At 42.7% G+C, this 67035-nt stretch overlaps 3 protein-coding genes across 4 annotated transcripts; all 3 read left to right on the top strand.

Annotated features, from left to right (window-relative positions):
* The first annotated feature begins 11355 nt into the window (after positions 1–11355).
* On the top strand, positions 11356–15006 carry LOC133919656 (galactan beta-1,4-galactosyltransferase GALS1-like). Its single transcript, XM_062364112.1, has 2 exons — positions 11356–13309; positions 14269–15006. The coding sequence occupies exons 1-2, from the start codon at positions 12075–12077 to the stop codon at positions 14612–14614; spliced, it is 1581 nt and encodes a 526-aa protein (XP_062220096.1). The 5' UTR covers positions 11356–12074; the 3' UTR covers positions 14615–15006.
* A 14832-nt stretch (positions 15007–29838) lies between these two features.
* Positions 29839–49669, top strand: LOC133919654 (protease Do-like 7). 2 transcript variants are annotated; one of them, XM_062364108.1, is made up of 24 exons: positions 29839–30325; positions 30432–30502; positions 30643–30743; positions 31817–31875; positions 32337–32373; positions 32532–32657; positions 33191–33280; positions 33542–33607; positions 33781–33837; positions 33948–34013; positions 40553–40660; positions 40834–40914; positions 41742–41791; positions 43730–43895; positions 44014–44514; positions 45396–45578; positions 45665–45767; positions 45986–46156; positions 46263–46342; positions 47326–47553; positions 47855–48070; positions 48169–48326; positions 48969–49080; positions 49206–49669. In XM_062364108.1, exons 1-24 carry the CDS (start codon positions 29856–29858, stop codon positions 49380–49382), a joined length of 3477 nt encoding a protein of 1158 aa, XP_062220092.1. In that variant the 5' UTR covers positions 29839–29855; the 3' UTR covers positions 49383–49669. The 2 variants fall into 2 exon arrangements, with proteins under 2 accessions (XP_062220092.1, XP_062220093.1); XM_062364109.1 differs by having other exon boundaries at positions 29942–30325; positions 30609–30743.
* Positions 49670–49802: 133 nt separating this feature from the next.
* On the top strand, positions 49803–51546 carry LOC133919655 (formin-like protein 20). Its single transcript, XM_062364111.1, has 2 exons — positions 49803–50400; positions 50669–51546. Exons 1-2 carry the CDS (start codon positions 50343–50345, stop codon positions 51364–51366), a joined length of 756 nt encoding a protein of 251 aa, XP_062220095.1. The 5' UTR covers positions 49803–50342; the 3' UTR covers positions 51367–51546.
* The last annotated feature ends 15489 nt before the right edge of the window (positions 51547–67035 follow it).

Below are 67035 nucleotides of genomic sequence, written 5' to 3'. Positions count from 1 at the left end.
GATTGAGTGTCCAGCCAGCAGGCTGTGAGCCCAACGTTGCTTCATCGCAGGTAGATGGAGCTGCCCTTCCTACCTCGACACAGGCTGCACAGACCTGCACCAAGCCCTAGGCGAGCTGCACCTGCCCAATGAGTCTGGCCATGTTACACTTTGCAGCACGCAAAACCAAGGGGAGGCAACTAGATGGGACTGGACGTGAAAAGGGGCCCATGGCCATGGAGAAGGCACGTACCGGGACCCGGAAGTCGTCGTCACGTGCCGCGAAACGCCAACCGCTGCCGCTGCCAGTAAACCGTTGCGGCCCGGCCACTGGCCGTAGCTGCACAGACCACCTTCCCGGCCTGACCCATGTGCGCCTGCCGCTGTTCGCACCCGCATCGCGGCAGAGGCATTGCCAGTTCAAGATCGCCGTGCGCCGGTGCGGTGGATGGACAAAAAATTCTATTAGAGTATGTATGGTTTATCGTAACTATTTATTTATATTAAAAAAGTAAATAACATATCGTATGATAAATAAAAAATCAACACATATGAGTATAAAATAGATGAAATGGACTATAGAGATAAGTCTTGCGTGTGTAACAGCATGAGCTGGGATTACAATTCATTATCATGGACAGCCGAAGTGCCTGTCAGCCCGCATTTTTGACGGGCCGCGTCGCGATCTGCGCGTCAGGCTGGTTCCACCTTGACGCACGTACGTCTGTAGTTCTCAGTCGAGCCCTTGTCATGACAGCTAGTGAGCTAGCTAACCCCTCGCAGCAGCTCCTCTTCTCCGAGCTTGAAGTCAAAGGCTGGCTATCTTGGCTTTCTTCTTCTTCTTTTTCTTCTTTTCTTGCTTCTAGGGAGCTGTACGCGCAAACGATGGTTGGTGAGGCATCCATCACACACCATCGGCATACACTTCTGTTCCTTTCCATTCTCTCTGGTAGCAGCTGTTGAGGTCCTGTCACTTCTGTTTTTCTACACAGAAGTGCGATGTTGCTCCTCTTAATTTGCCATCTCAAATATGAATACTTGGTTTCGATTTCAAGGATGGCAACCAACCAATTAACTAATTATACAAATTCTTACACCCAAATTTTCTAATCATTTGTGCTGATTAAAATCCTTTTTCATGTTTGATTCATTTTACCTGGACTTATCTTTATGCCCCTATTAAATTCCTCTTTCCATAATCAGGGTTCAAGATGGATCATCTTCGTAACACCCTGCTGTAATTACAGTCTTCCTGCCTAACAAGGAATGCCGATTGACCAAGACAATCTAAGAAATTCCATTCACCCATGAGCTAATTTGAACACTCTAATAGTACAACGATGATAAGGCCGTCCCATGTTGGTGCACGGGTTCACAGGCTGCTAACTGACAATGCAGTGGAGCATTGTGCTTCAAAGTATATTATAATTAGTCCAGAGCCCAAATAGGCAAAGCGTGCTTGTTCTGAACCTGTCACGGGCAAACTCTGCCCCTCTTGCCGGCTTTCCTTGACTAATAATGGAACATGACCCCGTGGTTGCAAAGTTAGATCCCTCGAACGGTTTCTTCCTTTGGAATTCGGACCATACGTCTCCGTCGACACGGACGTCGAAACCACCGTATCACTAGTTAGACCGACTGCACAATTTAGAGTCTCCTTGTTTGTGCTTCTGACTTCTTCTTTGAAAAACTGTATTTTTGAATTTTTTTATAATTGTTTTTATATTTTAGCTGTTGAATTTTATAATAATTTTTTAGCTTTTTAACACTTATTTATCAGAAAAGCTACTTTCAATCCGTTTATTTAAATTTTTTGTTTCTAACAAAAATAAAAATTAGAAACAATCTAAAACAAACATACCCTTAGTTCAGACTTTATTGCTCTGCTTCCAGGCTTCTAGACTGCAATAGCTGTTTGTTCCGCCAAATCACACAGGAAAGTGGAACTGAGAAAGAGCATAAGTTTTGCATACCAAGAGCTAACCATGAATAGAACAGGGAAGCAATATGACATGTCTATACAGAGATTAAACAGCAGTAGGCACGAGTCGCGCATATTGTCATGTGATATCAAAGTTAGGTGGTGCTGTAGTTGAAACACAATGGCGTCAAGCTCTGAGAACGCAAAGCGAGCTGGTGTAGTCATTACCTGGGGCAGATCGATGTGGTTACCGATGCCGATACAGCCTGCACGCAAAAGCAGAGGTTAGATCGAATCATTTAGGAGCCTATAGATTCCAACCATCAAGGATGGAGTGTGTGCCAGAATCGCCTCCCCTAGACACAAACTGCCATCTCATCTAGAAAAAAGAGAGCTGCTGCCTGCTGATAATGGGCCGACGGTTTTATTAAGATCCCGTTTAGTAGGTTCCAGGTTCTTCTAGAGTTTCGATTCTAGTTTCTCTCTGGAGTAGTTTCTCCGGTGAATCTGAATTATTTTATATAATCATTTGGATAGTTCGATATATTATGATTTTGGAGAGAGGATGATAGTAAACGAGAGTAGAGTGATTTAGAAATATGAGAAACTACTTTTTAGCTTGTTTCTGTTGTAAGTATAAATAGAAAGTAGAATAGAAAGATTAAGAGAATGATTATTTGTATTTATTGATAAATAGTGTATATATTATATAGCACATAAACAGTTATGTTTGTGATTGTTGGGATTAGTAACCGCTAATCAGTTACTCTTTAATTGATCATATGACAAATACATAAAAATGTCTATTTGTAACACTCCTCTTTGATCAATTATTCATAATATAAATTTTTTGTTGAAAACTTCTCCAAAACATAATGGGAAAAATGATAAGCAAATAATATACAGATATATTGATATGCCATTAAAACTCTTTTAAAACCTGATAAGAATATAAGAAGAAAATGATATGATATGTATTGGTTATTGCTTCATTGTAAACTCATATATGAAACTAGGTAGGAAAACCTATTGGTGAGTTTAGAGAACAATAATCATGATATATGGATTATATTAAAACCTCTGAAAAGTCATTTGAAAAAATTAGAACAGTAAAGTAGATGTTGCCTCATTAAAAAACTTATATAAGAAACCGTACATAAAAACTCATAAAGTAAAAGAGTGTAATATAATATGAACGTGTTATTATTCAGGGATCAACTCTCTATGAACCTTGTAAATCTCGTAGTCACCGCATACCAATTATGTGAATATATTTTTGGAATGTGAAAGTTGGTAAGGACTTAATGAATAAATCAGCGAGATTATCACATGATTTAGTTTGCAAGATTTCTACCTATCCATTATTTTGCAATTTATGATGATAGAATAATTTAGGACCAATATGTTTGGTTATATTGCTCTTTATATAAGTTGTTTGCATTTAAGTGATGCATATAGAATTATCTTCATAGATAATGGTTGATGATTCAATGAAACCAATACCATATGATTATTGTATGTGATTTATCATTTTGTGAAGCTATACGTGTTCACGTGATGCGTCATATAATGCAATTATTTCAAAATGATTTGTGGATGTTGCTATAGAGTTTGTTTTGAAGACATCCATAAAATGGGTGTTTCATCGTATAAGAACATGAAGCCTGTCTGTGATCTGGCATGGTGGGGATCTGATAAGTAGCTAGTGTCAGTGTATCCAATCATATTCATATCTTGTTTTCTTTTATAGAAAAGACTAAGATCTATGGTGGCTTGGAGGTATCGAAAGATATTTTTTTACTCCCGCCCAATGTCGTTTAGTTAGAGCAGCACTATGTTTAGCTAATAAGTTCACTGCAAATGTAATATCAAGTCTGGTACAATTTTTAAGATACATAAGCACTATAATAGCATTAAGATACGAAACATCAGGTCCTAGTACCTCTTCTGCTTCCTCTTGTGATCTTAATGGATATTTCTTCATATCAAGAGATCAAACAACCAATGGAGTCTTTGATGGATATGATTTGTCCATATTGAACTTCTCTAATGTTTTCTGGATATGCGGCTTGCTGTACTTAGAATACCTGAAGGAAGATGCTCGAGTTGTATACCCAAACAAAATTTGGTTTTACCCAAATCCTTCATTTCAAATTTCGTCTTTAGATGATTGTGTGCTTCATCTATATCTGTTGTATTTTCAATGATATTCAGATCATCGACATATACATATATTATGTAAAATCCCATTGAGGAATTCTTTATGAAAACACATGAGCGATCATCGTTGTTAGAGTATCTTTTTTTGGAAGGAACTCTTTCATTCGGTTGTACCACATTCTTCCCGATTGCTTTAAGCCATATAGTGACTTTTTAAGCTTTACACAATATATGTTGTGGTTTGCATTGGATTCAGAATTTGGATTCCATTGGAACCTTCATAAATATGCGGTCACTACATCCATTAACTGTATAGATAGATGATTTTGAACTGCTAGTGAAATTAGATATCGAAACACGCTTCCATTCATTACCAGAGAATATGTCTCATTAAAATCAATATTGGGTCTATGTGTGAATCTTTATGTTACAAGCCTCACTTTATATCTCACCACCTCGTTGTTTTTGTTCTGTTTGCGGATAAAAACCCACTTATATCCCACATGAAAGATATTATGATGAGCAGATATTACTGATGTGAATACCTCACTTTTGGAGAGCGAGCGCAATTCTATCTGGATTGCATCCTTCCATTGTGCCCAATCCGAGCACTTGTGCCACTCTGCCATGGTTTTGGGATCTGGATCATTGTGAAGATCGTTTGAATGTTTGAGAAGAAGCAAGTGTCGACAATTGTAGTCTTTTGGTCAAATGATTCTTCGGAATCAATATAATTGATGAAAGTTTCATCTACCCTCTATAACTCATCATGATTTTCCATTACGATAGAGTCATAGTGTTCAGATGTCCCAGCATCAATATTTGTACGCACGGTTGAGCTAGGATGTAGATGTTGATCATCCATTGGATGTATAGTATCCATAGGCCTTGGGTGTCATTCGACTTGATGTTGATTTGCATTTACTATTTTATAGGAGAATTTCCTCAGTTCCCGCGGTAACTTGTAGGAAGCTTTATCCTTTTTGACCGTACTTCTCCCTATCTTATTTTGATGTGGAAGTTGAGTGGTTTTATTTGGTACATCCACTCTTTCCGCCCCATTCCTAGCAGGAATATAGGATTTGATGACACTTTTGTTGTTAGTAAATGTATCTGGCAGGTTATTTGCAATATCTTGTAAATATATAATTCTATGAACTTGGAGTTCGCATTCTTGAGTATGTGGATCTGATGAGGAAATATCTAAGGCATTCTAATTGATTTCTTGACATTCTTTACTTGAAATCTCTCCCTAATACCGAAAAATGCTCCTCATCAAATATACAGTCAACATATCGGGCTATAAATAGGTCCTTTGTAAGGGGCTCGAGGTATTTTATGATCGATGGAAAGTTATACCCCATGTAGATTCCTAATTTTCTGTGTGGACCCATTGATGTATGTTGCAGGTCTGGCAATGGGTCGAGTTGAGGCCGGGTGCAGCTAGAATGCATCTGACCCAATACCCAAATCAGAAAACATGACTCGGACTCAATTTGACTAACGGGTGCAAATATGCTCACATCCCCAAACTCGGTGGGGACCCCTGGTCGCGGCGGTGGCCAGGAGACCGAGGCAGGTAGCGTCGTCCAGGAGGTGCGTGAGCGCGTGAGGAGGCGGGTGGGCTGGTGGGCACGAGCAGAGGCAGGGTACCTGGCGACAGGCGATGGACGCGGGCGGGCGACGGCACCCGGAAGGTGGGAAAACGTAGGGCAGCGAGCGTGAGCGTATGTGGGGTGAGCAGCGGCGGCTGGGAGGCAGGTGTGTGCGGACGGAAGCATTGCTGACGGCGGTCGGGAATCAGGTGCTCATCGGGAAGCAAGCGGGCAGTGGCGACCAGGAATTCGGCACCTGCCGGGGGCTCGTGAATGAAAATCATCCCCCGACCTGACCCAAAATCGGGGGCCCGAGTCGTGACCCCCACGGGCAAAAACCCAGCCTTGCCCCCGCACCCGCTGCCGCCAGGTGTAAAACCCACAGGGACCCAACCCAGCCTACCCCGTTGCCGTCCCTAGTACGCTGTGGTGGTGAGATCGGTACGTATATAGCGCAACCGAACTTTCATAAATGGAAAATGCTAGGAGGATTACCACGTACTAACTATAGCGGGGAAGCTGTGTAATATGCAGTTGGTCATAATTGAATTAAGTTAGCAGTTGTAAGACTGCATGATCCTAACATAAAGTTGGTAAGTTACAATTATGTAATAATGGTCGTGCGATGAGCTTGACTCTATTGATGAGATTCAGCCAAACTATTTTGAGTATGGATGTATGGTATTGAATGTTGGACTTGAATTTCTAGGGCCATACAATAATCTTTGAAAGCACGTGAGGTGAATTTAGCCGTATTGTCCATCCGAATGGATTGTATCCTATGTTCAGGATAATGTGCTTGTAATTTAATAATTTGAGCAATTATTTTGTTAAATGTATGGTTTTGTGTGGACAAAAGACACACATGTGATCATAGTGTAGATGCGTCAATGAGAATCATGAAGTAGCTGAATTATCCATATAATGGTTGGATTGAACTACATATATTGCCTTGAATGTGTTTAAGGAATTTGAGTGGTTCAACTCTGATTTCAGGTAAGAGGGTCTTAAAATCAATTTTCATATAGCACATGCAGTGCATACAAAGTCCGAAGATTATAGAAATTTGGCACTATCATGCCATAACCAATTGAATTACTGATATTTTTTTTTTGCATCATCCCGACATCAAGATGACCGACGACCAAGACGATCATGTCATAATTGGAATGTGTCTACATTCTAAAAAAATTACCTTGTACGTAATATGTGGTACGGATTTAATGTATGTACAGTACAATCCTGAAGATAAAGAGAGAATTTTCTCTAGTGTTTGTTTGGCATATCCATTATTTTTTAATGAGGAGATACTTCTCTTTGTTGCCACCATGGGTTTCGATATGAAAAGTATTTTGACGGATATCTCTATAACTCAGTAGGGTACGATTTGAATCAAGATACAATAGTGCATCATCGATTATAATTTGAGTACCCATAGAGAGAGTTATTATGACGCGAATAGAGCCAACAATCATAGCATCATGCTAGAAATTGTCATAATATTTTCTTTACCCTTCTTAAGAGTTTGAAAATATTTGGTTTTCCTAAGTATATAGTTAGGTACAACTATTCACTAAGCATATTTTCTCTTTTATCGGATTGTCCTCCCTAGACATCTATATAAAGAAATAGAGAATTTAAAGTGAAAATTTTCATAGATATATAGAATATATACAACTTTATTGAGTATCAATGTGCTGATACATTGTTAAAATATACAACATAGCATAAGATGACAATACCTTATTGCAACACTATGTAGGACATAGATATAATAATATCTAATTATTTGGAAAACTAATTGAGGTCTCCAAACAAGTCATTAGAAGCAAATTTCACGATCATATTGTCGGTGCTCTCAAGGTCCTCTAGCTGATGTAGAGTGATGTCGTTGTCTGGTTCTGGAGGAACACTTTGGGAACAATTGGCTTTCTTGATGGTGTCAAGTTAAAGATTGAAATGCGCTTCATATCTTTCACCTTGAGCTAGTCGGCTTCGTCCAACGGACTTGAGATATAGATCAATTAAGTGTTTTGGAGTGTGGTATTTCTTAGTTGTGTGGCTGTAGCAACCACATTTATGATAATTTTCAGATTTATCTTTGTTACTTTTGGAAATGTCCTTCCCTTTGTTGGGTCCATGGAACTTTTACCTTTTGTTGCGCTTCTTTTTGCCTTTGGAGTTCTTGGGGTGGTATTTGTTGCCGTCAAATTTTGTAGTATTCTGAATATTAGAATTAACTTAAGGTAAAGGAGCAGTGTCTGTTGGGCGTTGGTGATGATTCTTTAAAAGAAGTTCATCATGCTTTTTATCTTGAAGTAAAGTGTGAATTAATTCAGAATAGTGCTGGTAGTTCCTAGCATGGTATTGTTGTTGCAATACCCTATGGGCACGAAGCATAGCAGATAAATTTTTTCAAATTTCTCCGCATCTGTGGGAGCTTTGTCACAAAATAGCAACTTAAAGCAGATCTTGTGAACAACATGGCTGTATTCTTCAATGAACTTAAAATCTTGGAGGCGAATATTGGACCACTCGTGTTGTGCTTTAGGTAGTTTGACTGTCTTTTGCTGTTCATAACGCTTTTTGAGCGAGTTTCATAAATCATATGGATTCTCATCCATCAAGTATTCAGATTTTAAATCTGGATGAAGATGATGCCTTATGAAGTATAGAGCCCCATACTCGATTTGATCTATAAGTGACAGATCTCCTTCTTGAGGATGATTAATTGTCGTTATTAGTCCATGGGACGATAGACCTATCTTCATATCCATTGCCCAAGTTAGATAGTTTCGACCATCTAACTCGAGTCTATCAAACTCAATGTTATCCTACAAAATGACCAATGATTGAATGAATACACTTTGGGTAAATTGGAGAATCATGGTAATGTTGCAAAAAATGCAAAATTATGTAGAGTCAATTAAGTTGATACTTGAAGTATATAGTGTAGACCTCAAATTATGTAGCTAACACATTGGATAATTAAAAAATACGGTGCAGATCTCACAGTAGTAGGATGCATAATCTGATATTTGTTAGTAGATACCTATGTTTATATTATCTTGTGTTATGCTAAGTAGAATATTTGAAAGAACACGTTGAAGTTAATTATTAAGTCAAGGTGACAAAATGTAGACCTTACAGTAATGCTGGATAATATGCAATAGATGCCATATATCCATTACTTAGTGTTTCTCAAATATTAAATTGAGGTAATCATTTAAAATTCTGCATTGAATTAAGCACTTTGCGCTAATATGAAGCAATTTTTGGCTTAAATGTAAAAGTGAGTGCAGAATAATCATAATTACAACATGAAAGTAAATTGCAAGCATTAATAAGGACATGAAAATAAATATACATGTTATTAGAAATGCAAAAATACATACACATAGAACATTGTGCAAATCCTGGACTCATATGGTACGGATGTGCATATTATAAAAGTACATAAATTGGTACAATTATAAATAATTACAAGGGCTATAATAGAAATATACACACAATACTATTTATATGAGCTATTTTTCGGACCCAGGGGGCCTAAATGGAAATAGCTAGCCACCGATTTTTATACAAACATGTAAATATGCAGAAAGCCAAGGGCTTTTCTGCAAAATGGTCAAAGGCACGCTACATTTTGGCTTGGCCGAGTGGGCTAAGCCAATCTGGGTTGCGATCCAGGTGGACTTTTTGGCCCACTCAGCCCAGGCAGGCTGCACGTTGTATAAAAGGCAGGGGGCGATGCAGTTAGGATTTGGAAACCCTAACTGCCACCAACCGTCGCTTGTCGTGAGGCGCCAACGTAGCCCGCCTATGTGCCTTGTCACGCGCCTACGCGCCTTCGCCGTCGACGCTCTTCTCGGAGTCGGCAAGAGGAGGAGCCCAGCCTCCTTTGCGGAGGAGATCCAAGAGTGCCGGTGTCCCGAGTGATGGTTAGCCACCGCCATTGTCATGCGCCGAAGGTGGCAGAGTGATGGAATCATTGGATTCAATGATGGAGGGGCTGTTGTAGCCTCATTGGTGGTGGGATCTGCCGATGTCACTGCATTTGTGGCCGGCTCGATGAAGAAAGGGGCCGCTCATCGGCGGGCTGCCATGGTGCCGAACGTGAAGCAGAGCAATGGCGGCGTTATGGTGGCGTCGATTGGAGTGGAGGCACCACTCGCGCCGTGAAGGGGGCCAGCGCTATAATTCCGGTGTCGGGAAAGGGGCCGACATGGGGGGTCAAATCTGGCGTCGGTGTCCGTGGTCAGGCGGTTGAGGTAGAATGGGCTTCATTTTCTCCTCCTCATCCTGAAGATCCAATTCTGTCAATGGGCCTCAGAGGAGGTTGTGTTCGGTGGTGGAGGCATAGAGGACTCCACAGAGGCCGGCGTTGGGGATGGGAGGTCGTGCACTGCTCCAGCCGATGTGTTAATGTCGAGGCCGACAGTGCGCGGTGGGATGGCCGTCCTGGTCGGAGGAGTGGCCATGGGGGTCCTCTCCGACAAGTTACCACTTGCCTCTGAGGCGATGGGCGCCGGTGCCCTCTTGCGCCACGCGGTGGTTGTAGTGTCCACGGCCACGGTAGAAGCATAGTCGACGATGGCCGTAACAACCGAAGGGTGAACATCGGCCTTGACGACCATAGAATCAACGACGAATCTATGGACGACGACGAAGAGGAAGAACAAGCGAGATCGCTCTTCCTAGTGACATAGGAAGGATAGGTAAGTTATTGTGTGGAGGCATGGCTTGCCTTTTGTTGATATCGATTAGCGTAGTGTAAAGCAACGTGATTGATAACGTGTTGTAAGTAGAAATAGAAAGTAGAATACAGAGATTAAGAGAATGATGGTTTGTATTCATTGGTAAATAATATTTATATTATATAGTATATGAATAATTATGTTTGTGACTGCTATGATTAGTAACTGCTAAGCAGCTACTTTCTAATTAATCACATGACTACCTTCCCAAGGATGTCTATTCATAACAGTTTCTACCTCGCATTGTAAAAAAAAAAAAAGAAACTTTCTACTATTTTGGGTTTGAATCAATTGCTAAAAACATGGTTGGTAGGAATTTTACTGATTCTGGTCAGGACCGAAAACGTTTCTCACTAAACAAACACACCCTGAGCACCGAGTGTGCTGCGATTGAGCACAACCACACGAAAAGCAGGCACGTATACAAATCCAATGCAGCTGGATTAGGATGAGAGATGATACGACTAGCACGGAAAAGAAGAAAGTACTACAAAGTGACGGGGGACCCTCTGTTATAAAGATGTGGCCTTGATGGGGATGACCTGTGCTCGTGCATGGTACAGGTGTAGGCACAACCGCACAAGAGCACGTCCGGGGAGCCCGCGTGGAAGACGGGAGAATGAGATGACGGTGGATGGGTCGTCTTCTAGGCGAGAAGAGATGACGGTGGATGGGTCGTCTTCTAGGCGAGAAGAGATGGTATACGTGTGCTATAACCGTCTGGCACGTTGAATTCTTTTCGAGCACACCGTACACGTGGACGAGTGCGTCGTTTTTTCATGTGCCGTCGAAGCGTCCTTGCGGTGATGCAGCACGTCTGGATGGACGTGGAGCGGCGCGAATGTCTCGGCGGCGTCGGCGTCACACGGCTCCACCCCATGGCCCAATCCATCATCCATGATCCTTGGAGACGGGCTGGACTGACGATCCGCACGCGCGCTCTGCTCGCTAGAAGACCGGTGGCTACAATGAGTGAAGAATTTTTCCTCCTTTTTTTGACGAATCATGAGTGAAGAGAGGATCGGGCCTACGATGAGTGAAGATTTTTCCCCTTATTTTTGCGAATCATGAGTGAAGAGATTCCGTTTCTGGACCAACCTGAGTCGAGTCGAATAAAGCTCGCATCCTTTTCTTCTTCTTCTTCTTCCCTTCCGTTTCATCGGGTTTTCACCGCTACAGACTACCGTCACCACGGCCACTGGTCGCTCCACTAACGCGGCTGGTGGGGACGCCTCGCATTACGCTAGGTACCGCGCGAAGCGGCGGTAATCGGCAGCCCACCAGCCACCATTACGGCCTGGCGGTAACTCGGAAGCCAGCCAACCAACCTGAAGCCCCCATCCATCACTCGGCGTGCGTCCAGAAGCATCCCACACCGACCCGCCCGATTCCCACACCACCCAGCCTCTTCATCACCTTCCTCCACCTCCCACATTCTTCACATCCTTCCATCTTTCCTCGCCGTGCGCGAGCCAGTTCCCAAGAAAGATAAGGGGAGTGAAGACTGAAGAGAAGAGGAGAGAAGTGCGGCGCCCAGAGCTCCGGCCGTGCTCGGCAGCTCATCCGGCCTGTGCGCGTTAATCGCCAGCCGGGCAACTAGCTCCGGTAGCAGAGGCGAAGCTGTAGCCGGACGGCCGGGGAGGTTGGGGGCCGAGGCTTACCATGAAGTTTAACACTAGAAAAGATGTGGGAGGCGGCGGCGGTGGAGGAGGCGCGTCGTTTGCCGTCCCGTGCGTGGACATCAAGTCGTTCGTGGCCTCGCTCGCCTTCCTCACGCTGTTCGTGGCGTTCTGGCAGCTCCAGCCCTACGGCTCCTTGCTCACCGCGGCCCGCTCCACCGCTTCCCCTTGTTCTCTCCTCGTCACAAATGAAGCCGCCGTCGCCGCCACCGACCTTCACTCTTCTAATGCCACCACGGATACAGCCACAAACACGAATCAGCCGGCAGTGGCTTCTGCTAATACCGCCGCCGCCGCTAGTGCTGTCACGGTGCGGCAAGCGAGGGTGGGGAGGCCGGCGCGGGCGGAGGACCAGAACAAGCGGGTACTCCGGCCGTACGGCAGCGCGGCGGCGCTGTTCGTGCAGATGGGGGCGTACCGGGGCGGGCCGCGGACGTTCGCCATCGTGGGGCTGGCGTCCAAGCCCACCCACGTGTTCAGCACCCCCTACTTCAAGTGCGAGTGGCTGCCCAACCCCACCGCCGCCGACCCCTCGCCGCGCCCCGTCCGAACCAAGGCGTACAAGATGCTCCCCGACTGGGGCTACGGCCGCGTCTACACCGTCGTCGTCGTCAACTGCACGTTCCCCTCTAACCCCAACGCCGGTAACGCCGGTGGCAAGCTGCTCGTCCACGCCTACTACTCCACCAACTCCCGCCGGTACGAGCGCTTCGTCGCGCTCGAGGAGGCGCCGGGTTCCTACGACGAGTCCCGCTTCAGCCCGCCGTTCCAATATGACTACCTCTACTGCGGCTCGTCGCTCTACGGCAACCTCAGCGCCAGCCGGATGCGCGAGTGGGTGGCATACCACGCGCGCTTGTTCGGGCCCAGGTCGCACTTCGTGCTCCACCACGCCGGCGGCGTCAGCCCGGAGGTGAGGGCAGTGCTGGATCCGTGGGTCATGGCCGGCCGCGTCACCGTCCAGGACATCCGAGCGCAGGCGGAGTACGACGGCTACTACTACAACCAGTTCCTGGTGGTGAACGATTGCCTGCACCGGTACCGCCACGCCGCCAATTGGACTTTCTTCTTCGACGTCGACGAGTACATCTACCTGCCCAATGGGCAGACGCTTGAGGAGGTGCTCGGCAAGTTGTCCGGGTACACGCAGCTCACCATCGAGCAGAACCCAATGTCCAGCAAGCTCTGCGTGCAGGATCCGAGCAGGAATTACTCAAGGTTTGTCGTCCTGTTTCTTCGTATGTCCTTTTCTTGTTTGATTCATGCAGACCTAGTACCATTTTATATTGAAATTGCCCCAGTTGCAACGGCTCATTCTAATTTCACGCTTATAGGCCTCAGCATCATGTTCAGGCTATGAAAAAACAATGCTTTCTGCAGGTTTGGTCGCATTCCCGATTTGATTTATCAAATAGACATTCTGGATGGTTTAAGAAAGTTAGTCGGTGGCTAGTTGTTTATTTTTTATAATGAAAATACAACTTCCAGCCTCTGCAGCATTCTAGAAGGTACATAACCATTTTTAAAAAATAGGCACTTAAATTTGTATCTAACAGAACTTAAACTTGGGTGGTCTATACGAACATCTAAGAGGACTCGGTTGCTAGGCTATTTGTTTATGCTATTTGTTAATTAATTCAGTTTGTGACCCCTGACATGAGCTTGTTTGATTCCCGTAGTCAAATTGTGTCCTCAAGGGTCAGAAGTGATTGGGCCCTTTTTTGTTCTGCAGATTTCAACATTGAACCAAAAATCGTAGTAATGCATTGTTAGGTTTAAAAGAACAGTAGCCACAGTGATTCCATCTATGCGTAGCAAGCTGGCTAGAAAAAAGAAAGGCTTAACGTAGACAGGTTGGAAAATGCTGTACAATCGAAATGTTCGTAGCACTGACTACGAAAATTTTTAAGTAACCTCAAGGAAAAAACAAGAAAACTGAAAAATACCTGCACAGGCCCCTTCTGCACAACTTTCACTGAAATGAGTGACCTGCACATAGCTGATGACAAGTTTCTTTCGCTAATCCATCCAAAGAATCATTTTTTTTTGTGCTCCGTGTTTTTTTGTAGCTTTGCATGAGAAGATGTTAGTGATCCATCTGTTTTGTGATAGAGTATTTAGTTGGCCTCTTACTGTTCTATTCTAAAGGTTCTTATATGTCTCTTACTGATATGCAGAGAATGGGGATTTGAGAAACTTGTCTTCCGAAACTCGATCACCAAAGTCAGGCGGGATCGCAAATACGCCATCCAGGCCCGAAATGCCTACTCAGCTGGCGTTCACATGTCGCAGAACGTCTACGGGAGGACAACCCACAAGACAGAGAGCCTGATCAGATACTACCACTATCACAATTCCATCAATGTCATGGGAGAGCCTTGCCGCGAATTCGTCCCAATGCCCGTCAACGGCAGCAAGATCATGTTCCAGGGAATTCCCTATGTATACGACGACAACATGAGGCGACTGGCAGGCGAGATCAAGCGGTTTGAGAAGGAAACCATTGGATCGGCTCAGACATAGCAAATTGGGAACCGGAGCTGGCGGTACATATAATACATATGACATTCTTTGGATGCATAGCTCGTGTGGAGCCACTGCTGCGTCTGGCTGATAATCAGACGGGAGAGCCTGTTAGGGGTGGTCCAAATGGTGTAAAGTTTTGGTTTTTATTGGCATGACCTCCTCTGCAGGGGCACTGCTGTTGCTGTAATTTCTTGTCTTTTACCTTTTCTCCTTTATCCCCACATCTGTTCATAGAGATCTGTGTAGACTGATGATGCTGGCTTTTTAGTCTGTTACTAGATTCTTTTATTCTACTCCTGGGTTACATGGAAAGTGTAGTGGATTGGATGTCGCGCTATTGCATTCCAAAGTCAGGAAGCGAGGCATTTCTGCTTAGTGATTTATTTTCATTTGTGAGTTTTGACTGTACGGACAAGCTTTTGTTAAGTGAGCACAGCTAACACCTAACAATCTGGGATGGTGGCCTGAAACTAGGAAGAACAAGCCGTGTTGGGCGTGTTCAGTGCAGGGCATGTGCTTGTGTTGGCATTGGGACCTTGGGGCTGGCGGTGTGGCCTGGGCAGCGCCGCAGTGGCGTACATAGAAATCATTATCGTGTTGTGCATGCCGAGATGGGTTAGGCATCCAACTTCACATTATGATGACGGGAGGGGGGCGTGAAGCTCGAAGAGTTGGGAGGGGAGGAGCAGGAAGGCAATCCAAATGATAGCTGTCATGTCTTAAATCTGTAATTTAACCGTCTAAATTTTTAAAATCAATAACTTTTTTTAAGAAAATAAAAGAGTTTGCAAAAACTAAATTAAATTTCTAAGTGTGTATGTGTGCCTTTGTGCATATAAACATATATATATATATATGAGTATGTGTGCTATGTGTATAAATACATATATACATTTAGGACTATTTTTCTATAAAAGAATATTTATAGGTATATAAATATATATACGTGTATATATTTGATTGCTTGATTGATTTTTTTTAAAGCCAATGTAAGATTATATATGTAGTATATACACTATATGTGTATGCATGAGAGAAAAATAGAAAACCCTTTTATGCGAAAAGGTCGAAGCCCATCTCTCTTCCTTTCTTTTTCTCTCTTCTCTCTCGGCCCACTTGACCAAATCAACCCAGCGTCACCTCTCTCTCTTCCCTCTCCTTCCCTCGGCCTGGTCCAAGCGGGGCCAGTCGGCTCTCTCTGCTCTCTCCCCACCTGGATCAGAGCCAGCCTAGCGCTTCCCTCACACTTCTCAGCCTAGCCGCCCCCGTCTGCCGAAAGCGCACCACGCTGATCTACCTCCGCTCTGAGCCGTTGACCAGCCGGTCCCGCCTATCAAGCCCATCTTCTACCTCACACTTGAGTCTGCTTCCTTCATGAGACCAAGTCGGCCGCGCTAATCCTGGAAGTGCATCTAGGCCCCTTTGTGGGTTTTGGCTAATTGATGATAAACGATTAAGGGACTAATGAGTTTATCGAGATTATGAGCAGATTTTAGTCCCATTGAAAAGGTTAAAAGAAGTTGGCATCTCTCAAAAAGAAAAGAGAAGTGGCATGAAGAAACTCAATAGGGTTTAATTAATTTTACTTTTGAACTTGAGTTTAAGAATGTTGTACTATCAAGAGGGATGTGTTTTGATAGTCTTGTTGGAGTCTCAGTGCAATAAGTGTCTTTTTGGAACCAAAAATTGAGAAACACAATCACTCACGGACACTGGGAAAAAGGGCAGAGTTGTCTGAACCCAGAGTCTCCGGGTTATCCCGGATACTCTGGATTCTGTTAGTGTCCCGGAGTCTCCGAGTAACACTCCGAGAGAAGGTCTCTGTCTGGTTTAAAAGTCTGAGCTCGAAGTCTCTGGGTTAGCCTATTAGCCTAGATACTCCGGATTCTGTTAGTGTCCAGGATTCTTTTAGTGATCTCCAAGCCACACACCTCGGTAGTGTGCAGTGTGCCTAATCAGCACGGGTAAAATGGAGACTTAGTCACCCACTTGCATGTGATAAAATCACGACCTGTGGGTAAAGTACAACCTCTGCAGAGTTAAAATTGAATATTCAGTCGTGCTCACGGTTATGACTGGCATAGAAAACCTACCATGATAATAATTTGATGGTTTAGTTAGTGTGATCAATTGTGGCGGTGGGAACCATAGTTGATGTGTGGGCCAGTCACGATGGTGGGGAATCGTGGTTGAGGTAGATTATCTGTAGTTCAACTTTGGCGGTGGGAGTCATGGTTGAGATGTTGGTTGTTCAACCTTGGTGGTTAGAACCTTAGTTGAGGTGGTCAATTGGTTAGGTCAAGATGGATGGAATCTTGAGGTGGTTTGCTATTTACTTAATAATTACTTTCAAATTGTTTTACTTAAATGCCATTTTATGCGAAAGAGTCATTTAGTTATATTCTTGTTGAAACCTTCAGATGCATACTGGTCTCGACAGATGTGGTATCAGAGTCATATCGACTTAGCATACAACTATAGATAGTCTGGACAACCCTAAAACAAGAGAAACATGGAATCTTAAAAGATACGCTTAAAGACTCCTCATCCCAGTCTTTATCACCTCAGCTTTTAAAGCACCTCACCCTTGGTTTATGCCCCAGATACCCGTACTTTTAGGAGTTTAGGTTTGACCCTTAAGCCAATAATCGAGTAGTGAGCGCTTAGGGTCATTTTGTGGCTTTTGGTTTCTCTTGGTTCTTGTCTGTGAGTGTTAGATGTGGGTTGTAGGACCGCCTGTGGCCACTCTGTCCGCAATCACATCTTAGTAGTTAGGAAAAACAAGGATAATAAATGAATCAACCGAAGTTTTGAAAATCAAGTTTATCCAATCCTTTCCTCTTCAAAATTTCATGTCCCTATCTCAAGCCCATTACTCCCCTAAACCAAATGGCAAACACAAGGAGCAATTCCAGGAACAAGAGCGACCATGCTTCACCTCTAATGAGCACGGAGCAACTTATGGTGATGCAGACTTAGAACCCTCAAGGAGTATTACGAACAATGACCAAAAATCTATAACCGTCGCAGTCTCAACCCCAGCCATAGTCACACAACCATCACAATGAGTCCAAATTAGAGTAATTCATGGGGACAAAGCCACTAATGTTCTCCTACACCACTGAGTCATTAGCTACAAATACTTGGAGCAAGAACTATTGAGAAGAAGCAATCACTATGATAAGGAAGAAGTTCCATAATTGGAGGCAAGGAGTTAAGTTAGTCAATGACTACATAATACGTTCAATAGGTGGAGAAATGAGGACCAGACTTTTTGCCTTAAGGAAAATCTTAAATAAGGGGGTTGATTTCTCTGCAAATCTGGCAATGCAAGAACCTGTTATCTTTGGAAAGGATTCAGAAGCAAAGTTCAAAGGAGACTTTGAGTGTACCAGAAGGGCAGTCACCATGGTTAACGGAAAAGGAGTTAAGGACAAGCTTATGGCAGACAGATCAGCAAAAAGCAAGGATAATACAAATACAAATGGAAGGATTAACATTGGAGTAGATTTAAACCGACTAAGAATTCTCTGATGTATTGCTTGAAGAAAGATGGAAGCCAAAGGTTGCACATAGATTGCAAAGCATTACCATCAAGAACAAAGAGTCCTATACTAAGGATTGAGGATCCGTTTGATCAACTCACGGAAGGTTGAGTTTTTCAAGGATACATCTACGATCAAGTTATCATCAGTTGAAGATTGGAGCATCGGATATACCTAAGACAATACTTATCACTCGATATGGATTATATGAGCTTGCAGTCATGTCATATGAATTGACTACCATCATGGCTTATTTCCCATACCTCATGAATAAATTTTTCATGGAGTATTTGAATAATTTTGGGGTAATATTCATTGATGACATATTGATTTACTCTAAGAGTGAAAAGGAACATGAGGATCACCTAAAAAATATCTTGGGAAAGCTTAGAGCACATCAACTATATGCGAAGCAACCAGTGTGAGTAAAGTTAACATAGGTGCCATGTCATGGACACATACCATCCGCCAAAGGCGTTACAGTAGACCCAAGTAAGATGAAAGATGTACTGAATTAAAAATCACCTACAAGTGTCACAGAAGTACGAAATTTTATTGGTTTAGCCGGATACTATTGTTGCTTCATAGAAGGATTCTCTAAGATAACCAAAGCTGCTCATGGGGTTACTTAAAGAAGGAAAAGGAGTACGTATGGACTGTTGCTTGTGAGGCAAGTTTCAATGAGCTTAAGAAAGATTTAGTCATAGCCCCAGTACTAGTGTTGCCAGATATCCAGAAGAATTTTGACATATATTGTGATGTGTCCCGATAAGGAATTGAGTAAGTTTTGATGCAAGAAAGACAAGTGGTAGCATACGCTTCGAGATAGCTAAGGACTCATGAGAAGAAATACTCAATTCATGACTTGGAAGTAACAGCAGTGGTACATGCTCTAAATATATGGAGGCATTATCTCCCAGGGAAAAATATGAGATATATATGGATCATATGAGTTTGAAGTATATACTCACGCAAACGGATCTTAGCTTAAGAGAATGCAGATGGTTGAGGGAATCCATTATCACCCCAGAAGGGCAAAAGTGGTTGCACACGCGTTAAGACTGAAAGTATAGATCACCATGGCTATGTTACAAGAAGCGCAACCGACTCTATGTAAGGAATTTCGATGCCTTAACCTAGAATTTGTCGTGGATATGGAAGTAGTACCTATGGAAATAGAACCCATGCTGGAGGAGAACATTTGGAAAGAACTTGCAGAAGATGAACAAATCAAGGAGTTAACCAAAGCATCAAAGTAGGCAAGACCCAAAGTTCTTAGAGGACGAGAAAGACATAGTGTGGTTTGACAACAACATCTATGTACCATACCAGAAAGGAGCTTAAGGAGATAATCTTAAGAGGAGACTCACGAGTCAGCTTACACTATTCACCCAGGCAATACCAAGATGTACCATGATCTAAAGGACCTTCATTGGTGGCCAAGTTTGAAGCGAGAAATAGCCGAGTATGCAGCAGTATGTAACGTAATCAGCATATGAAAGCGGAATATTAGGAACTAGACGAATTGATACAGCCTCTGAAGATACCAGAAGGAAAGTGAGAAGAAATTTGGATGGATTTCATAGTCGGGTTACCTCGTACCTAGTCAGATCATTTAATTTCGGTTAAAACAATCTATAAAGGAGATAAGTTAGCAGAGCTATATATATCTAGGATTGTGTGCTTACATGAAGTTCCAAGGAGAGTAGTGTCGGATCGAGAGACCTAATTTATTCCCAAGATTTTGGCAGCAACCTAATGAGTCACTAGAGAATTTGAATTTTAGCTTAGCATATCACCCATAAACAGATAGATAGACAGAAAGAATAAACCAATTACTTGAGGATATGTTGTAAGCATGTGCCCTTCAAAATCACAATAGTTGGGAAAAGAAAGTGCCATATGCAAAATTTTGGTATAACAACAGTTATCAGTCCGGTTTATAGATCACCCCTTTCAAGGCATTATATAGAAGGAAGTGTAGAACATATTTGCATTGGAGTGAGACCGGATAAGGTCAAATGTCTAGACCAAATATACTCAAGGAAGCAGAGGAACAAGTCAAGACAATCCTAGAAAGTTAAAGATAACTCAGTTTAGACAGAAGAGTTATGCAGATAACCGTTGCCGAGAGATAACCTTTGAGGTTGTGTATCTCAAGGTCTCGCCTCTAAGAAGACTTCGTCGTTTAAGGTTAAAGGCAAGTTGGCACCCAGGTACATTAGACCATGTAAAGTGAGTGACAGATGTGAAAAAGTGGCCTACCAGTTGGAGTTGCCACCCAAACTGGAAGACGTGCACGATGTGTTTCATACATCACAGCTAAAAAAAAGTATTTGCGAGTACTAGAGGAACAATTACCGTAGGAAGAAGTGGAACCACATGAGGAATTGACTTATTTGGAATTCCTAATTAAGATTTTTGGAAATAGCAAAGCCAGTGACTTGGAGAAAGGTTTTACATATGTGTAAAGTACAGTGGAGTCACCATACCAAAGGAGAAGCAACCTAGAAAACAAGACGAAGAGCTAAAGGCGGAGTATCATCACCTGTTGGAGATCAGCCTGAATCTCAGGGACGAGATTCCTTTAAGGGGGGGGGGGGGTAGGTTTTGTAATAGCCCAAAATTTCAAAACCCAGAAAATTTAAAACTTTTTCAAAGAAAATAAAAGAGTACTGCAAAAACTAAATTAAATTCCTAAGTGTGTAAGGGTGCCTTTATGCATATAAACATATATGTGAGTATGTGTGTTATGTGTATAAATCTTATATACATTTAGGACTATTTTCCTATAAAATAATATTTATATATATAAATGTATATGTGTGTATATATCTGATTGCTTGATTGATTTTTGTTTTTGTGAACCAATATAAGGTTATATATGTGGTATATACGATGTATGTATAAATATACATGTGTATATATATGATATGAAAATAGAAAGCCCTTTTGTGTGAAAAGGCCGAATCCATCTCTTCCTCTCTTTTTCTCTCTTCTCTCTTGGCCCACTTGACCAAATTAGCCCAGCCCGCCACCTCTCTCTCTTCCCTCTCCTTCCCTCAGCCTGAATCAAGCTGGGCCAGCTGGCTCTCTCTGCTCTCTCCCCACCTGGGCCGTAGCCAGCCCAGCGCTTCCCTCTCTTGAGTTGCTAAGCGTCGGCGTGAGCTGGAGTTCAAAATTGGAGATTTTGTCTATCTCAAGGTCTCTCCTATTCGAGGAATGCAATCCTTCCAGATGAAGGGGAAATTAAAACCCTGTTATGTTGGCCCTTTTAGGATTATTGGTCGGCATGATGAGGTGGCTTATCAGTTGGAGCTATCTCCATCCCTCTCCACCGTGAACAACATTTTCCATGTCTCGCATTTGAAAAAATGTTTTTGAGTCCCTACCGAAGCCATTGAAGTGGTAAATTAAGAATTGTAGCTGAATCATTCCTATCACGAGCTTCAAATTCTGTCACATCCTAATTCCGTAATCATATCATTAAGCATGATCATTCATCATGAGCATCTTATTTTGAAGCATTTGTTGAGTGCTCGTTATTTCCTTTAGTGGCATAACTTTTGCGAAGTGTTAAGACAATACCCGACGCTAGAGTTTTCTTTTAGTTAAGTCTCGTATGGGCGTTGCGGGTGAATTCATTTATTATGGGTTCATCTCGCATTGTAATCATTGTACCCAAGTTTGTAGAATTTTTTGAGCAGTAGAGCACCGCGTTTGGGTTAATAAAAGAGTGAACGAAAATGCGGGGAGAAGAAAATGTTTTTGCAGCTAAAAATCTTGTTTCTCGAGCATGTGGGTCCTTTTGAGCTGGTTGGCCCCACCACCTCACCTCTTTCTCTCTTGGCTACACTAGCAGCTCACTCCCTTCCCTCTCTAACTCACGCTCACTCTCTCCCTCTCTCCAACCTAGCAAAACAGCAGGAGCTCACTCTCTTCCTCTCAAGCTCTCTCTTCTCTTCCTCAAATCTGCCCTCAAGAAGAAGAAGCACGGTATGCATGTCACACCGCTGTGGTCCCTAGCTCTCTAGCTTCCCCTTAATCCAATTCATTCTCACATGCATGAAGATTTGAGGGAGTTGCAAATCAATTTCATCACACCTTGCTTTTCTGAAATTTCAGTAGGCCTTCTTCATCTTCTCAAGCTTTTCCCTTCTAATTTTCTCTCTTCACCGATGGTCCCCAATCATGGAAAAGACCCTTGGGTAAGTCTATAGGGTTCCCATGGTGGAAATACATGTTTTGGAATGGTCGATTTTGAGTTTTGTGGGCTGCAATCGAAAGTAGCGATGCATGTTCGTTCTTGAGGCAACAAAACTAGAAGAAGAGTTTGGATGAGCAATAGCTAGTGTTCTTGCTTTTGGAGTGAGTAAATTAAGTTTGGAACCAATGGTTTAGTGCCTTTACATGTTTAGGTGACTTAAATTTTGACATGCAAGTTGAATCGATCGAAGAATCGTCAAAAAATTCACGTTCTGCTATAATCCGGATGTTCCGGGTTACAACCCGGAGACAATTTTTAACAGAGGACCCCCACCTAGAGGTTCACCCAGAGACTTCAGAACCCGAAGGGTCCGAGTTCAACCCGGAGCATCCGGATTGTACTGTTCATCAGGTGTTTTTCTTTTTCTTTTCCTTTTCTTTGCTGAAACTTGCAAAATTCATAATAAATTCTCTGAAGCTCCAAAAATTATGAAACTAATTTTTTTGGTTTCATAATAACCTCCTATACATACTAAAAATATCCCCAGCAATGAAATAATTAAATAACTTTCTGAGATAAATTAATTAGGTTAAAACTTCATTAATTCACTGTTAATTCTTTACAAGTGCAAAATTGGTGAAACCAATTTTGCTAGTCTTCTTATGACCTTTTGTAACTCGAAAAAAATGTTTTCATGCATTATTTTATGGAATTTCTTCATATGCTTATTGCGATGCATTCTTTTTTTACTGATCGTCGATTCGGAGTATAACGGGTTTTCGTGAAGGGGTTTAACGTTTGATCCCGAATTGAAGAAAAGTAGCAAGGCAAGCATCTAAGCATGTTGTAACTTATACTTTGTATTATGTGATGACTAAATTGATAAATTATGCTCTATGTATGTTATACATGTTTAGTTAATCGATGTCGGGAAATCAGGTAGCACCTATTTGTTGCATTTATACCTATCTTGTATTGATGATCTCAATCCTTGTAGCCGGGGTATAATCATGATAATTTCTAACTTAAAAGTTATAGGAGATGCTTAGTAATGCATAGGTCATCGGTAGAAGTGGAGCGGTGGAATGTTCCATCGTTCGTGAGTATAGGACTTAATTACTTTCACCATGAAAATAATGATGGGTTGATGAGTGGTGAGAATGAGATGAGATGTAAGCGGTGCTAGGGGTAGATCGGGAGAGATACATGGATGCCAATAGACCGCTTGCATCGTTTAAGCACAGTCCGTTGGTTTTGACAGTTTTCTGTACTAACCACATATCCGTATATGGACCGGGTGAGCCTAGTATCGTAATTCACCATGTTCATTTGACTCATGCACCGAGATGTGAGCGAGAAGGCTTGTAGAGGAACATGAGGTTGGTCCGGTAAGTTATCGTACGCATGAGATCTAGTTGGCCTCCATATGGCTTGGTATGGGAACAAAGATTCAGGGTGAGTACGTGAACAGTTATCATGTGAATCATCACTTGCAACCAACGGGTTGTATGGAGGATGGTCTCGTATTGTGTGAGTAAAGATGTACCCCTGCAGGGTGTAAAATTATTTCGAATTGTCGCGCTCTCGGACATGAGTACGCTTCTGTCCATTTACATCAGTAGTAGAGTTCTGAATGTGGTTTTGAGGGTATGATGGGAAGTGGATGGAGATGCTGGTTGATGAGTTGAGATGTTCCAAGTTACAAACATGTTATGTTGATGATCTCAGTATAGGAGGGTATAGTTGCTAGGTTATAGTTGCTCACACTTGAGTTCAAATCGCTTTTGCATTACTAAATGTATTTCCCTTGGAGTCGGGTTATTATATGTACCCACTATAGATTAAGTCTTATGAGTACCTTCGTACTCACACTGTTTGTTTTCTTTCTAGGTGAAGATGGGTGCCGGTTGCTTGAATCCCATCAAAAGTGGTGTGGTGGCAAGTAGTCGTTATCCTACTACTAACCCCGGTTGGTTGCCTTGTGGGCAAATGGTGTCACCAGCCTTCATTTTATTTCTAAATATTTTTCTTCTGCTGTGATTTATGTATATAGGTTTACACTAGACTAGAAAATACTTATCCTTGTTATTTCGTTCAACTTGTAATCACTTATAATTTTGTTTAACTTGATGTTGTGAAATTCATGTTGTAAAGGTATGTGAGGGTAATAGCTCTCCTGGGAGTTTCCAAAGCACACATACCGGGACTACTGGAGTTAGATTCGCTTTAATCATTTGTGGCTACAATCGTTGTGGTGAGATGTGGGTTAGCACGTGGTGCGTTGAGAGACAGACGTGAGCTAGCTCTCATCTTATTAAAATGACCGTCCTAATGATTAACTCGAATTTAATTTGGACGTGTCTCCACAAATTCGCATCCTTGATGAAGCTGAACGAAGACACAACGTAAGTCGATTAAGTTCCTCAAGGTTCAATGGAGTAATCACTCCGAGGATGAAGCGATGTGGGAGCGTGAAGATCTACTTCGTGTCGATTGTCCTGAGTTTTTCTCCAACCTGTGAGTGTTACCTTAGTATTATTCCTCACATCGTGGCATCTCACAGCGTGGCATATCAATAATCTCTAAATCTTTCCGTTACTGCTCAAATCATGAAGTCCATAGAGCCACCGTACTCTTCTCCAACTCGACCAAATCTCACAACGAGATTCTTTTAGGGGGAGGGGGAGGTTTGTCACGTCCTAAATCGTAATCATATGATTAAGCCTAATCATGTGTCATTAGAGTCGTGCCTAAATTTGGGCAATTTGTTTTGGCACAGTAGAGCACTTTATTCAGAGTCAATTGATAGAGAGGAAGTAATTCAGGAGAGAAAAGAAAAGAATTCAAAATCAATATGGTTTGTTTCCCTGGCAGGTGGGCCCACATGGGTGGGCCAACCGCCTCATCTCCTCTTGGGACAGCAATCCTCACCAACTCTCTCTCTCCCTCCCACCTAGAACATTCCGATGAATTGTGATAACAAAATTGGTAGGGTTTAGGATGCAATTTGAGTCTAGAACTTTTTGTGTAGTGTATATCTATATTTCGATGGAACGGATTTAACATGTGAATCAAATCAATCGAGGAAGATCATCGAGAAGTGCAAGTCTGCCTAACCCAGATAGTCCAGATTAAACCTGGAGGGTCCGGGTAATTCACGGTGCTTTTAATCGAGTACCCTCGCTTGTAGCCTCAACCGGATAATCCACCCATCATTGCATAGAACCCTCGCTCAGAGCCTCACCCGGACATTCTGGCATAACCCGGAGGTTCCAGACTCATCCCGAGCCTTCCAAGTTAAATAAAAAATGGCTAATCGAAAACCCCGTCCGGAGTACAACCTGAAGGTTTTGAGTTTGACCGGGAGTTTGTAGCCTCCTGTTAGCTTTTTGAAGTCATTTAGATCGCAAGGTTTACTATTATTTTGCATCTCTTTCACTTTTAGCTTATTATTATGCATATTGTAGCATACATTGTTGCACTTCATTTATACCCATCATTGCACGTGTTCTGCTTTAGTGAATGAGGATCCGGAGCGTGACGCGGGTGTTGTTGAAGGTGACACCGAGACACACGGCTTCTGTGAATTATGTGTGGGTAACATCAGGTAGCTGGCTGAGCAACAAGACAACCATATAATAATGTTTCTCCTATTAATTTGAATCATATGTGTCTAATGTGATAAAATATACTTTATGTAAGTTATGCATGTTGTTGAGTCGATGTCGGGTCTTGTATGAGTTGAATCTATGTTGATGCATTACACCCCGTCTTGAGTTATTGGTGATCTATGTACTTATAACTGGGGTTTAATTTGATGATGGTCTAATTTAAAAGTTAACTGAAATGCTTATCCATGCATAAATTCTTCGGTAGAAGTCGAGCGGTGGTTAAACCCCTGTTTGTGAGCTATAGGCTTTAATTACTATCACATTGATAATCATATTGGGTTGATGATGTGGGTTGGATGAGTAGTGAGGATGATGCAAGATGTGGGCGGTGTTAGGGGTGTTTCTCCTACCCTGATGTGGAGTTCTCCGGGGCAGGTCAGGAGAGGAACCTGGACACCATAGACCGCTTGCGTCGCCTAAGGACTAATCGTTGTTGCAGTTGGTCCTAGCACTTATCGTACTTACTATATATCGATCTAATGGTATGATAAACCGAATACCTCTGTAGTTGTGATCATTTTAGCTTGCACATCATTGATGTGAGCGGACAAGCTTGTAAGAAACACTTGAGGTTGCTCCGAGAGTTAATCTAAGTGGGCTCCGCACCGAGTGATGCATGATTTAAATGGTTGGAGCTGATTCGGAAAGGTTGACACGAGTATCCCCTGGGTGGACCTATGTGGTCACTCAGACCATATGGTTCTCAAGTCATGTGAGTAAAGTTGTACCCTTACATAGTGTAAAAATATTTCGGAATGCTACGATCTTGATCATGAACATACTTTTATCTATTTGGAGTAGTCATAAAGTTACGAGTTTGGTTTGTGGTGGTTTATGGGTTGAGATGGTTCTTTACAGATGTTATTACTATGACTCCTTGTACATATATGACTCCTTGTACATATATGTTCAGTTGATGATTATAAGTTAGATGGTTGTGTTGGTTAAGTCTAGATGATCACATATATTTTTATCAAATTTTACTTTTGCATATAAATTTATTTAACATTGTGGTTGCATTCTTGCTAATATCTAATTCATAGTCCTTGGAGTCAGGTTATCTATAAGTACTCAATATGGATTATGTCTTGTGAGTACCTTCGTACTCATGCTGCTCTTTCAGATGCTACCAGTAAGGAGGAGCTGATATTTAGCTACTTCACGCCCGTTGAGGGTGGTGACGAGCATGAATATGCAACTACTCGGAGATCATGTTTTTGTGATGGAGCCTAAGGGTATATGGCTCTATTTGCCTTTTATTATTTATAGTTTTAGCTTCCGCTGCATAGTTCTTTATTGTCTAGGAGTTAATTAATTTTAGTCTCTTCCTAGCTCTTTTTTACTATAAATTAATAAAATTATGGATACTTAAAAACTTGTAATAGAATTTAATCACTCACTCCTTATTGAACTTTATTATGATGTGACATGTTAGAAATATATGTATTTCGATCCTGAATATAAAATACGTAACGACACTATCAAAGTGATATTCTAATTAATCGTTAAATCTTAATTAAATAAATAATAAATTTAATGATTAATTAGAATAGTGTTTGTATAGTTATTTATTATTTATAATAACCCGTGATGGCTGCCCGGTGGCTCCGTGCTCGCCCGTTTGATTTGCTTCGCACGCTGGGCATGTTGGCCGAAGTAACATCTGGTATGATCCATTTGCTGCTAACAAGCACACCATCAACTTGGAAGGTGTGCAGACATGCATTCTTCAGGGGCTACCTGAACTATTACTGCATAGTGACCGTCCAATAGTTAGCACGGCAGTGTGTTAGAGAATTAGCATGAACGAATCTACCAGGGCAAATATGCAAGATCGCCACCGAGTCACGATGGTTTTTTAACAAGGTTTAGCCAAAATCTATATCTTTAGAGCTAACTATAGGCACTTCTCGTGCTAACTCTAGGCACTTCTCGAGCTAATCACAGCAACGGTTTCACGAGGTCTTAGCAGCACCGCCGATATTCCTATGAGTCCGTTGCTATGTTGATATATCGGTTACAACAGCTGTCTTTTTATATTTATGAGAAGACAGGTTACGAGAATCCAATTCTAACTCTATACTATACCGTTAATTACATATCCAACGCTGCTATGCACGGTACCTTAGGCTTTCACGTACTACTACCGTATTATTTGGAGGTTGGAAGGCTCAATAACTCGGAGTTACACATGGATCTGATGCGTGGAATCATTGGAAGTTACATACGAATCTGACGTGCGAAGTAAAGTATGTTTGACACAGATTTTAGAGCAGTTTTTGGGTTGAAGTTAGGAGAGCTCTGCTGAACAGTAGTTTTTAGTTTTTTGAGTGGAATTCATATAAGTGATTTTCTGAAATGAAATAGAACTTGAGGAGTAAAAAAACAGTTTATCCTGATTCACTTCCTACACAGAATCACTTCTTGTATATAGTTTATTCTAAAAAATCACTAGAGAATTATTTTCAACCACAAAAACACTTCCTTCGAAGAATCACTCTCCACAAAGAATTTGAATCAAATAGAACTCTAACAAACAGGTCCCAACTTGTACAAGAGTAATACAGTTCGTGAAGCATTCTAATTTTTCTAACTAGCAAGGTGCATATTAATAGCGTGTTTAGTTTTACTGTAATATTTTATCACAATAATTTTTAATTAAAATTATTATTTTAGTTTTTCTGATATTAGTGTCATTTAGTTACAAAATAAAAAAATAGGAAAAAAATAAAAAATATGTTAGTGGAAAAAAGTTATTTATGCTTTAAACTTGTACTCGAATCGTATACACGTATTGATTTGATTCGTATTAGTTTTGATCAACTGTTAAAATCGTGTATCAGTTATAGGCGACCTAACTAAAATCAAAATAAGCTTACGTTGCCTGCTGCCTGTTTAATGTGACGACCTTGAGCTACACGGTATTTCTTAGTCTTTTATCTTAGTAAGAATTTTGATTTTTTTATTTTTATTATGAATTGTAGCTATTGATTAATTGTATTTTACATAAACTCTTTATTTAGGTATTTTATTTTTTTATAATAATGTAATTTTTATAAGACTATTTGATATGATCCTTATTTTTCTATCATAACACCAATTTTAATTATTATTTATTTGATTTTATTTAAACTCTTTATTTAAATATTTTGTTTTCCAAATCATATGAAAATTGAACCGCTAATTTTTTCATAATTTTATTTTCAACTTTAGGTATTTATTAATTATATTTGATATATAATTTTTGGTTTCCAAATTTAGCTATTTTTTAATCGTATTTGATATGAGCTCTTTGTTTTAATCCAGACTGTTATATATTCGTAACAATAAGTGGTCTAGATTTTTTTTATTAATGTGGTAATTTTATAATTTGAAAACGAATGTAGTGATTTATTTTTCCTCTTAAATATAAATAATAATATAATAGAAGATTAGACACGAGCAGCATAATCTGAAACCGCTTGGATTGGGCTGGGCTTTAGGCATAGATTTCTTGCAAATTTGAAAATCTTAAATCTTTCTTGTTCAAACGGGCTATTATTCGGCCGAAACCGCGGCCGAGGTGGGCCGATGGTTGGGCTGATCCAAACAAAGTGTAAGTATTATAAGCCCAGCCCGCTTCTTACAGGCTCACGCTCGCTTAAATAAATCAGACAACGAGCCCACAGCCGGCTTAATTTAATTGGGCCTAATCCCGTGACTCTCCGAGGAAAATATCTGCTCCGCGCCGCGCAGGCCCACCGACTTTGGTCGCGGTCTCCCCTTCCGAAATCTCGTCCGGCTGCTAGCGTTCCTACTTCCTACAACACCAGCTCATGCCGAGCTCCAAAGTCCGCAGAAGCATTCACCACCAGCTCCCCTCCCAACTCCAGCTGATCTCACCCCACCCCACCCATCCCCATCAGCCCATCGCAGATTCACATCGCCCGCGTGATGATAAGAATCCTCCTCAGGATCGGAGTCTAGCCCGAGCCCAAAACCCTAGCAGCGGCCGGAGAGCTCTCCCGAGCCGAGCCCGCCGTGCCGGAAACCAGATCGCGGCCGGCGATGGAGAGCCCTGTGAAGGAGGAGGCCGGCGGGGAGCTGGCGATGGAGATCGAGTCGTCGGTCACGGTGGAGGACTGGCGCCGGGCGCTCTCCCTCGTCGTGCCGTCCGTCGTCGTCCTGCGCACCACCGCGCCGCGCGCCTTCGATACCGAGGTCGCGGGCGCCAGCTACGCCACGGGATTCGTCGTCGACAAGTCCCGTGGCATCATCCTCACCAACCGCCACGTCGTCAAGCCCGGTAGGAACAGCTGCCTTCCCACTGATCCGGACGTCCCCTCCTCGTGTATTCGTGTGTTTTGTGAATGATTCATGTGCTCTTTTTGCTGTCGCGGTCGCGGTCGTAGGGCCTGTGGTCGCGGAGGCGATGTTCGTGAACAGGGAGGAGATCCCTGTTTATCCTCTGTACAGAGATCCTGTGAGTGTATATTCTGCTTGATTCCATTCTGTTCTGTTTTATTTTGCTTTCCCAACGCTAACGGCATGATGTTAATTCGAAATTTCCCCCTCTTCTCTCGAAACAGGTACATGATTTTGGTTTTTTTCGCTATGATCCAGGTGCCATCAAGTTCCTTAACTACGATGAGATTCCGCTAGCACCTGAAGCAGCATCTGTCGGCTTAGAAATCCGGGTTGTCGGCAATGACAGCGGTGAAAAGGTATACCTGAAAGCTAGCTTACTCTGTTTCTGTTGTGAACTCTCCCGTGAAGTGTAATGCATTTTAAGGCTCCTGTTAGCCTCGACAACCCACAGCAATTCTGTATTGGTTTAGGAGAACAAGGCATTTTAAATTGCTCTCGATCAAGCCTTACTGCCTTAGTCTTTCCCTTTTCTGCCCTGTGAAACAAATCTTTTGCTGTTGCAAAATTTAAACCCTATGATTTCTGAAGCAAAGATCCAATGTATCCTACCGTCCATAAAAAATCTCTTTGTTCAAATCTTAAATTCTTAATTGCTACATTTTTGACATCCCAATGAAAGAATTATCACATCTTTAAGATAAAGAGAAACCTTTGATAAGCATTTATTTGTTCTGTTTTGTCAGGGAAAAATATAGTGATCCTACCTCGTTCCTCATTTTTCTCCTTGATTGTATTAGCCATCTTATTTTGATTGTGACTGATGACACACTTGTGAGAGTTCGTCATGTGAGGAAAAGGAGTAAAGGACAGTGCATACACCAACTTCTTACATGCTTTGAGCCCTTGCACACACTAGCTCTGCCCATAATGACATGTGAATATTTAGAAGTCAGTTAGATGAATGACTTGTGAATACATAATTGCTTTGATGTTCATCTTTTTCATGCTAAGACCAGGCCTTTCCATGACAAAGAAGTAGTTTTACTTGTTAATATTTGGTTGGTCCAGAAGATGCCTACTTAACAAGCTGACATGCAAACATAGTATAGGCGCGAGCCAAACATCCATTCAAATCAAAATATTTGGCATGTCAAGCTAAAAAAGTAACTTGGAATAAATTGTTTTACTCTAGTGCCAAAATAGAGTCCTATTGCCATAATTGGGATTCTGACTTGTTTTCAATGTGACATGCTGGCTGGATGTGGGTTTCTAGTAGCACTAAAAAATTGTGCATTGTGATGACGTTTTCAGGCCTAGATATGGAGTCAATTTTTTACAAGGATTCAGATCAGGATCTAACTGCTGAAAACTGTCTGATAAATCATGTTGCGTACCGCAATGTTTTCTGATTTGTCTTTACTGGATGCAGGTTTCAATTTTGGCAGGAACACTTGCTCGCCTTGACAGAGAAGCACCTTACTACAAGAAGTACACCCTATTTTTTAGTTTTTACGTGGCCAATTCCTTATGATTTGTATTTGTTTCCTCATGACATCCCCTTGCACTACAATACATAGAAAAAGGAGACAACATGGACAAAAGTTAACTCTCCCATTTGTGGGTCACTACATTTTAGAGCTAACAAAGGATAAATTGATAGGGAATACCGGTGATAATGTACACTCTGTATGATATAGTTCACCTCTATTTGCTCTCTGAAGTGAAGGGATGTGGGGAGAAAGCAAATTGAATGAATAGCCTTATTCCTGATTTATTTTACCATCATTTTTTTTCTTTCAAAATGAATAGAATAAATTCCTTAATTTGTGTTCTCTCCATCCATTTGGAGCAGCTGGCTGCTCCAAGCTTGTAAATGATATATATAATTAGTATGCTATCTATTGCTGCTGATATTCTAATTTTTATTTTTTTTTGTAATTTCTTGTCAGGGATGGGTACAATGATTTCAATACATTCTATATGCAGGTAATTTTCTTTATCTACTCGATATTGCATGCATCTATAGCTAGTTCATATTGGTATGCTGATAATGAGTTTGATCTTCTATTGACTTAATGTAATTAAACTGTTGATTTTTCATGTTGCAAGTGTTTGTAAATTAATGGGACTATTTGTTTCTTTAGGCTGCATCTGGCACTAAAGGTGGTTCTAGTGGTTCCCCTGTTGTTGATTGCCAAGGAAGGGCTGTTGCCCTGAATGCTGGAAGCAAATCTTCCAGTGCTTCTGCCTTCTTCCTTCCATTAGAACGTGTAAGTTGTTTATCAAGGAGCATTTATACATGACCACATCATGCTATATGCGATGTTCCAAAATTGTTGAATTCAGTAAATTGCCACAAAGCCTGGAAGGCTTGCAATATGTAACATTTGAGTCTTACCTGAAACTTCGAGATAACATGACACTTTGACGCTAAGTGGTTAAGGAAAGAATACCGCCAGTTGAAATGATACAAGGCTTTACAAAAGCAACCATATGTGACCAGACTAATATCCAAACTAAACTAGTTGGCTTACTGAAAATTGATTTCAGGCTTTCAGCTAAGAGCATGGAAGTGCAGCATTCTCCTTAATAATGCATTTCTTACTATACAACGGGTCATGGCTCCTATGCACTTGACTTTACCAACAAAAAGGGAGAATAATAGAGGTGGAAAAAACATACAAAAGTTTGACATTATCCAAAATTTAAGATCGTGAAGGGGAATCTCAATGCTATTTAAGATTCATTCGTTGTCTGTGGGGCTGTTACATTTGTTAAAATTATTTATCTAAACTTTTTCCAGGTTGTCAGAGCACTGGATTTGATACGTGATAGTTGGGATGCCTTCGGTAGCAAGCCAGAATCTGTTTATATTCCTCGTGGTACCCTTCAGGTGAGCATGCTTTCTAATGACCCCACTGTTTTATTATATTATGTTGATTTTAAATGTTTTTTTTTATTGTGGAGGGCTACTTAAGATGAATGAGATCAACTAAACTTTTGATTTCTCTCAAACCTTCATGCATTTGACCTTGAAGTACTTCAAATTAATTTTGACATGTTGTTTCTTTTCATCGTTGTTACTGCTGCTTTTCTTTTACTGTGGTGCTTGGACCTCATATTATCCCTGTTCCCTTTTTTGTCGCTTTTAAAGGTGACCTTTCAACACAAAGGATTCGAAGAAACTAGACGTCTTGGTCTCCGAAATGAAACAGAGCAGGTACGTTCTTGCATCGTCAGTGGTTCACTAATTGACTTGGTAATTTGTGATTATTATTTGTTATACCTCCGACAACTGTCTATGCTTGTTTCTCCATGGTATGATTGGAATATATTTTCAAATGTCAACCTCCATGCTCTAGGCATAAGAACTGCAACTTGCTTTTTCTACAGATTGTGCGTGCAGTGTCTCCTGCAGGCGAGACTGGAATGCTGGTTGCTGATTCTGTGGTAATTTCTGCTTCTTACAATTCTAAGCTTCTTTTTTTATCTTGCTACATGTTGTATTATGCCATTCTATATCTTGCGACTGCTAAAACCAGAATGCTTTGTTCTTGCAGGTGCCTGAAGGGCCTGCACATAAACATTTGGAACCTGGTGATGTTCTAGTTCGTATTAATGGGGAGGTGAGGACTGCTTTTGCTTTCTTCTAAGTACTTAAGTTACATTAATAAAGTAGCATAAATTCCAAGCCTGATATTTCCAAGTACCTAGTTCTAATAACTGAAGTTAATATAGCCAGCTTGATACATGCATGGTGATATATTCTATTTTCCCCAAAAATACCAAGACAAAGGAAATGAATCTAGTCTATTATTTGTGTTCAGAATGACGAAGTTGTCAATGTTATGCTAGCACTGTCACTGCCATCGTGCCATGTCATTCTAGTTGCAGGGTTGTATTGAGGAAAGGTTGATTTTGAAGTAAAATAAAGATAGGTTTTCACTTTTCATGCATGGGATAGACTTTGCTGTATATTTTCTTTTGGACTAAACATGGGCCAGGTTGTAAGGTCTGGTGCATGTGACAGGTCTACAAATATTCCAAAGAATCAAAGATGTTTTTTGTTAGGAAGTCGGGCCTATCGGGTCCACTTGTTAGTGCATTGCTTTGGTAGTTTAGGATTGTTTCCTTAACTGCCTAACTATTTATGGTTAGTTTGGATATAATCTGCTAGCTGTACAGATCCTGTATCTTGTGTATTTGGGATGTAATCCCTTGTGATCAATATATATAACCACCCTGCGGCTTGCCTATCGTGTGTGGTGTTTTCCCATAATTTCTCCTCTCTGCATGGTATCACGAGATTAGCTTTCTTTCCTGGCCTCTAACCTTAGTCCACCATTGTCGCCGCCGGTTTCTCACTGTCGGCTTCCTTTCCGCTACCACCATGTCGTCCGAGCCCTCCAACAACTCGGCGACTGCCATTAAAAAGCACCGGACATCGCGGAACCTGGAGACCACCTGACGAAGGAGTTGAGGACGACATCTTGAAGCAAAACACCTGTCGACGGCAAGAGCGCAAGTGAAAAGCGGCGGTCGTCAGCAAGTGGGCAGAACAGAAGCGGCGGCAGCAGCACCTTTTTTTTTTACTCCTTTTTTTTTACCTCTTCCCTCTGCTGGTGCTAGCGGCTCTGTTCAACAGCGCTAAACATCCGTGGCACCGCAAGAGAGAGGAGCAGAGACACGGCGCCAGCAGGGGAGGGCGGTGGAGTCCGGCGATTGGCGGCGGAGGGCGAGTCCCCGACGGCGGCGGATTCCGGCGACTGGCGGCGGAGGGCGAGTTCCGGCGACTGACAGCGGAGTTCCAGCGATTTCCGGCGACTGACAGCGGAAGGCGAGCCACCGTCGGCTGGGCTGAGATCCGCAGCGGCGCAAATCAGGCAGCGGCGGCGCGAAGAAGGCGGCGGCTGGACTGGAGAGGGTGGCGGCGCGGTTTCAATGGCGTCGGGGCGGCGCGAAGCGAGGTCGGCGGCGGGGAAGCCCGTCGATGTCCAGCAGCGACGCAATTCGAGCGGCGGCTGGACTGCGGAGTCCGGCGGCGGCGCAATTGCAGCAGCGGCGGGGCGGACGCCGACGGCAACCGATGGAACGACGGTGATCCGAGCCGGCGGAACAGGAGCACGCAAGTGCAACGTGCGGTGGAGGAAAGAAAAAAAATCGGCTAGGGAGAGAGAGAACGAACCCTAACCCTAGTTTTTGGCTCTAATACCATGTTATGAATAGCACTTGTATTCAATATAGGGGCTCTAGGCTCAAATATATACATGTACAGGTGGGGGCAAATATGTAGAAAACCCCTTATACAATGGGGAAAATACAAATACACATACACATCTAACACTCCTGTCCGTTCAACAATTTACACGTGATAACTCCTATTCTATTGAATTTGATTCTCTTGGTTTTTCTGTGAAGGACCTACGCACAACGGCCACAATTTATCGCTGCAATAGTGGGGGCGATCTTTACAACTTTCCCTCCCCCGTTGCACCACCAAGGGCCTCAACTTTTGTGGCTTCTACCATGTCTCCTGAAGTCTGGCACCATTGCCTCGGTCACTCTGGTCGTGATGCCACCGCCTCGCTCTAGCAGTCCTCCGTCATTCCCAAATAAAATCTAGTAGATCTTTGTACCATGCTTGTCAACTTGGCAAACATGTTTGCTTGCCATTTTATTCATCTACTTCAGTGTCTAAGGCCCCTTTTGATTTAATACATTGCGATATGTGGACATCTCCTGTCATCAGCATGTCAAGCTATCAATATTATATATGTTATCATTGATGATTTCTCGCACTTCTATTGGACTTTTCCACTGCGTGCCAAATATGATGTTTTGCTGAACTGGAATCGTTTTTCGCATTTGTCCACGCTCAATTCGGGGTCCTTATTCGCTCTATCCAAACTGACAATGGCAAAGAGTTCGTTAACCAAGTGACCATTGCGTTCCTTGCTCGCCATGGCGTGGCATTTCGTTGGTCATGTTCCTATACTTCTCAACAACGTGGCACTGCCGAACGGGCAATTCGCACCATCAATGATGTTATGCGTACTCTTCTTTTTCAGGCTCAGCTCCCCTCCCGCTTCTGGGTTGAAGCCATGTCTGCTGCCACCTATCTCCTCAACAGGCGTCCCTGTATAGCTTTAGCATCTGCCACACCCCACTACACCCTTCATCGAGTCAATCCTTCCTATGATCATCTTATGGTGTTTGGCTGCCTGTGCTACCCAAACGTCGCCGCCACTGCCACAAACAAACTCTACCCTTGGTCAATTCCTTGTGTCTTTCTTGGATATCCGCTCAATCATCGAGGCTATCGTTGTTATGATCCTCACAATCGGCGCATCATCTAGTCTCGTCACGTGGTCTTTGATGAATCCGTGTTCCCGTTTCCTTCGTTAACCTCATCTCCGCCTCCTTGGTGCGAGATCTTGACTTTTTGCAGGAGATTGATGTGCTTCTCCTTTGCTGCTCCCCAGCGACTCCGACGCCCACACTGTCTGCCACGCCTGTTCCTTAGGCTGCAGCCCAGGCAGTCCCCGGCAGGCCACCCGTGCGCCTGGTATACTCTAGGCGGCCACGTCCGCCCCCAAGCGTCCTCACCAGTAGCTCCGGCGTCATTTGCCGCCGTGTCGGCACCAAAAACACTGGTTTTCCATGCTGCACCGGCCTCTGCTTCTTCTCCATCAGGGCCGGCTACCTCCATGGCAGCCCTGGCACCTAACGGTCCTGCTGTATCGCCCACCGTCGAACAAAGCTATCCCTATTGCTCGACCTAGGTGCAGCCCTCACGCCATGAGGACGAGCGCCAAAGATGGCATCATCGCCCCTGTCTAGCTCTACGGCTTCTCCGCGCACCATGCCATTCTTTCGCCTGTGCCCAAATCTTATCACTTTGCGTTGCCGGATGCCATCTGGAGACAAGCTATGTTTGCTATGTTTCAAGCGCTTCTCGATAATAGTACATGACTCTCGTTTCGTGGCCGCTCGGTGCTAATATCGTATCTGACAAATGGTTGTTCAGACACAAGTTCAATTCTGATGGCTCCCTAGCACGTTACATAGCTTGTTCGGTTGTCCGTGGTTTTTCTCAGCAGCCGGGCATTGACTATGACTAGACTTTCAGCCCTGTTGTCAAGCCTGCTACTATATGGATTATTCTCAGTGTTGTCTCCCGAGGCTGGTCTATCCATCAACTGGACATCAATAATGTTTTCCTCCATGGCATCCTTATGATATCTTCTACTGCGAGCAGCCATCCAGTTTTGTTGACACCAATCGGCCTCAGCATGTCTGCCATTTGCTCAAGTCTCTGTACAACCTTAAGCAGCCCCCCTCGGGTTTGGTACCAGCAATTTGCCACCCACATTGCCTCACTGGGCTTCGTTGCTGCTATTTCCGACACGTCTCTCTTTGTTTTTCGTTCTGGGACTGAGATTGCCTACCTGCTGTTATATGTGGACAATATCATTATCACCACCTCTTTTGATGCTCTTTTGACATGGCTGACTGGCTGCTTGCACAGTGAATTTGCTATGACGAACCTTGGTGATCTTCACCATTTTCTTTGGCATTTCAGTGACACGATCCACCTCGGGGCTGTTCCTGTCTCAGCGTCAGTATGTTATTGATGTTCTCTAGCGAGTTGGTATGGGTGATTGTCACCCCATCGGCGCTCTAGTGGATACTCAGTCTAAATTGTCGGCTGCAACAAGGGATCCTGTCGTTGATCCTGCTGAATATCGGAGCATCACGAGCGCGCTCCAATATCTCACCGTCATGAGACCTGACATCAGCTATGCAGTTCAGCAAGCCTGTTTACACATGCATGATCCCGCGAGCCTCATCTTGCTCTTGTCAAGCGCATTCTGAGGTATATCAATGGGACTCTTGGTCATGGTCTACATCTCCATGCTTCTTCGACTTTGGCTCACTACATACTCTGATGCGGATTGGGCTGGTTGTCTTGATTCTCGACGCTCCACCTCGGGCTTTTGTCTTTATCTTGGAGATAACCTCATCTCTTGGTCTTCCAAGCGCCAGCCGATAGTCTCTCTCTCCAGCGCCGAAGTAGAATATCATGTTGTTGCCAATGCTGTTGCTGAGTGTTGTTGGATTCGCCAGCTTCTTCAACAATTGCACCTCCCCCTTCAGTCAGTAACTGTTGTCTATTGCGACAATATCAGCACGGTCTACATGTCTGCCAACCCTGTCCAACATAAGCACACAAAACACATCGAGATTGATCTTCACTTTGTGCGAGAGAAGGTGTCCCTTGGACATGTCTGTGTTCTTCATGTACCATCCAGTCTTTAGTTCGTCGACATCATGACGAAGGGGTTGCCGAGCAAGCTTTCTTGAGTTTCGGTCCACTCTTGATGTCCAGGAGCCTCCTGCTATGACTGCAGGGGGTGTTAGCACATTGCTTTGGTAGTCTAGGATTGTTTCCTTAACGGCCTAACTATTTATGGTTAGTCTGGATATAATCTGCTAGCTGTACAGATCCAAACAGATCCTACACTGTGAGTTACAACTTGTTAGGTAGACCAGTTACAACTTCACGTCCAGAAATGTATAATTGCAACATGAGAAGCTAACACTGTGAGTTACAACTTGTTATTCGCACTGTGCACATCCCCAGTTACAACTCGAAACACTATGAGTTACAACTTGTTAGGTAGACTAGTTATAACTTCACGTCCAGAAATGCATAATTGCAACACGAGAAGCTAACATTGTGAGTTACAACTTGTTATTCTCACTGCGCATATCTCCCAATTACAACTCGAATCAATGTAAGTTACAACTTTTTAGGTAGACCAGTTACAACTTCACGTCCATAAATGCATAATTGCAACACGAGAAGCTAACACTGTGAGTTACAATTTGTTATTCGCACTGCGCACATCCTTCAGTTACAACCCGAAACATTGTGAGTTACAACTTGTGAGGTGCGCGCAGACATGAATTACAGTGAGCATACCTGCAGAATATACATACAGCACACACACACACACAGAGATATATATATATATATATATATAATACGGCGAGGTTATTCTGCGCCTATGCGCAGCTACTATTCGCGCTGCGCATATCCCGCAACCACCAGTTACAATCCAAAGAATTGCGAGTTACAACTCTGAGTTACAACTCAGCCTCCAACATGCACCAAACAACATAAGCCAGCCAACCAGCTTGTGTCACGTCATCCATCATCCACCCGTCAGAGTGTTGCATGCGGAGAATCTTTTATTAATTTGAATCGTTAAAATGCAATATCTCTAGAACCACAGATCCGATTCTTGATCTGTTTGATGCATATTGTTGAAAAAAATGTGCTTAACAAAATAAGATCCATCAAGACTATATTTTGATGAAGTTTTAGAATCATAAAGGAGTTACATCCATATAGTTACAACATGATGGACATCGCAGTTACAACATACTGAACGTTGCAGTTACAACATGGTGAACTGCATTGTTCTCTAGTGGTGGTAGGCACTTTAGTTACAATATGATGAACTCTTTAGTTACAACATGCTGAACATTACAGTTGCAACATACTTAAGCATGAAAAAATAAAATCAAATTAATTGCATATTGTAACTAAAAACAGTTACAATATGGTGAACACTACACTTACAACATGGTAGACAATCTAGTTACAACATGCATATAGTTGTAACCGCTCTGTCTGTGGTTGCAACTAATAGTTATAACCGCTCTATTTGTAGTTGCAATCACTTTATGTGCAGTTACAAATATAGTATACGACGAGTTGCAATTCGTGAGTTGCTATTCTGTGCCTATGCGCATGCTGCACATACGCCGCGTATAGGTACAAAATACTTTAAACATTTTGAACCAGGCTCCTGATTTCATCATAACCAATGTCAAGGATTCCATTTTGTGATATTCTGTGACTTCATTGATACTACCAAGACAACTTAGTAGTAGTAGTAGTATTTCAAAGTTCTCTTGTTCATAAAACGGCTCTAAATTTGATGTTGGAAGTCTTTGTGCTCATTTATGCCTGCAAAAATATCCTTGATTACTGTATGTTTACTGTTAACTATGTTTTTCGTGCTGATTTAATATGTCATAGCACATTTTTTTTGACTCAAGGGTGTGTTATTTAACACTTCTAAACCAATTGCAGGTTGTAACACAGTTTCTTAGAATGGAGAATTTACTTGATGACAGCGTTGGCAGGGAGATAGATTTGGAGATCGAAAGAGGTGGAGTTCCTTTTACAGTAAAGCTGGAGGTATTTTGCAATTTTGACACATCATATCTAATCTTTTTAGTGAAGAGCAGTAATATCTATATTTCTCCTATTGCAAGATATAGTGTATGCGCCTTTACCTTTTGTACAATTAAGTCAGCATGCCACATCTTACCCTTTTTTACGCCTTAAGCTTTACCATTTTGACTGTGCAGGTTGAGGATTTGCACTCTATAACTCCAAATCATTTCTTGGAAGTTAGTGGTGCTGTCATCCATCCACTTTCATACCAGCAGGTAAAATTTCAAACCACTGAACTTTCATATCCATTGTATATTTCTTCTTTTCTGAGATTGCCCTTCCTTCTCCTTATCAAGCAAAGGAGCATGCATTTGTTTCTATGGTATGCTGCTCTCAATTAAAGAAAATGAATGTGTGAACATACGTTGTTTTTCCAAATAGTCAAGAGTATTATATTTTTATATAGTCTGAAATCATCATTGTCTAACTTAATCCAAACTGTTAGACAAAAATGTTTTCCAATGTTTCTAATTGCTGTAGATGCTTAAAGAGGTGCTTACCAAAAGAGAACCACCTTTTCCCATCATGTTGTATAGATAAGGTGCTAATTTTATAGTATCATTGCTTGATTAGGCATCAGTGCTTAACTGGTCCTTATGCATGCAACTATCTCTTAACTAATAGATAATGCAACCATTTAAGCACCTACAGGAGGGGTTTGCATTACAGGAGAGGGATGCTATGTGGGTGCTTCAGCTACATTCTGAGAACCATACGAGCACACTTACATTGGAGATGCCCTTATAGGCTGGCTCATTTTCGTTATGGAAATCATGAGCTCTCTCCCCCGTTACATCTGTAAATACCTTTAATATTACTTAACTGAACTCACGTTGAACTTCTTGCTAGAAATGATGGCTTGATGCTTAACTGAACCACTGTATCTCATGCTAAATAGTTGAAATAAAATCAGTTGATGGCTTGATGCTTACATCACTTCTTCCCTCATATTTGAACTTAGATTTGACAAAATAAATGTATACAGCTAGAGTATTTGTTGAACTTTCAGAACATTTCTAATCATGTTTACATCTTGTTTCAGGCTAGAAACTTCCGATTCAAATGTGGTCTCGTATATGTTGCTGAAGCAGGGTAAGAAATCTAACTGTAACCTAGCCTTCTGATGTTCCATTTCCTAAAAGGACAAGGGACAACGGCTTATAGTTGTCATTCTTGACAGCCTTTGATCACTCATAGTAATGCAACAAATCCTCCGGAAGTAGGATGGTGAGTTGCCTTAATCATAACTATGTATTTATAGTTATCATGGTGTCGCCATAATGATGATATGGTGGCGTGGCAGTATTTTGGGCCTCGCCACGGCAACGCCATGGAGCCGGCGTCTATGGTGTCCGCCATATTAGCATGGCGTCGCCGTGGCGCTGATAAGGCGTCGTGTGGTGGGCGCAATACCAGCTAGGTAGAGGGGATTAGAAGGGGGAGGAGAGGTCGAGTGGGTCCGAGAGGCGAGGTAGACTTCCATACCTTTTCCTTGACCTAGCGACGGGTGAGTCGCGGATCTCCGCCGCCGCTGTCACCGCCAAGATTGTGTGCCGTTTGCCGCACGTGCTCCTTGTCGTGGCGCTGCCTGTGCTCTTCGCCGCCCTCAGATCTGTTCGCCTGCCTGTCTCCACGACTCGCCCGTCTCAGTCGACCTGCCTGGAAGTCTGCTGCCCCCGTGCTGCCCGTGCTCTTCGCTGCCCTTAAATTTATCCGCCTGCCTGTCTCCATCAACTCGCCCGTCTCAGTTGACCTGCCTGGAAGTCTGCTGCCCCCGCCTGTAAGTCTGTTGACCCGCCTAGATGTCCACCACCCTCGCCTGGAAGCCATCGGCCTGCCCCTCTCTGTCGCCCCCACCCCCGCATTCGCCGTGTGCCTGTGTCCCGAGCCGGCCGCGCCCGCTCCTGGGCCTACTCCATCTGATCTCCCGCCCCTGCGCCCCTGGGTCTGCTCCGGCTGCCCTCTGCCGCCCTACTCCCAGTTCGTCGCTGCTCTCTCTTCTCTCTTCTGTGTGCTGATGTGCTCTGTTAGTATGCTTTGTGTGTGCTGATGACTGGGATCTAGCTGCTGCTCTAGTACATGTGTGGGATGACTTGTTCTAGTGTTGGCTTTGCATCTTGCTCCCTGTGAAGCTAATGTTCACAAGAAACTTGAAGCATGATATCCTGTTAGTGTTAGCACTTAGCAGTGGCACATATCCAGTATAGCACAATGGCTTTGCATCTTGCTCTAGTACATGTGTGGGATGTCTTGACTTTTCAGCTAGACTTTTAAGAGCTGTCTGAGAGCGTCTTTGTTGCACAAACTCAATCCTGTTACTGTTAGCACTTAGCACATGTCCAGTATAGCACATATCTTGTTAGTGTTAGGCTGTTAGCACAGTATGATAGCACATATTCTGTTACTTGAAGCATGTTGTGCATTTACGATCTCGATGAGTTTGCATTGGATGACTTTTGAGAGATGAGAGAATTGAAACTTTGAGAAATGAGAGAGTTCTTTGTCTTTTGTGCTACATTTACATTTCTATTTGTCTTATGTGCTACATTGACATTGCTATTTGTCTTTTGTGCTACATTTACATTTCCTAATATCCTAGATTATAACTGTTGAGCTACATTTACATTGCCATTTTCTAATATCCTAGACTATAATGTGTGTATTCACCATGTGTGTATTGTGTCACCACGCCACGCGCCAAGGCGATGTAAAGTTGTGAAGGTGGTGGGTCGCCACGCCTCACCACGCCGCCGTAACAACCATGTATGTATTTGTGGTGGAAATGGCCTTCTGAACCTGGAGCTTTGAAACTAGCCATTGGTGATAGTTTGTTAAATGTTGATTAACTGTCGTTGCATTTAAATTCCAGCAGGTCCCAAGCCAGCAACTGATCATAGTCTTTCTTCATTTGTTCTTGGGGTCTTCACTATTTTTTACCCACAAATTATATCTCTCTATTGTCCCTAAATTTTTCACCTTCTGTCTGCAAAATTACCTTTTCTTCGACTTATTTAACACCATGCAATGCAGGTACATGCTCTCTCGGGCATCTGTTCCACGTCATGCCATTATTAAAAAGCTTGCAGGAGAGGATATTGCGCATTTAGACGACCTTATTGCAGTTCTTGCAAAATTGTCTGGGGGAGCACGAGTGCCTCTAGAGTATGTAAAGTACACTGACCGTCACCGGAACAAGGTAAGAAATTTAATAGCAGTTTTATCATGATAAATGATACCTTATCTTCTGTGCATCCTATTAAAAATTTGAGTTTTGTTCTTCAAATTAAACTAATTATTTTTATTTATGTGGCCAGTCTGTGCTGGTGACAATTGATCAGCATGAATGGTATGCACCTCCTCGGTTATATACTCGAAATGATGCAACTGGCCTGTGGACTGCAAAACCAGCTATACCACTGGAATCTCCATTTATAGCTTCAGCTTACCATGCTAGTCATGTCGATACAAACTCAAACTCCGTTTCATCTTTAGCTGAATCTAGCCCTATGGATCTCAAGTGCCAGTATGATTCTGAGAATTTGGCAGATGGATGCATCAAAATGCAAACTGATGATGAGATTGTTGTAGACGGATCTCACTCTAGCGAAGATTCTCTTGTTGAGAAAAAAAGGCGACGTGTGGATGAGGAGATAGCTGCAGAGGGAACTTTACCATCATTTGGAGATCTAGAGGATGTAAAAGGCAGTGCTTTGAGGCATCCTTCCAATGCAGAAGGCTCTGACATTGTTCGAACAATATCGAGTAATGCGTCATTGGCAGAGCAAGTAATTGAACCAGCCCTTGTAATGTTTGAGGTAAGCAACATATACATTTTGATTTACAATGGAACTTGCATTTTATAGTCATGGTCTATCATTTAGCATTTCATGTCTAGGCTAGGGTACTAGATTCTGTATTGCTGCAAGCCAATGCATATATGATTACAGGCTAGAAACTGCATAAGCTTTCCCCTGAGTTGTGCTGTGAAAGCTGTGTGGAAAATGATAAAATGAAAGCTTCACGTATTGATCCTTTCGAGGTAGGCTGAAGCTTAAGTTACCCCAGATATGCATAGTATGTTGTTTTGATAGCGATGGCCTATGAATATGATTTAGGTTTAAATCTACTGTAATCTTAATACACATTTGTGTGAGCGGTTTAAGCTTTCTCACCTACTTTTGTTGACAAGCTCCAATAATAGGAACTTTACATTTACACTGGTGGCGCAGGTTGATTGTACTTCGGTTTGGGGAAAAATTGAGAGCTAGCATGTCAGAAAATATTGGACTAATGTCTTATTTCGAAATGAACTTTTCAATAATGAAGTGCTTCGTGTTTTTGTTGTTCCATAGATTCTCCAAATAAGCTGAATATAGTGATAATGAACTGATGATATCTTCTGATATCGTGCAAGCCATTACCTGTATGACAAAGATGCACCACCAGTAAAGTTGTAAAAATATCCTATTGTTTTTCCTTGGTGCTAACCGTTGAGCTATTTTCTATATAATCTCTATTCCTTCACTTGCTTCACAATTTTTCAAGTCGAATTGCTTTTGGAGCAGTGAGTTTTGCACTCCTGCTAATTGTTGAACCATGATGCAACTTAAGCGACCTGTATTTGTTGGTTTTGACTTTTGCACTAGTGACTTGTGTTTCTTGTTCAAAACCTGCTGTCTTACCTCTACTTTTTCAGGTGCATGTGCCGCCAGTTTGCATGCTTGATGGAGTGCACTCCCAACATTTCTTTGGAACCGGGGTTATAATACACCATTCTGACTGTCTGGGCCTGGTTGCTGTTGATAGGAATACAGTTGCTGTATCCATCTCCGATATAATGCTTTCTTTTGCTGCATATCCTATTGAGATACCAGGAGAAGTACGGGTTTGTTCTGTTCTCAATTATAAAAGCTAAGGTGTACAAAATTTCAATTAAAATATTGTTATCCATATGTTGCTTTTCAGGTTGTTTTTCTGCACCCTGTTCACAACTTTGCATTGGTGGCTTATGATCCTTCTGCACTAGGAGCTGGAGCATCTGTTGTCCGGGCTGCTAAGCTTCTTCCAGGTTTGTTTTCTTTTAGAGTGTCTCCATGTATTTCCAATACTATTTATAGAAGCTTGTTTGTACGTTTTTCACTTTGTATTATTGTTGAGATTAATCATGTTATACCATTAAAAAAGTGTAAACAGTCACTGAACTTTTCATTTTCCATTTGGCATGTCACGATCAAGTGATCCGTTTGCAATTTAAAAAAAAAAACATTTGGTTTTCTGTATATGTAGAACCTGCTTTGCGTCGAGGAGATTCTGTCTATCTAGTTGGGCTAAGCAGAAGCTTACAGGCAACATCAAGGAAATCAATCATAACTAATCCTTGCACAGCTGTTAATATCGGGTCAGCTGACTGCCCACGATACCGTGCAATAAATATGGAGGTTATTGAGCTCGATACTGGTACTTTCTATAGACATTTCACTGAGTATCTTTCTATAGACATTTCACTGCATATGATCATGTTTCAGTTTTTTTGGTTGACTACATTGTAAAAAATTTATTTTAGATTTTGGTAGCACATTTTCGGGTATATTGACCGATGAGCAAGGAAGAGTTCAAGCATTATGGGCAAGCTTTTCCACCCAGGTTAGTTTGCATGAGTCGTTTGTTTTAGGGTCTGTTTGTTTGAGTTTTTTCTTTTGGTTTTTCTGAAAAGCTGTGCTTTTAGTTTTGTTGAAAAATTACTTTTGGATTTAGCTGTTGGGTTTTATAATATTTTTTTGGCTTCTCAGTACACTACTCAGAAAAGCTACTCTCAACTAGCTTACCAGCTTCTAGTTTATTCCCTCAGAAGTAGGCTTCTGGTTTCTTCAAAAGTCACTTTTCAGCAAACCTGTTGCTTCTAATAGAAGCAAAAGTCAGAAGCAAGCTGAAACAAATAGGCCTTTGTTTGTTTTCTGCTTCTGCTACTGCCAGAAGTCAGAAGCCAGAACAAATGGGGTTTTAGAGAAGTGGCTTCTGCAGAAGCCAGAAGGTTGCTTCTGAGGAAAATGATCTAAAGTTGAGAAGCTTGCTGAGAGATGTTTTTCTGAGAAGCTATGTGCTGAGAAGTCAAAAATTTGTTGTAGAAGCCAACAACTTATTTCCAAAAGCAGTTTTTCAGACAAGCCAAAAGAACAGTTTTTCAGAAAAGATCAAAAGCAGAAACCCAAACAAACAGGCCCTTAGTCTCTTTCCTATATAATGATGTTGGCATGCTCCCAGGAACATATACTAAAAAGAAAAGAACAAAACAGCGGCTTACACGCAAGGTTAGCCGCGTGATATCTCTAACATCAAGTAAATGGGCGATAGAAGGAAAAATATATTCACCACTAGTAAATGAACATGAACCCCAATTGTTAAACATGTCTTTCTACTAAACCTGATGAATTTTGTTAGTCATACCAGCAACTGAAACTCGTACCTAATTATATGAATTTTGTTAGTAATTACCAGCCATTACATGTCATAACCTACATATGCATCTAATTCTTGATTTTTTAAAATATTGTTACCATAATTAGTCGTTTTCTTGTTGTTCTGTGTACTAAGTACTAACTGGTGTCTAACTCAATTGTTTTTTCCAGCTCAAATATGGTTGCAGCAGTTCAGAGGACCATCAGTTTGTTAGAGGTATACCGATATATGCAATAAGTCAAGTCCTTGAGAAGATTATCTCTGCTTCTCAAGGACCTTTTCGGCTTATCAATGGAATAAGGAGGCCAATGCCATTTGTCAGACTTTTGGAGGTGGAACTTTATCCAACTTTGCTCTCCAAGGCGAGAAGTTATGGATTGAGCGACAACTGGGTGCAGGTAATCAGATCTGTCTTTCAATAGGCTGGAGTTAGTCTGCCTGATCTGCAAACATGATCATATTGTTGCCTAATGACTTTTAAGTTTCAATGCGAAATACTACCGCACATATTTTATTTCTGGTTAAATTTTGATGATCCACCTACTCTTTCTTACTAACTCCTCTGCAGTTATCTGTTAATGAGCACCTCAAGTAATTGTCAAATTTGGCATATGGTCCCTTTTCTCCTGTGTTACCAGCAAATAAAGAAGCTTTGGTTTACATGAAATATTTAATATTCCAATATGATTATGCTTCCAGGCTCTTGCAAAGAAGGATCCTGTGCGTAGACAAGTCTTGCGGGTGAAAGGTTGTTTGGCTGGATCAAAAGCCGAAAATCTCCTAGAGCAGGGAGATATGATTCTTGCTATCAATAAGGAGCCAATTACATGCTTCCTTGACATCGAGAAGGCTTGCCAAGAGTTGGACCAATCCGTTGGATCAGATGGAGTGCTTAACATGACAATATTCCGTCAGGTCAGGATGACCTAAAAGAAATGAACTTTTTTGACAATAAGAAATAAATCGATAAAATAAAACAGTGGTATAGGTTGTAACTCTTAACGTTTGAGCAGGGAAAAGAAATCGACCTTATTGTTGGAACTGATGTAAGAGATGGCAATGGTACAACACGAATGGCTAATTGGTGTGGATGCGTTATCCAGGATCCTCATTCAGCCGTGCGTGCACTTGGCTTTCTGCCAGAAGAAGGTCATGGTGTTTATGTTGCTAGGTGAGACTCCTTTACAAACTTGTGTATGCAATATTAGGAACATCTCTTATCATTAATAAGCTTCGCTTCAACTTAATATTTGGAGCTGAAAGCCTTTAGCTACTAAAGATTTTGATGGCTATCACCCAGCAATAATTTACTGGATAGGTTCTTTTTTCCAGTTGTGATGGATTTATGCTGTTTCCAATTCATTCTGTACCTGTATCTGACATTAGAATTAGATGAAAACTTGTTGCTGAATGCTGAGTGCTCATTAAGTGCACCATATAGAGGCTGCATTTCTGTTATGCGTTGATACCAATTAACAGATACCCTGAAAAAAAGTGGAGCTTATAAAGTTGTGAATGGGTGCCATGTAGATTCTGAACAAGTTTATCTATCATTGGGATAGAAAAAATATCGAGGGCATCTGTGTTATCTTTGGAGGAAAGCATCTGAAAGCCAACCTACTCGTCTCTATCTCCTATTTGTTTACAAGTTGAATACCACATGTTTAGTATCCTTCATGTTTCTCGCTCCTTCATGATTAATGAGGTTGTACGGAACCTATTATTTACATGATTGTATAGATTTAGACTCAATGTGATGGCACATTTTGGATATCACTGGGAATGAGCAATGAGCAGCAATGATTTTCTGCAGATGGTGTCATGGAAGTCCGGTACATAGATATGGTCTCTATGCTCTTCAGTGGATCATTGAAGTTAACGGGCAACCAACTCCAGATCTGGAAACATTTATACAGGTGGTGAAGGTACGTAGTATGCATCAAGTGGCAAATATCATCCCTTTCTTTTTACCAATCTTTTTGTGTTTGGTTATCGCTACATTCCAACATCATTGATTGAATTAATATAGCTGAATTATCCTTTTGGTTAGGGCTTGGAAGATGGTGAATTTGTTAGGGTGAGGACCGTCCATTTGAATGGAAAGCCTCGCGTGCTTACTCTGAAACAGGACCTTCACTACTGGCCGACCTGGGAGCTTAGCTTTGAACCTGAAACTGCCACATGGCGGAGGAGAATAATAAAAGCGTTGCAATCAACTACGGCGTGATCTATCCTGTTTTGTTGTGAGCTTTTCATGCTTTCAGCGGGCCTTCTTTAGAGAATGTTAAGCATGGAGGCGAGGAAACTAGAGATTCATGCCGTTATGGTTACCTAAAATCCTGTCCTATGCAGGATTAAGTGGTGGGCATTAGGATAGAGCGGGTGCTTGAATGATATACTTTTCATAGAAAATATATGGATTCATCGGTTGTGGATTATTGGACCGTGGGATTTGCCTTTTGTATATCATCTATTCCTACATTTTAGTAGTAATAGTAAGTCATTATCTTTCTAGCGCTCATTTCACTACTTTTCTTTCTAGTTACCACGCAACTGGTTTCTGGGTATCCAGTTCCGGGACCGGGCATGGTTCTATGCATTGTTCTGCTTCAGTTAGATTCAATGACAGTAATATCGATGACAGTAATATCAGCATGACTGCGTAATTACTGGAATACCTACCGAGTCCGGCAAACCCACACACGTGTGGAGTAGCAACCGAAGTCTATCTCTGCATCCTCACCGCGACCTTTTGAGCTCCGCATGACAAATGTACACCATGCAGTCAGCCTCCTCCTCAGAAGGCCGGCATTTTCCTCCGCTCCGAAACGCACTTCATCGGCAGAATATATTCGGCCACCACTTGTTCGCTCAAACTTCTATCCTCGAAAACGAGGACCATCCCTTTATGTCTTCCGCCACTTCGGCCGATGCCTTCCGTCGAGGAAAAAAGAACCGTTTAGGTAGCAGATCATTGTTGTTGGATTCCCTCTTCTCCCTAGCAGCGGCAGCGGCAGCGGCAGCGGCAGCGGCAGCACCAACCAGGCAAGTACCCGTCTTTATAAGGCCTTCTCCTTTCATCTTGTCGCCGCGATCTGGAGGAGCTAGCATGTATCCCGCACGCGAACGCGCACGGGCACACGCGCGCCAACGGCACCACCACCCTGCGAGGTAGGGAGTGAGAGACATGGGTTGCTATCCTCCCCTGGGCAAGATCGTGTCCAAAGCGCTCGGAAAATGCTACGGTGCGTACGCAAAGTTCTAGCTCTTTGCTTCACTTGTTTCCTTTCCTTGCTACACACTTATGTGCATGCTAGGACCTCTGTACTTTCAGAACACATACATGTTTGGCTGCTGTATTTAAGTTGTTGCTACTACTGTCAATCAATCTCAAGACTTGTGTGCAAATTATGATTTATGAGCAATGGCAAAGCGATCTCAAACACTGCAAAGTCTTTTCTAGCGCAGTAAACTTATGTGATTTGTGATAATTTACGACTTGCTCACGTGCAGGGCGCGAGAGATGGAGGGAAGAGAGGATGGACTACGCCATGGCCTACCCGCCTGGCCCGCCCATGGAGACCCACTGCATGCGCCCAGTGGCGCGCACAGTGACCTTTGCCAGCACCAACTCCGTCTACGTGATCCCGCCGGAACCGACGCCGCCGCTGCCGCAGTCGAGCCCACCACCACCACCAGAGCACCATCACCAACAGCCGCAAACACCACCCCAACACGAGCCCGACCACCACCCCGACCCACCCCAACCCCAAGCACAACCCCAACCGGAGCCACCCGCGCAAACGCAGGACGCGCCACCGGCCGAGCCGAAGCCGCCGAAAGGCCCGAAGCGAGGCAAAAACAAGCAGCTCAGTCGCGTCCGGTTCGGCTCCGAACCTCCACCACCGCAGCAGCAGCAGCAGCATGGGCCGAGCGAAGACAACAGAGGCGACGCGGCTGGCCAGGGCCTGCACGGTCACGGGCCTCACGGCGCAGGGCCGGCGCAGGGGCAGGGGCACCTGTTCCGGTACACGCCGTCGCCGTTGCCGAGGTGGGAGGCGACGCCGAAGCGGCACGAGTACTTCTCCGGGGAGTACAGGAGCTACTACCCGACGCCGGTGCGCGAGGGCATCTACAGCATCGCCACTGACGCCAACAGGCTCACCACCATCTTCAGCGAGGAGAACCCCAACGCCTGCACGATAGTCTGAATGCGACGGCGAGGAATAAACTGTTTCATTCATGCAATCACTTCCCTCTTTCTTTGGTTCTTGGATCAGTGCAGGAATCGTGAGCCAAGAATCTGGTTCTTGTAGGTTTTGTAGATAAGGAAAAGGAGAATAGTTTCGATTCGGATGATATGATGAGATGAACATTCGTTTGTGCGCCCAGGTGCTGCTTGCCTTGGATTGCCGTCGTCCTTTTGCGTTTGATATTCGGTTTTGATATTTTCGACAAAGTGAGATTAGTCAGAAATAGTTGGCCGCCAAAGAGAGATGATGAATGCGTTGAAACTTGAAAACACACACTCCATGATTAAATCCTCTTTTTCTTTTCTTCTTTTCGAATGGCTACAGAACAAGTATCTATTCCCTAGAAATCTCCTTTTTCATTCTTCAAAAGAGCACATTTCACTCTAAGCGCATCCTTTTTGTTGATACCTTCAAAAATAGTAATGTAATCTGTTCGAGTACGAAAGATCAACGAGCTTAGCATTAGGTCAATGTAATTTTGATGATTAATATTAACACAATTAGTGTGATTAATATGGTTCGATAGCATGCAAGGTTTAGTCTCGTGGATCTATGTGATGAACTTGAAGTTCCAAACACCCCAAGTTATCATGTTGTTGAGAGTTCACTTGTATAGATATATTTGTTTTCTTTGATGGTATTATGAAAAAAAATTTGGGTTTAGTAGCTTCCACCACGTAAGAAATCAACATAGGAGACATCACATTTGTAACAGTTGCTTAATATACATCACTAATATGAAATCAACATAGGAGACATCACATTTGTAACAGTTGCTTAATATACATCACTAATATTCTATTAGTAACAGGTGAGAAAATCATCCGTCACAAATGATAACAGTGCAAGCTCTCACTAATGATAAAGTCATTAGTGACGGACAGTAACAACACTCGTCATTAGTGATGGGTGATAACAAAACATGTCGCTAATGTGAACATCATTAGCGACAGGTGCCTTTAACACCTATCACTAATGTGAATCATGCCCAGCTCAAAACTTAACGGGCCAAGACAACCTCGTGGGATTTATCTTTAGTGATGGGTAGAAACAACACCCGTAACTAATGACTGCGGTTGTTAAAAGACACCAGTCGCTAATGTAGCCCAAGAGCACAAATCTGTCACTAATGCCCTAGCCTTTCGTGTATAATTGTTCAGTGCTGAGTACAACTTAGGCCTGGGTCGTTGCGGCCTTTAAGCTAGCCCAGAAGGGGTGCGCCCGTGCACCTGCACGCAGATAAAAGGGGCATGGATGGCGGTTATGTGGGACCCTGAACCCAGAATCTTCTATACCTCTCGTATCAGTCCCTAGTAACTGATACGTATAGTATAACAATCGTGATATCATAGTCAAACTTCGTACACAAGTATTAAGATTCAGAGTATAAAATATTTACAAACCATACTGTATATTACAGACCTGACCGAACAGCCAATCAAAAAGCATAGCAGAAACGACGATCCAAAGCCACAAGCAGCTAGGGTGTGAATGCAACATCTAAGTCTATTCTTCATCCTCGTCTTTGCCTCCGGTGAAGTCAGCATCAACTTCCTCATCTGAATGATAGCAAGAGTGAGTATGAAAGATACTCAACAAGCCCTATACTACTTCAAAATGTTGATAGATGCATAAAGGGTATTTCAAGGATAAAGCTTTGCGGTTTAGTTTTAAACACAAAGTAATTTATGCTGGGATTCAGTTGTATACCCTCTGTTAACTTTAAAATAGTTTGAAATAGGTCAAAACCAGGTAATAAGTCATATCTGGGGGGTTTTCGGTCCCGAAGTGGCTACACCTCTCTCCGCAGTCCCTATCATCACATCTGTTGTATCTCTAGTACCACACAGGTCCTGACGGATTGAGCCAGCAACTTCATCACACGGACATCTAGTCCACACACTCACTCATCAAGACACATGCACCTGGAGTCTAATCAAGACGGTTACTGCTTTCGCATGTCCATGCTCGTGGAAATGACTATTCGAATAGTTTTACACTCTGCAGAGGTTGTACACTGTACCCATACGATATGCTTAGCCTCCAACCCGTTATAAGCGGAGGAGAGAATCATACAGTGATACTTCAATCATCTTTCCTGTCGGTCTTTTCTACAAGACACCCTAAGCACCAGAGGCCTTGTACTGAATACCAACCTCCTTTTTAAGCCGTTGGCCGATTCTCGAAACATTCTAATAGAGGGACAGATGGTCACTTTACCCCTCGCTACTCCCCAGCTCCTAGATGATGCCCAACCTATTCCAGTGAAATAAAAGTCAAGTCACGACCATACAGAATGCATGCTTGCACTGAGGTGGCTAAGCATGATGGCACAATGATTCAGTCCTTAAACGGCCAGGGCAGACATCTTCTGGCAATGAATACTGTAAAGGTAACTCAAGCCCCCAAGAACATCCTCGTCCAGAGTACTACTCTACCTGCCTCCGTCAGAACAATTTTCACCTATTTTTACACATCACCTTCCATATCCCCCATGACATCAAGGATTTCACAACCATCACAAAATTCACAACTTTCAAGGATTCATGGTATATGAGTTAATTTGATAAACAGTGAAGTGATATGTCCCGAGAGATGCATTTCAGATGACGTCTCCGAGGAAACGTATTCGATCCTAAGCATGCTAGATATCATGGCGTCGTCTGACGTTAATATAGATAACGACATGTAAATCCTAGGGTGATATGTATTCTGGATGATCACATTTAAGGCATGACAATTGTTTGATAGGATTAACAACTACAAGAAGTTTGATAGAAAACGTAATACATAGCATATGCGATAATAAGTCCAATTTTAATTGATCATATAGATTATTTAAAAATATAGGTTTAATATGATCAAGGAAATAGGACTTTTCTTCTTCGAAGCTTTCCATTAAGCCTTGATTGAAATATGGATCCTCCTCGCTCCTGATGCTTCCCGCGCAGCACTCACAGAACTCCGCTGGCTCTGTAAACGCGATATGATAAAAAAAATAAACTATACTAGAAAATAAACAAATAACATTAAATGGAAAGCCAAATGATCCCTAATGGATATCACACTGTGATGTATGGATATATCTCAAATTTAGATGAATTTCGATGAAACAATCGTCGAAATTAGACCTAGAACGGAGAAGTTATGACTCCTGAAAGATTTAATCTAAAATTAATTCAAGAAAATATCAAATGGCATTACTTATGGGTGGGACCCACTGCACAGTAGATCGGGCCCACATGCAGAGTACTCAGGTTGGGCCAAAATGGGCTTGGATTGGGCTTAGACTTGGCCTAGACTTAGGTCTGGGCTACACAGTACTCGGCCCACTTGGTCGGGCTGGTTAGTTTTTTTGGGTCGATTGAAGCTGGTCTGGTCCACCTATGGTTGAGCCGCGGGATACTCGCCCAGGCCGCACGATGCGGCCGGGCCTGGCCACGCGCGCACGGGCGCATGAGTGCGCGGTAGAGTGGGGTGACGAAGGGGGAACGACGGTGGGCGATTGCAGCGGCGCGACACCGGAGAGCTCACCGGAGTCCAACAACCACGAATACATGCTGGGCATCTACGCGCAATGACGAACCTGTTTGGGAGCTTATTGACGGTGGCCCGTGGCCAGAGCAACGTCAGACGACGGCTGGAGCGAAGCGGGGGCGGTGGAGGCTTGGTCACCGGTTGAAACAAGTAAAGGGAGGGGGTTTCTGGCTGGCTAAAGGCGCCTACGGGTGCTACGCGATGCGGGGAGCTCGATTAGGGGTTCATTGGCGGCAGCCGCACTCGGAGCGGTGACAGATGACGGTCGGAGGAGACGGCGGCGAAGCAAAACAAGGCCATCACCTCCCCTACTCTACGCGTGGTCAACCTGCAAGGAAAAAGGAGCCTAGCGCTCCTAGGCTACACGGCACGATGATCGGACCACAAATAGAGGGCATGCGATGGCGGAAGAATACACACAGCTACACGCGGCTACTGAAGGTGATATGCCCTAGAGGTAATCATAGAGATGATTATATCATATGTCTATGTTCATGTACTACCGAATAATGTAATATTCCAAGAATGACTATTATTTATATTGATTGACAAGTATGTTACTTGTTCATGAAACTCTTTGTTTATACCAGGATGTTATTTTTAGTCAATCCCTGGTCGCATATTATTGTGATGATACATAAGACCAGCATATGTATTGATTGATGATCACATTTCATAGATCATATGTATAGAGATACCAGGTCAATAATGTGGATATTTATGTTAGAGAATATGATGTTGAATAAACCCACCTTGAGATACTCCTGGGATTGTTATTTATGATATGCCATCAGTTGTTATCTCAAACGGTGTACGTTCAGGATCCTTAGACCTGAGATCGTCATTGATTCCTAGAATGTGTAGTGGCATACTTTGAGGCTGCCAAATATTATTCCGTAACTGGGTAGTCATAAAGGTAGTTTTCAGGTTGGTCATGAAACTGTCGTGGGGTATGAGCGATCAAGATGAAATTTTTTTCTCCTCGATAACGGGAGAGATATCTCTAGGCCCCTTGAGATAGTTGGATTGAGAAAGTGTATAGCCATGCCAATATGATTAAAGAGTTAATCATGTTGAATCCACTACTTGATCGAGTGAATGATCTAGCTATCACAAGGGTGGCACGTATCTCGCATTGAGCTTGACTGGTATCGTGATGCGAAGGGATCGGTGCATGTGTATATCAAGGTTCAACCGATATGATCTTTTATGTATACTTGGGAGTCAACATGTCCTGCTAGAGACCGCTATTGATTTCAGTTTGGAGAGGGTTTCCGAGTCGTAGCCGTTTGTACATGAACCTAATGGGTCACACATTTAGTGGGTTGGAACAAAACATGCGAATTAGATTTGTATATGGGTTTTGCTTGGATTGTGATACATGAGAAGTTAGAGTCCTAAAGGGCTTCCAACATGGGAGCCTATTGGCGAGGTCCATATAAGGAGAGGCGTGGGTAGGGCGTGCAGAGGTTGAGCCACTCCGAAACCCTAGCCGTAACCTTCCACACGATCTCTCAAAACCCTTATCGCGTGTGCGGTGCTAGCACATCGGCGCTTGGCGTTTCTTCCCAGTACGTGTGGATACCGCAGAGGCGCTGTTGCTATTGCGGCACTGATCTTCTCGGCGTGTTGAACGCAACATGTTCGGGACTGGTCGCCAACCGTGGTCGAGGAGCATGACCACCTGTTCAGAGTTGGTCGAGGAGCACGACCACCTGCTCGGAGTTGGTCGACGAGCACGACAATGCTCGGAGTTGGTCAAGGAGCGTGACCACCTGTGCGATGCTGATCGTGGATCTGATCAAGAAGCTATTCGAGGAGTTTGACGCGTACAACGTTGGATCGGTTTACTCCAATTCTTCTTCCGCTGCACTGCGCGTCGAGTAATAACAATCTATGATCTCCTACTAGCATGATTTTCTGGGTGAATATGGTAGATTTTTTTTTTGTTTTAGGTTAGTGTAGCCTGCCCGTTCCCCAACCGCTACGTGAAGGGAAGGTACAGGGATAGCGACACGCTAGCTAGGAGGTTGCGCGAGGGACAGGGATGCTCACCGAGCGCAAGAACAGTGATGGGCAGGACGGCGACCGACGATGCATCAATGCGGTGATGGCAAAGCGGCTTGGGTTCCGACGCAGGCGGCCTTCCGTCGGGCTCTTGGTGGATGGACGGCGGCATAGGAATGACAGTTGCTTCCTGGTGCTCCTCGGCAGCTTGCAGGGACAGAACGACGACGACGGAGCTACAACGGCTAGCAATAAAGAGGTGGTAGCGTGGTGTCGACTTGGGGAAAAGATAAACGGAGGCCGGACACACTATTTATAGAGGGAGAGGCACAATAGTAAGGCGCACGGTGCGTCACGCTGTCCTAGATGAACAGGATGGCGGCGGCAATGATATTTCCCTGTGGAATAGCGGCTTTGCGCCGGCCACGTGCGCTAGATGGCGAGAAGTCATGGTGTCAGGAACTCAGGCGGCATGTCGTGTCACGTCCTAAATTTCATAATCGTATGATTAAGCTTAATCATGCGTCATTAGCATTATAATTATATTTGAGATAAAATATTTTGCCACACTAGAATACTTCGTTTTGAGTTAATTGGATAAGAGAAAGAAATTTAGGACAGAAAAGAATGGAATTCGTAGTTAAAATGGATCCAATTTCTCTAACACATGGGCCCCACAAGTGACCCCACCATCCCAACCACTAAAAGGGGCAGCACCACCCGCTCTCTCTCTCTCTCCCTCACTCCACTCCCGTGCTCCCCACCGGCCACAAGAGCTCTCCCTCTCACTCCCTTCTCAAGCCCTCTCACTCTTCCTCGGATTCCCGCTCTGCAAGCGAAGCTGAGGTACGTATGTGGTACTCACGCGATCACTAACTCTTAAGCTAAGCATCCCTCCAATTTGTTTGCTCTTTCCCAAAGGATTCGAGCTAGATTTGATGTCTTTTGGTGTTTAGGGTTGAAACGTGAGGAACATCGGGTTTCTTCGTCTCCCGAGCAATTTCCCTCTGTTTCCTCCTTCAACCGACGGTCCTCAAGCCCAGAAAAGTGTCTTGGATGAGTCTCCTAGGCTCCCATGGTATGGATGCACGAATTGGTTGGTCGAAATCTAAGAATTTGGAGCTAGGGTTGAAGTTCATGAGTTCTTGATGTTTTGGTAGCAATAGCCAAGTTTTGGTTGATGAGTGTGGTCCTATACGGTAGAGGAGGTCAAGATGATGTTCTAGGTCCAAATCCTCACCCCAAAGGTCGCCGGAATGGTCACCGGTGAGCTCACCAAGTTACCCCGGCCGTATATAGCGATATGACCATGTTTCTTGGCGGTCTGACCGTCGTTCCAGGGGTCCGACCGCCCCTCGGGCCGGTCTGACCGCCAAAACCCAAACCTCTCTATTCGCCAGCGGTCTGACCGCGATTTCCTGCGGTCTAACCGTGGTCACTCAGACAAAACCATTTTCAGCATAATTTACTATTGGATGAAACTTCTAAAATTCATAATAAATTCTCTGTAGCTCTAAAAATCATGAAACTAATTTTTTTTTTCATAATAACCTCCTCTACCTATTAAAAATATCCCTAGCCATTAAACAGTTAATTAAATTTCTGATATTAATTAATTAAGTTGAGGTTTTGTTAATTCACCATTAATTTTTTACAAGTACAAAATTAGCGAAACCAAATTTTCTAGTCTCCTTATAACTTATTCTAACTAGGAAAAATATTTTCATGCTTTATATGGCATATTTTATGAAAATTCATCATATACATATTGTAGCATGCATTATTGTATTTCACTCATGCTCATCGTTGCATGCACTTTTCTTTAGTGAACAAATAGCCGGAGCGTGATACGACAGTGGTTGAAGATGACTCTAATCTTTCGTATTTCTGTAAGTGTTGCTTGGCAATTATAGGCAGCCACCTGAGCAGCAAGGCAATCAACTAATCATATTACACCTTTGTTCAATTGAATGAAGTTTAAAATTGATAAATTATGCTTATGTATATTGCATGTTTAGCGAGTCGGCGTCGGGTATAAATGGGTAGATCCTATGTTGATTGCATTAGCTCTACCTTGAGATATTGGTTACCCGCATCCTTGTAGCCTTGAGAGCATGTTGTCATCTAAGTACAATTTCGACTTAAGTGCTTAGCAATGCATAGGTCACCGGTAGAAGTCGAGCAGTGTAATGTTCCATCATTTGTGAGCTATAGGTTTAATTGTTGTTCACAATAATTTTAACCTTGACGGGTTGTTGATGATGGTTGGATGAATGGTCAGTATGAGGCGAGATGTGGGCGGTGTTAGGGGTGTTTTCTGCTCCGGGGGAGTTCCTCGGGGTAGTTCGGGAGAGAAACTCGGACACCGTAGACCGCTTGCATCGTTTATGCCCGTCCGTCGGTGCTGTTAGCTTTAGCACTTACCTTACTTACCACATGCAGATCTAATGGTAAGGCGAGCTGAATACCTCTGTAGTTGTGATCATTTAGGCCTAAACATCGACAGTGTGAACGAGCGAGCTTGTAAGAGGTGCTAGTTTGCTCCGAGAGTAGTTCTAGTACCTCCGCGCCGAGCGATGTATGATCTAAATGGTTGGAGCTTATTGGGAAAGGTTGACACGAATACCCCTTTTGTGGACCTGTGTGGTCGCATGAGCCGTATGGTCCTCAAGTCGTGTGGGTTCAGGAGTATCCCCCTGCAGGGTGTAAAAACATTTCGAAATGCCGCGCTCTCGGTCATGAGCATGCTATTGTTTCATCCACATCGGTCGTAGAGTTTTCGATTATGGATTGTGGTTGAGTACGTGGGAGATGGATGAGTTGGTCTTTGTTACTTATATGTTCATAATGGTTCCAATTATTTATGTTCAGTTGGTTATGGTTGGGTAGAATTATGTTGTTGTTGGTTAAGTTAGTTGCTCACACATATGTGCCTAGGTTGCTTACCGCCTATGTTTAACTTAACCATGTGATTTTTTCCTTGCCAATGGTTCAATGCATAATCCTTGGAGTCGAGCTATGTATATGAGCTCTATATAGTTTAAGTCTTGCGAGTACCTTCGTACTCATGCTTACGGTTTCAGGTGCTGCTGGTGAGGAAGAGGCGATGTTTGGCTACTTCGTGCCCACCGGCAATGGCGACGGGCAATAGTAGTTCATCCTACTCTCGGAGGTCGTTCTTTTGGGGTGGAGCCTAAGGGCATGTGGCTCTACTCTCTTTTGTTGTATAGGTTTATGTTTCCACTGCGTAGTTGTTGTTATCTTTGTTGTGAATTGATGCAAATGGTTGCATAACTAAAGACTTGTAATATAAATATTAATTACTCGCTCTTTATTAAGCTATGTTGTGATGTGTTATAGTGGAAAGGCATGTGTTCCGATCTTGAACACAAAACACGTGTTGGGACTACCGAAGCGGTATTCTGATTAATCGTTGAAGTCGTGATTAAGAAAATGATCAACATAATGATTGATTAGAATACTGTTTGGACGGTTCCTCACATGTTGTGAGGGAGCAGAGAGAAGGAGAAAGAGCGAGAACGCGGGGGTGGCGAGAAAGTAACCAGCGCATTCAATGGGCCGACTGTCGCGGTGGCGCATACGGACAGGGCGGCTCAGCGTCACGTTGGAGAAGGAATGTGGCGTTGGCGAGGGACCGTGGGATGGGTGACACGTGGACAGCGTAGCGCGCAGGCACCGTGAGCGGGCGAGCAGGAGCTGGGCTGCACGCGGAAAGGCTGGGCTAGCGGTGCATCTACGACCCAAGCACGGAGGCAGAGGAGGAGAACAGAGCTAGGCTGACTGGCCGGTTGGCTCGGCCGTGCGGAAAGAGAGAGGAGAGAGATTTAGCCCGGGAAGGAAAAAGGAAAGGAGAAAAAGAAAAAGGTTTTGAGACAAATTCAAATGGAGTTTTTGAATTTGGATTTTACTTTGGACTTGACCTAAATTCAAATTGGAATATTTGGATTTTAATTCTGAGATGCGGGAGAGGATATGAATTCAAGAGTTTGAATTCAATTTGGTTTGAGCAGAGAGGAAACTAAGAAAAGATTTGAATTTGAGAGACTTTCAAATTCAAATCCACTCAAAAAAATCATAAAAACAATAAACCAAATGCATGAGAATCAATTAATGCCTGAAGAAGTTTTAGAAATTAACTTAGTGCATTTTCGAATACTTAGCCAAGTAATACATTTGAATGCATATACACATATAAATATATACATATATATGCATTCAATTGTATATTTTCTTGATTTTATTTGGTTTATTTAATTATACTTTAATTTGGAGTGAACTTTGCTATTAATTAATATGCTAAAACACAGGATGTTACAAACCTACTACACTTAAACGGAATCTTGCTCTCGAGATTCGGAAAGTTTCTCGAAGAGGTGGGGAAATTCTTTCATCAGATCCTCTTCACACTCCCAAGTGGCTTCTGCCTCTATATGATTACTCTACTATATTTGGTAGAACTGAACTGTTGTGCTCCTAGTTTGACGAGTCGCTTGGTCCAAGATCCGGATGGGTATCTCCTTATATTGCAGATCTTGTTGTAGATACATAATTTCTAGAGGAACTTGAACCCATGAACATTTCTTTAACTATGAAACATGGAACATATTGTGCAAATCAGAAATTTCTTCTGGAAGTGCTACCTTATATGCTAGTGCCCTAATCTTGTTGAGTATTTCATATTGTCCCACATATCTGGGTGTTAATTTTCTGTAAACTTGAAATCTCTAGGTGCCTCTTATTGGGGACACTTTGAGTAGACATAGTATCTAACTTTAAATGTCAAGCCCCTCTTTTGGTTATCGGCATAACCTTTCTACCTACTCTGAGTTGCTCTCAGATTCTCTCTAATCTTAGTAACTTGTTCTTCTGCATCTTTTATTAACACAGATTTGAAGAGTGAACGCTCTCCTACTTCTGACCATAGTAGATGTGTTTTATATTTTCGTCCATATAATACCTCAAAAGGTGATATTTTTAGACTGGCTTGGAAACTATTGTTGTAAGAGAACTGTACAAATGATAAACTTTTCTTTCAGTCTTTTTCGTAGGTGATCATATAAGCTCTTAGTAGATCTTTCAAAATCTGGTTTACTCTTTCAATCTGACCATTAGTCTGTGGGTGATAAGCAAAACTGAAATCCAGTTTAGTTCTCAAGGCAGTGTGCAAACTCTTCTAAAAACTTGATGTGAACTGAGAGCCTCTATCGAAGATGATTCTGCTAGAAATTCTATGTAGCCTCAAAATATTATCAATATGAACGGGAAGGACCAGAGAGATTGCTGTAGCGTATGCAAAACAAGGGCCAAATAGACATTCCTTACTGGATGACTCAGTGATGGACGCCCACGTTTGACTAGACGCGCCAACGTGGATGGCCACGTTAGACCAGGTACTAGATTGGACCAACCACGGAAGTTCAAGGACTCGAGTGGACAGTCTGATAGTTGAGGGACCAAATTGAGCCTTTGGGCAAACTTGGAGGATGAAATTGGTATTTTGCCTACTTTATACTAGTAGGAAGCGGTAAAAATAGTACATTATTGACTATGTGATCTAAATGACAGTCTTTTGTGATTGCAAAGAGCACTGGTAGTAACCTTCCGTATGTCCCACAACTTGAAGTGGTGTGTGCCTTAAGTAGTAGCAGACACTTTGGATCAACCACGCATAATTTTTTTTTTAACGGATCAAATACGCATTTTTTTTTAGAGCGAATCAACCATACATAACTAAAACGGTTTGAGTCTTAGACTCAATACGGATGCTCACATTAGGCATGAGTGATACATGCATATATAGATACGTTTAATGGTAAAACATGTATACATATTATACAAGATTATACTTATAATAGAGCCACCCATGTGTGTGCTTATGTGCATCTGACCTTTACTCACGAAAAAAAGGCTGTGTACCGTGCTCTGGCCTCTCAAACATCAGCCCACGAAAATGCTTCGTTCGCGCTACTTGGGCACAGTCACGCGAACACCAAAGAACAGAACGGCCTAACTTGAGAGACGATCCGAGACATTACCATTCAACCGGTCAACCAAGTACTTGGCCATAGGCTCCAAAAAAGTACTTGGCCAAGCACACAAGATTATAATTCACACAGTTGACTTGGAGTGGCACGCATGTGGTCAGGGCAAACCACGGCGACCAACGAGGGCAAACATGCCAATTTGATCAGAGACTGTCTGCACCTGTAGACACAAGCGGCAGTCAGTCTGCCGAGTCGTTCCTCGCCGCCAGAATTTCGTAGGCGTCGAGACAACGCCGGCCGCCCGTCACTCGTCATATCGAAATGACAACCTACACTAGTAAACTCCAGTCCCCATCCAACTTTTCGCAGTGCAATAGTGGTACATCTAACGCGACTAGGGGTTTGATTTTTTGCTGAGGCTTTGAACTTTTGCTAAAAGTTAACTTTAACTTTTAGCTGTTAATTTTTCTAAGAAAATTTTAGATTCTTAACATATTAAAAGTTAGAAAAGTCAGTTTCTCAATTTTTAATTTATTTCATTATAAGTCAGCTTATTAAAAGCTAGTTTCTCATAAGCCAAAACTAGAAACATGGCCTAAACCAGCCGTGCCGCTGGCCGAAAGGCGTGGAAGCATCGCACACCATTCGAACGCACATTTCCTGTGGTGTCGTTAATCCTTCGATGCCCATGGCCGAACGCTCATTAGCCGGTCACTGTCAGAAGAGCAGAAGAAATCTGCGGACCATGCACGGCGAATGGTAATGCTAGTTTCCCGATAACAAATGCCGTCGCGTTACGCGTCAACCGTGCGCTTCCGACATTGGGCAACGGGCACCAAGGTGGTGGCGCCACGGTGGTTCTCGCAGCCTGGCCGACGTCAGCGCACGCTGGGAAGTGGAAATTCCATTTCTCCATCCGCTTGCCGAGCAAGTGGAGGTATAACGCTTAAAGTCGTGTTGGTTACTGATTTATGAATTCTGCAGTATTTGGTTCCTGCAGCCTTGTTCACGTATTTAAGTACTTGCACGGTTGTACTAGTGGAGTTGTCTTACTATCAACACAAAGATCCTATCGAAAAAAGCACAAGATTCTTGTTATTTTTCCTCGAAACAATGACTTGGATTAGAATTAAGAAGAAAAAGTTGTTGTTTGGTAAGGCTTCACTTCTAAATTTGCTCTGCTCTACAGATTTATAGTGGAACAGATTTATTAGTGGACCGATGATAAAAACGGATAATATCCTCTTAACTAGGTGGAATGATAAGTTTCTAGATTCCTAAAGATTGGATCTGCATTTGAGTACCATTTTAACTGCTTAATAGAATTACACAGACAAATTAAAGAGATTCATAGATAAGATACTTAAAAAAACAGAGTTGTTAAACATTAACAGGGCTCCAGATCCATATTGGACTTAGATGACTCACAACGATGGTGGCATCATCTAAGAATGTCTCAACAGCATAGCCGAATATATTCGGAAACCTCCAATTGCACGTTCATTGGCTTCAACCGAACAATCAATTGATAATAGTTTGGGTTGTCTCTTACGAACAACTCACATCTTTTGTAGATCGCCTTTATTGTCATTTGGCTCTTGCTCATACCTAATGTCTAGAGACTATGTAACAGAGTGGACTCACCATAATTTTGAAAAGTGTTAGAATTAAGAGGCGAAGTCCGTATAAAAATTCTCAATAAATCTTAAAATTCTATATTATGAAGAAGTGACCTATGATAAAGTACATCATCTATTAGTATCATATTGATAATAGAGGCGGAGGTGAGAGTTCTCCGAATATATATATATATATATATATATATATATATATATATATATATATATATGCAAGAACCCATCTTATTAGGTGAAAAATATATAGACTGCTAATTGAGAGTAGTTTTAAAATTAGGAACGCTCTCATTACGTGAATCTGTATAAGAGTTAGGATTTTGCCTATTTCTTTTTCTGTTGCGTTGCCGCTGTAGTGTACTCCATTCCGACATTGGCGTGCAGTGGCAACCGAAAGAGCAGGTCTCCGAAACCATCACTCTTGAGGTCATTCTTAAAATAACATATTATTCGGTATCTTCAATCACATGAAAGGGAACCTGATTAAGACACGTGTGTGTTTTTTTCTCCACTTCTCACCATAAGTAAAACACAATCCCTTGGTCCTACGAAAAGCTTACGATTTCCATTTGCCATCCACATATTTATCCACACGCTTTGGATCCTCCTTAGGGAAGGAGACACCTGCTTGCTCTTGTCAGATAGACTCAAAGCTCGAGTGCCATCTCGAGAGAATTCCCGGGATGACCCCTTCTTCTTCTGCAACTCCAATTCCTCCTGCAACAAAGCAAGAGTAGAAGCAATATCCACGTCTTTGGGATGATGTAATGTAATCGCAAAGCGAATATCATCCCTTAAACCCCTAAGAAACCTAGTGACAAAATAGACATCATCATATGAACTATTATATAAAAAAATATTGTGGGAGAGCTGCTCAAATTGGTTGTAATATTCAGTAACCAACCCTATCTGACGAAGATTGTCTAACTGATGCATGTGCAGGTGATACTAATCCTTATCAAATCGCTCACACACCCATCGACACATCTCGTCCCAATCGGTCACTCTACCACGCAACTCCATCATTTGCAGCCACGATGCTGTTGGGCCAGTGAAATTGAGTGCAACAAAACAGGTTTTCAAACTTTCACTCATTGCGAACACCTCAAAATACATTTCACAAAGGTCCTTCCACAAACATGGGTTCTCCCCCATCGAATTTAGGAAGTTCAAGTTTGGGCGTCAGACCAGATCGAACACCCCTTTCCCTCCTATCATTAGGCAACCCAATCAACCGGAGATTTGAGGAAGACGTACATACCCATGACCGGGAGTGGCTGGGGAGTTGCGATGACCCTAGAGCCATCATCGTGGTTTGAACAGTTGGCGTGGTGCCTGTTGGGCCACTCCGAGGTCGACGTAGGTGGGCACACCGCCTTCAGCGAAGTCGCATCGACCGGCAATGATGGCGCCAATAAAGGAAGAGCTTGTGTCTCCAGCAACTGAATCCACTCAGCCGCCTCCTCAGATTTTGCCAGCAATGAGCTGAGTAACATGTTGGTCATAGAACGCCAGGTTTGAATACCATACAACTCGTCCAGAGTCTGTTGAAGCATGAGCTTGAACCCTTGAAACTGCTTCACCAACCCGCCCATTGAAAAAGTCGCCATATGTGCCTCGAACTTCGATGACTTCTTCGCTGGCGCTAGCGCAAAGATAGCAGTGGAGGGATAGTGAAGGCTCTGTTGCCATTTGTAACATTCCTGACGGTCAATGTCCACCGGGGATCAGAATCAACAGGAATGCCCGGTGACACGAGCTGAGGAGGGAGAACAAGATAGAAATAGTTTGAGTTAATTACAAATTTGCCATTACTTCGAACCGTTGTTGCAAAATTGCCACTAAAAAATTGCAAAAATACCAAAAAACTATCATTCGAGTGACATTCTTATAAAAAATAAAAATCAATGGCAAATTTGCAAATGACCTAAATAGTTTTTATCTCATTTCATTGTTGGGTTCTGATTCATTATAGCGCCAGGTTATAAACCCCATGGCACAGACCCACGAGCCGATACAGTTGGACACAACACACACACTAGCCCAACACATAAGCGGCTCACAGCCCACTCGACAACACCTAGACGCCTCCGTGCGCTCCACTTGCCGCAACGGTCGCTGGTCCATGATAACGTTTCCAAAGATTAATCAATGTCGCGAAAAATATACATCATGAAAGTGCTCTAGTGCTCCTTTTTACTGAAAAGTTTACGCACCTTAAAGTGTTAGTCGTTGTTAATTGATAGGGGCGAATATGTACTAAAGTATACACATATTAATCTTCTAAGTTTCACATGGTGATGCAGAAATTGTCAGGCCGCAAGAGAACCAACGTCGCCACCGCGGCGCAAAGCCCCGATGGCTCTACCAAGTACCACAGCCTAATCCAGAACACCAAGCTACACGGCATGATGTGTAGAGCTTAGATGATGGGTGAGAAACTA

This window comes from Phragmites australis, chromosome 5 (genome assembly GCF_958298935.1).
Source record: "Phragmites australis chromosome 5, lpPhrAust1.1, whole genome shotgun sequence".
Lineage (NCBI taxonomy): Eukaryota > Viridiplantae > Streptophyta > Magnoliopsida > Poales > Poaceae > Phragmites > Phragmites australis.
This window is presented reverse-complemented; position numbering and strand designations above follow the sequence as displayed.

What these genes read in the sequence shown, in the direction of transcription:
- LOC133919656 (XM_062364112.1), top strand. Translation starts at nt 12,075, where the DNA reads ATGAAGTTTAACACTAGAAAAGATGTGGGAGGCGGCGGCGGTGGAGGA. An exon ending in CCGAGCAGGAATTACTCAAG is followed by an intron (nt 13,310 to 14,268) that starts GTTTGTCGTCCT and finishes ACTGATATGCAG; the next exon opens with AGAATGGGGATTTGAGAAAC.
- LOC133919654 (XM_062364108.1), top strand. Translation starts at nt 29,856, where the DNA reads ATGCCGAGCTCCAAAGTCCGCAGAAGCATTCACCACCAGCTCCCCTCC. An exon ending in GTATATGTTGCTGAAGCAGG is followed by an intron (nt 41,792 to 43,729) that starts GTAAGAAATCTA and finishes CATGCAATGCAG; the next exon opens with GTACATGCTCTCTCGGGCAT. An exon ending in GGCTGCTAAGCTTCTTCCAG is followed by an intron (nt 45,768 to 45,985) that starts GTTTGTTTTCTT and finishes CTGTATATGTAG; the next exon opens with AACCTGCTTTGCGTCGAGGA.
- LOC133919655 (XM_062364111.1), top strand. Translation starts at nt 50,343, where the DNA reads ATGGGTTGCTATCCTCCCCTGGGCAAGATCGTGTCCAAAGCGCTCGGA. An exon ending in AGCGCTCGGAAAATGCTACG is followed by an intron (nt 50,401 to 50,668) that starts GTGCGTACGCAA and finishes GCTCACGTGCAG; the next exon opens with GGCGCGAGAGATGGAGGGAA.